Here is a 72,089-nt window from a genome sequence, read left to right as displayed (position 1 = left end):
AAAAACTTAGTAATATTCTATTCTTTACGAAGAAAATATAAACAATAAGGGACGAATTTACCTTGTGTTGTATCCGAGGGAGTTGTGCCCTTATCACTGATCCTCTCCATGGTTAAGGACTGAGAGGGTCACAAACTACCTCCCTCGGCCTAGCCATCGGTGTCACCTCCGGCAACCGCCGTTGGGCTCCGAATGACCCTGCCTTCAGAGCCTCACTGCGGTTAAGGGTCGAGGGGGTCATAAACTGCCTCCTTCGGCCTAGCCATCGGCGTCACCTCCAGTAACCTCTATCGAGCTCTAGATGGCCCTTCCTTGAAGCCTCTCTACGATCAGTGTCACCTCCGGCAACCGCCATCACGCTTAGGATGGCCCTACCTCTGGAGCCTCACCACGATTAAGGATTGAGGGGGTCATGAACTGCATTCCTTGGCCTAGCCATCGGTATCACCGTCGACAACCGTCGTCAGGCTCTGAATGGCCCTGCCTCCGGAGGCTCGCCACGGTTAAGGGTCGAAGGGGTCACGAACTACCTCCCTCAGCCTAGCCATCGGCGTCATCTGCAGCAACAGTCGTCGGGGCTCTGGATGGCCCTACCTCTAGAGCCTCGCCACAGTTAAGGGCCGACGGTGTCGCAAACTACCTCCCTCGGCCTAGCTATCAGCTTCACCTTCACCAACTGCTGCTAGGCTCCGAATGGTCCTGCCCCCGAAGACTCACCACGGTTAAGGGCCAAGGGGGTTGCAAATTGCCTCCCTCGGCCTAGCCAACAGCGCCACCTCTCGCAACCGTCATCGGGCTCTGGATGGCCCTACCTCTGGAGCCTCACCGCGGTTAAGGGCCGAGGGGGTCACAAACTGCCTCCCTCAGCCTAGCCATCTGCGTCACCTCCGACAATTGCCGCCAGGCTCCGGATGGCCTTGCCTCCGAAGCCTCACCGTGGTCGGCATTGACTCCGGCAACTGCCTCCAAAGCCTCACCACGGATAAGGTCCAAGGGAGTCGTGAACTGCCTCCCTCAGTCTAGAAATTAGTGTTACCTCCTGCAACAGTTGTCAAGCTCCGGATGGCCCTGCCTCCAGAGCCTCGCCACGGTTAAGGGCCGAGGGGGTCGTGAACTTCCTCCCTGGGCCACAATTATCGCCTGGCTCCAAATGAATTGCTTTGAGTTGGAAATCCAGAACAAATTTGGAAAGGAGTTTGTACTGGCATCGAATAGAAAAATGTTCATATCATGCTAGAACCTAGCGGCAACCAGGGCTGAGTGGGTCGCAAATTGCCTCCCTCGGCCTTAATAGTTAGCACCGTCTCCATCCACCGCCACTAGGCTTCGAGACTACCTCGCCTCCGTCAAAGAACTCATCTCATGCCCCCACAATTGGCTGCACACTCTACTGCCAGGAACGACAAGGTTCATGTCCTCCGCCAAAGGCGTTAGGATCCAAACCCTCTGCACCTCGATAGCACCTCGTCAGGATCCCCACTCTTTGGGCCTGTTTACACCACTGTATTTGTCATGGTAGATAATATCTTTGGGTTGGAGTAAAAGTATTCTACTTAGACCTATGTTGTGTGATTCAACCGGTTTAGGTCTCTGTGATATAGTGATAACATGTGTCACTATCTCTGTAAGAGACATACTTGTATACTTACACCCGATATGGCACTATAAATACAGACCCGTGGCCGACTAATCTTTTGGTGATGAACACATCGGTATTCCTTCCTCTCCACTTCTTCTCCAATCTTGAGTTTGCTCTCTAGAAGAGGCTCTCGCCGCACTTGTTCATGGAAGATATTTTCTTTCACCAACAATATGGAAAAAGGCGAACATCTCTTTGTGTAATCCTCTCATAACATAAGCCTCCGCCGCAATCCAAGTTTTGGTTTTTATTAGGGGTGGAAAATGGATAGCAGATATCCATATTATCTGGTATTTGTATTCGGCCAAACGTAAATATGGTAAGAAAAATCCATATCCAATATACAGACGGATACAAATATGGATATACCCAAATTCGTTTCTCATAAATGGATATGGATATGGATATGGATAATATGTGTATCTGAATATATAGAAATACTTCTATGGAATATAAATATGAGTAATGTAAAGTTCTATTCTTTTATCTTATTTTCCTGCTTAATTCTTTCAATCCTACCTATTATTTTATTATTTAGTATTGTACCATATATACTATAGCAATAAATCTATCCTTTTCATCTCCGATACAACGGCCCAAAATCAACTAAAGTCATGATAGTGGCTCTATGCATTAAGGTAGATGATCAATCCACTAAAAATGAACTTCTTTATGTTGAATTGCCATCATACTCGTGTTAAATAAATTTATTATTTCATAATTTATCGTTAGAGCTGTATGATATTGATATAGACCTGAATCTAGTACATATTCAGATTCGGATTCAAACAATCTGATTTGTATTCGCATTTGAGGATATTCCGATTCATATTCGTATTTGTATTAAAATATGGATATAATGTGAAAAGTGGACTATTCGATTCGTATCCGATCCGTTTTCACCCATAGTTTTTATTCGTGATTTGAGTTCTCTCGAAAAGTCATGCAATTTTCTTCAGTTCTTTGTATGAATGGATGGCAGCATATGATTAATCATGTCTGTTAAAGAGATAGCTAAGGAACTACAATAAATCTTACAAAAAAAAAAAGAAAGAAGAAACATCTATGGGCATCACGCATTATACGTTCAGATAATCTCATCAACATCATTCAAGCATTCAGAGCATGGGCTGTTGGAAATTCAAGTTCAATTTATCGATTGTATAGAGTAAAATCATGAATTGAAAACAAGAAAAAGAGTTACAAGAATCTAGAAAGTCCAAAAGCAAAATTTAGTACTATTCGTTAAACAAAGTTCGAGGCAAAAAGATGGTGCCAACAATGCCAGATTTACTTTTTCAGACGAATAAAATACAACTTTCAGCCTCTATGTCAACATGGTGTGAAGACATCAAAGATATAAATAGTTATTTTTATAAATATAAACACATATACTGAGTCTAAGATTTGAATCCGGATAGGCAAGTTCTACCACAAAACTTCCAACCAGTTAACCTATGCTCAACCACAAGGATCCATACCGCCAGATTTACTAGCCCAAGAGAATTCATTCCTTACAAAAACATGAATGAAAAGAGAGAGAAAGAGAGAGAGTTAAAATTCACGTACTAAAAGAAAACCTTTTACAAGCTCAGAAGGATAGTTAATATAAGAGATGAGCCTACCATCGTGGATCGGCAGCCCTGCCTGGCAAGCAAGAAGCCATCACCTTGGCCTTACAAAGGCAAGAACTTGACAACAACTAACATAAGGATTTCCCCATTCTCACGTGAGAAGATGAAGAAACCCTCAAAAGTCACATGGCAGGGGAGGAAAAGGCTCAATCAAAGCTCATTCGGGATAGCACCATACGAGGGTTCAGAGATCACAGAGGACCTCCGTGTTCATCTTCATGATCGGTGATCGATTACGGTACCCCGATGGGTATGAGAAAAGGGAAGGGCTCTGAAACTTCATGGGCAGAGAAAATGGAAGGTGAGTGGTCAGTGGTGTGCATCTTCATCTCATTGCCGGTGTCTATTTACATATAGAAGGGGTCAGTAGTACTTAGCTGTAACACTTATTTGTTTGGTTGGAGTAAAACTGGTTTAATTAGCTTCAGACTCAAACCATATATGCCTATCAGCCAATGGCCATAACGTTGCAGTGAATCTTTGTCATCCAAATGAATGGTGACAAAAGGTCACTAGTAGTCTAATACGTCCAAGACCACAGATAGGTGGTATCTCATTGCAGTTGCTGTGGATCATAAGAACCTACCTAGGAAGGAATTTATGCCCAAGCCAAATGCAAATGCTTCACTCAAAACACTGTCACTTAGCTATCTATACAAAGAGACAAGGTAGCTGACTGCAAGTCTGCATTCTGCAACACATGACGGGACCAGACCTGAAAACAGTAGGCTATAAGCTGTGATCGATCTGATTTCGCGGAGTAGATGCACGTCCTCTGCTTTGATCAATTCTGTGCACCATGGACTGCAAGGTTCGTTGCATTAATTTCTCGAGATTTTCAATCTGCTGTCTTAATATGGGAATCAACTCAGCTTTTTAGCTACCTAGAGAGGGGGTAGCGACTGTTGTGGCGGCCAATAGCTTTCAGCTGAATTCGCTCTAAAATTGATGGATTTACAGCAGCACAAGCATCAGAGTCATATAGTGACTAATTTATCAAAGTTATAACTCATTCTGTTTGATGCTGACTGAAATTTCCAGATCTACACCAGCTGATTTTTACAGTTGAGCAAGAGTATCCTATAGCTGAATTTTACTGGATCAGCAATCACACAAAGTTCGCCTTAGACTTATGAAATGGCATATGAGATGCGAACAAAAACTTTTCTCAGCGACACTGAGTTCGAGCCTGGTTTTGCTAAAATTTGTCTGAAGAAAACAACAATATGGCAACGTGGTACCTAGGTAACTTGGTCATCTTTGTCGACGAAGTCAATTTGGTCTATCACCATGCCAACTCATCACACTAACTCATTCTTCTTTCTTACCGGGTGTAAGTTGGTTACTGTAGTCATTGTTAAAGATCTACAAGAGATCACGCGATGAAATCCAACAAGTTAGTGCGACTCAAATCGTGGTTGTAGCCGCAAAATAGTCCAGTGAACTCACACATTTATCAATATTATTGCACCATGCTCTTCAAATAGCCATAGGGTAAAAGGTAAACTTGTATGTTCCAGTGAAATCAACACTTTATTGATTAAGATCTTATTTGGTAGAATTTTAGTTTCAAGATTTATGCAGAATCTCAAATTTATAGGATAAAATAAAATAATTTAAATATCTATTTTGATTTAAAATAAGAATAAGATAGCTAAACTAAAGATTCTCAATTTACTCGTAGCTCCAGCTTTAAAATTTTTTAAAACTCATCATCTCTACTTTCAGAAATTTTTAAAGCTGAAGTTTCTACCGAACAAACTCTAAACAACACGCTGTGTCAAGGTCGCAAAGGCGCTACAGACGTTTCCCGGCGGTGGACACGTAGAGCATGTACTCTTCCACACGAGCAAAACGTAGCTAACGTCTCTTAAGTCTTGCCGAAGCGAACCCTGCAGCCACGCATTCGGCATCGCTGGGCCTCCAAACGCGTGTATCCGGCCCGAATACGAGCTCCAATATAATGACGCGATCCAGGAAGAACTCGTCGGACTAAGCCTAGGGTTTCTCACTTCGCGCGCCGCCGCCTGCTGCCGGAGGGAGATGACAGAGAAGAAGCAGCGCGCCGGCGGGGCGAGGAAAGACGAGGTGGTCAACCGCGAGTACACCATCAACCTCCACAAGCGCCTCCACGGATGGTATGGTACCCAACACCTCACCAGTCTCCCATCTTGCCCCCCCAACACAAATCTTTCTTGCTCCTGCCATGCTCTCGAGAATGGACCTTGCTTGAGCTCTGGTGGTGGTAGGTTCCAGTGTGGGGATGAATCGCTTGGGATTGGGGAACTGTTATTGACCATGATTGACCTACGCATTTCGCCGTCGTTGATCTGTATGTGGATCTTGGGCTAGTACGCTGCAGTTGTCCAGTTATTGTGATAGTTTCTTGTTGGGGTATGTAGAATCCGGGTATAGTCAGGTGCCTGTCTTTTTAATCCTGTGGCTGCGCACAGTTACATGCCCGGTAGAATGGAATCTGCTCATCGTTACACGTGTTGCTTCTTAACATGCTACCATGTGTTCCATTTGGGCAGGACATTTCTGATTTCTCTAATTGGATGCCCTCAGAGGTTCGTCCGTTCAAAGTTTAAGTCACATTGTTTCCGGATGCCTCTAGAATCAGCGTTTCAAGTTGTATTGTGTTGTATAAATATGAGCCGCCATTTGTGCCCCGCGTAGGAAGGTGCGTTGCTAGCGGATATGCTTGTCCTCAGCAATTTTTGCTTATGGTACCATGAGATGTTCGTCCATCGTTTTGTGTTCCGTTTAGGTGCTTGATCCGTATGATTTTTCATGTTCTTGTCCGCTCGGTTTTGTTCCGGAGGCTTCATGCTTGTTAGATGGATTGAGGAAGTTTCATGCTTGCTAGATGGGTTGAGTAAGTTTCATGCTTGTTAGATGGATTGATCTCAACTACAACAACATCCTCAGTATCGTTTCCTATGCATGGTGTGGGAATTAGTATGACAGTGTCCTTGGGTTGCACAGCACCTTGTTACAGATTAGAGCTCAGCTTGAGTTTGGGCTGTAGGGAAATTTAGAGGAAAGCACCTTACATAATGCATTGTTATAACCATAGATTGCTTAAATAATTATACTTGAGGTAAATCATTTCAAGGAATGATTATTTAATGATTGCTATGCTGTAAATGCTATATTGAACTGCATGGAGGAGTAAAACAATGTTGGGCGTCACTGCATTGATAGAGTGGAGATGTTTTAATCTGAAGTTCTCCAGTTCATCCAAAGTTAGATAATATCTTACGTAGACAATAGACACATTTTGTTTTGATCACCATACTAGTACATCTGTTGCGGTCAATAATTTATCTGATTTAACACTGAAATTCAGTATCATGTAGGCATATGGGTACTGTTTATGTCCCATGTTCTGAATTGCAGCTGATTTATCAGGAAACAGACATCCTTAGTAAATAGAATACAGATGGCACTTGTTTATGCAAGCAATGATCAGTAACTGAGCTCATCCTGATTTGCAGCACCTTCAAGAAGAAGGCACCCAATGCCATCAAGGAGATCAGGAAGTTTGCGCAGAAGGCAATGGGCACCACGGATGTCAGGATTGATGTGAAGCTCAACAAGCACATCTGGAGCAGCGGCATCCGGAGTGTGCCTAGGCGCGTCCGTGTTAGGATCGCGCGCAAGAGGAACGATGAGGAAGACGCCAAGGAGGAGCTCTACTCTCTGGTCAGTGTTGCTGAGATCCCCCCTGAAGGCCTGAAGGGTCTGGGTACCAAGCTTGTCGAGGATGACGAATAAATCTGCCTGTGTTTTGATCTTCCTGCATCAACGAAAATTTTGTGTGTTTCTGAGTTTGTTAGCACGGTTGATATCATTGTCAGAAAACTTGGGAAGTCTTTTGAGCATACTTTTTTCTGTCTTGACTGATATTGAACTCTTCATGGTACCTGAATTTGTGATTTATGGATCCAGATCGTTTCTGCAGCATATGCGTATTATGAAACTTGTTTTCCTCTCCTTCTGAATTCGATGAGCACTGCACTTGTTTATCTGTTGGTAAGTGAGCTAGTGGCGACCACCGTATGGCCTCAAGGCCCTCAAAGACATTTGAGCCAAGCTCACAATTTCGATATCTGTACCAGGTTTTATTGGGATGCCTCATTTTTAAGTTGCAGCAATTTTTTCGTATTGCTTGAACAGCCAACACTGATTGTATCTGGTTCATGTGCCGTCTGATTGGTTATTGCCAGTTCTAGCTGTCGAAATAAATGCTAGTGAGTGCATATAATAAGAATGAGTAGCGTTGAATATTCACTGCGAATACACCTCTAGATTCATTAAAAATCATTTAAAATTGTATGCATAACAACATAAACATAGGAAGAGTTGATACAAGAGTTGAAATTATAATTGATTGCTCGTAGGAAGATAATTTTATGATATTAATAAATAGACTTGTCTGTATGAGTGGATGCATGAGCTTGCATCCACCGTGCCAAGTTACAGAGAAAACCTCGAATCAAGCTTCTCTTCTGAGTCAGACTAGTGAGTACATTTACATTCATCAGATCCGGTTAAAACAGTGTATGCGAGCAAAGGTTTAGTAACCAATCAGACCCCTGCTACTCCACTTGGGCCCGTGAGGGAAGAGCGTGGAGTGGTGTCCCCCATACGCCAGAGGGCCTTCGTCTCCCCCGCCGGTCTCCGGTGGCGACCGAAATTTTCTCCGCTGCTGCTGTTGCTTGCACGCGGCTTCCGTGTGGTCTGTTGCTTTCGGGGCACCAGTCGCCTTCTTCTCCTTGCGGGACTTCCGCTGGCGTCGCAGTCATCGTCCGCACCCAGGTATGTGCCGTACGTCCACATGCATTCATGCATGCAAGGTGTTTGTCGAATTGCACCCGATTAGAATTAGCCTGGAATAGTAGTGGCCATATGCGTTCTGTGGCTCAAATACGTGTTCTTCATGAATAAGAATTAGCATTGCATCTGTGGCAAAATACTAAATTCTTTGAAACCAAGGCAAAATCCTAAAAGGTTGTCATTGTAATTCTTCTAATTTGGGTTCTCATTCATATCTTCTGCACCATAGAATGGGAACTGGCACACCCGAACTATCACCTACAAGCGATTCCCACTTCAGAGCACTGCCCGCTACTGCTGACATGTACACCGTTCCACAGGAGATATCCAGGCTTCCGCTTTGAATCTTTTTGGCTGCGCATACCGGGGTTCTTAGGCATAGTGCAACAGACCTGGGCACAATCAGTCAATTCCAACGACAAAATCCGAGTCCTACATGTTAAGCTAGCTCGGCTAGGAAAAGCACTGAAGAAATGGAGCAGGAGGCAAGCGTGCTCCTTGAAACTAAAGTCAGACATTGCAAAAGAAATTGTCCTTCGCTTGGATCAAGCACAAGAGCAGCGATCTTCGAGGCACCCACAGAAATCAAGAGGGAAGCACTCCACATACCATATGATCAAGAACGACCTGCAAGCTCTCCACCAACATATCAACTTAAGAGGGAAGCACTGGAAACTTAGTTCGGCAAATATCACCCCACTGCCGAAAAAGGGGGGGGGGGGGGGGAGCCCGCACAGCATCTGAATATCGCCCAATAAGTCTTATGCACAGTGCTGCAAAAATACTGGGAAAAATGCTTGCCAACAGACTCGCCCCTCATATTAATAAACTAGTATCGCACAGCCAAAGTGCATTTATCAAAGGCCATAGCATACAAGACAACTTCCAATATGTACAAGGGGCAATCAAACACTTCCATAAGAGCAAAACACCGATGCTATTCCTGAAACTTAACATCGCCAAGGCTTTTGATAGCGTCGTATGGGACCATCTACTGGAGGCTATGCAAAAACTCGGCTTTGGTCTGCGATGGCGGGATCTCATGTTGTTGATATGGTCGACAACAACTTCACGCATATTGCTGAATGGAGAACCTGGCCATCCCATTCATCGCCGTCGCGGCCTACGCCAGAGTGATCCCCTATCGCCAATGTTATTCATCCTGGCAATGGACCCAATTCAGCGCATCTTAGACGAGGCAACAGAACAAGGACTCCCGATCCGGTACATGTGCAGCAGATACAGTTTGTTAGACTAGAGTTTATCCAGCTAAACTAAATCTATCTAGTTGTTAGCATGTATAACAATCGGCAACAGACTTGGCCGGATACGCTACAAGAGCGTTGGCTGGTTGCCAGACGCGCGACAGGCACATGCATGTTCTGTACTCCAACATCCCGGAACTGGGCAATTTCAGCCGCCCCCTGTGGTTGCGGTGGCTGTGGTTCAAGTGGAAAGACCGAAACAAACATTGGACAGAGATGCAAATCGCTTGCAATTCTACGGAATAAGAACTGTTTAGACTATGCACTACCATCACAGTCAGAAATGGCGCAAACACCAGCTTCTGGACGGACAGGTGGCTCAATGGAAGAGCACCACAAGAAATCGCACCATCTTGTTTTAAGCTAGCATGGCGGAAGAATCAAATGGTGGCAACCGGGCTAGTAGGAAAAAAGTGGATGTGTGGGGCTTCGACGCATGTCAACTGACACAGAGATACGACAACTCGTCCAACTGTGGACTGAGATTCAGGGGACTCATCTCAGTGACCATGAAGATGAAGATGAAATCGTTTGGAGGTTCTCGCCGGACCGCAACTACACGGCACGCTCAGCATATAATATTCAGTTCCAAGGCTCACACCCAGATTCTAACTGAACTCAAAGTGTGGAAGTCCAAGATTGAAAACAAATGCAAATTCTTTATATGGTCGTTGTTGCAGCGGAAGCTCCTTACGGCAGACCAAATACTCAAGAAAGGCAGACAGGCAAATTCTATCTGTCAGCTCTATTGAACAAGGAATAAGTCGACAATCCATATGATGTCCAGTTGTGCCTACACGACTGAAGTCTAGAACCAAGTGGTGACATGGTCAAATTTTCATGACATCCGACACTCCGGCAATGCAAAAAATGTGAAAACATGGTGGACAAGTATGACGACCAGGGGCGGATCCACCGCTAGGGCGAGCCCGGGCGGCCGCCCGAGCTCCCCGGCGGCGGAGTCGCTCATGGGCTCGCTCACGGCCGACGGCGGGTCTCCGTTCCCCGTGCCGCAGCCACCGCCCAACGCCAACCCGCAGGCCATGGCGTCGTTCAAGCAGGCCCAGGTTGTTAACCAATCTTCGTTTTAGGCTGCGTTTTTGCTGCTGCACTTGGCGAATTGTTCGTATTGATGTGATTTGTATGCAAAATTGGACCATTTGATCCCGAAACTGCAATCTCAGGTGTATTAATCTGATCTATGTGGGCGTTTCGTCTACAGAAGGAAGCAATTTGCCATTAGTCTCTTCTATCTGTTCAACAGTTTGACCGTAATAGTAGCATGATTGTGATTATTGATTACAGTTACGCGGGCGGACTCCCCCTCCTCCTCATGGAATTCCAGAGGATTCATCGATTTTCGGCTTTGTGACTGTGTGAGGCTATGTCGCTGTGAGGAACTGAGGAAGAAGAAGACCCATTTGGGGCTTTGAGCAGTTAGGCTATAAGGTCGACACCCGCACCTTTCCATCTGCACAGCTCAGTGACCTAGTTGGATTCCAATCGGCCCAGTTGGATTGCTTCCTCTTCGCCCTTTCCCGTTTCCCCCAAATCAGACTCCTAATCTTCACCACAACTCCAATCAGCCCCTGCCAACTGTAACTCCTGGGCTCCCGGTGGCGGTGGCCTGCGGGCAAGGAGCAAGGAGTCAACTATCAAGGACGCCATCGGCTTCGGCTGGCCCACACAGCCGCACAGCGGCACAGCCTCCGGGGAGCTACAAGGAGTTCGGCGTCGGGATGTCAGGTGGATGACCGGATTCCTCCTCGCCATTAGCTTCATGGGGCTTCTCAACTTGCTCCCTCTCAGAAAGGTGCCTCCTTTGTCTATTTCCACAAATTATCTCGAATTAATATAGCACTAGGATAGCATGCAATATTTTTTCCTCGAAACCAACAACGTGCAATTTTGAAGTAGTATATTGGCAATCTTTTTCTAGCCAGCTCAAGTGCTTAAGCCTTTTGATATCAGTTCTCCAAAACTGCTAAATGGGACACCCTTGCGTGTTTCAGTACCTTTTAAGCTGTTACAGGTTTGAAGATATATGCGTCAACACCTATTTTCTTTCATTTATATGTCGCACCTGATGATTTGCATAACATTTTCAGGCTTTGGTCATAGACTATAAATTGACTTGGATTGTGAAGTGGCACTGCTGCACAGGGCACTCCGCCACTTCGGCACTGGCTGCCGCCACGAGCCACAAATTCATTCGAGGTAAGGTACTAAACTGGTTAGCTATCAAACTGATTTTGCTTGTCCAGTTGAGTTGTCTGTGTTAGAGTGTGTGTGTGTGTGACTGTGTGAGCCAATTATTGATTGATTGATTGATTCAGGACATCAATTATTGATTGATTCCAATTGTGAGTGTGACTGTGTGAGGCATTCAGATTTAGGATTTGAGGTACTGATGATGAGCAATTGAGAACTCTTTGCTTTGTGCAACTCCTGCTCTGCAACTACTCGTATAGAATACAAAGGTATTAAAGATTTTGTTACCTTCGCTTAATTATTGAGGATTTGTTCGCTTCGTTTAATTATTGTCTTAATTAAGATACTTTTCTTTAATCTCATCTTAAAGTTCGCCCTAGCTGCTTTGCCCGGCTGGATCCGCCACTGATGACGACAATGGCAGGAAATGGCGCAGATACGATTCAGCTTCAGATAGTTACCTACACGGCGTGGAACCAATGGAAAGAATGATGCAGGTGCGTTTTTGACAACAAGGCATTGGCACCCCAACAATTATCGACCAACATCAGGCAGGATGTCGACGCGTTTCGCCAGGCGCGGTAAGAATTTGAGTAGGCCCCTCTTTTCTCCATTTATTTTCTCACCCAGCGTCAGTACAGAGCTCTGCTGGCTGACTGACGCATTTTTTTCTCCTTTTCGGTTCCCATAACCTAGAAACTCAGTCCAGTTTTCTCTTGTAAATACTATTGCTTCCGGAGTTCTGGGCGAATTTTGAATCTTGCAGTTTTTCTGGCGGCGATTGTGCAGGCGACCGTCTCCTTGCCAGATCCGCTGGCTCGCCGCCGCGGCTTCTTGCCGGTTCCCGATCGTGCACACTGGCGTACTAGGATGCTGGGTGGATCACGTTCTCGGGCGTGGTTGGAGTGGGTCTGCTACTGATGTCGCCGACCAGACATCGCCATGAAGAATCGCCGTCTCACCTTGGCGGTTGCCTGGGACCCTTGCGTGCATACTCCGTCGCCGCCGCCGGGGCGCCATGGCTCCACTGATGCCATGGGGGTCCTGGGTGTTCCAGGCACCGAATCATCGTCGATGGCTGATCTGGTCCATGATGCAGCGAAGACCGCAGACCGGTTACTTGATGGAGGATTTGATTCAAGCGGAGGAACAACTTCACCTTTTAGCGTCTGAGTCAGAGCCCGGGAGCAAGAGCAGGGCGGCGAGATCCGGTTCACTAGCGTAACAAATTGTTGACGCCATGGTGAAGCAACGGCCAAGGCCATGGCATGGTCCTTTGCCAAAGCCAAGGATAACGCCGTCGACTACACTCGGTGACATCGTCACCAAGGATTTGCGCGTCGAAAAGTCTGGGCCTCAGAGCCGCGGTTGGACCTTGTGGTTTAATCGGCGGTGCCGTTCCAGGAGGTCACCCAAGACGACCAGCCTTGCGACCCTGCTTACGGATGATTGTTCCCAGGACCAACATTCGGGTGCCGCCCTTTTTAATCCATTGCCGGATGCTAAACAGGAAGGGCATCAACCTGCTATGACATTCCATATAGACCTCTCCGATGCCAAATAGGCAAGGGCCCAGGTGATTGAGGAGAGTGAATTGCTATTTCAGAAAGACTTGCCAAGTGGGCCGGAATTGCATTTGGAAACTAGAATCAAGCAAAAGGGGAAGGATTGGATTGACATCTGTCAGCATTTTTGGAATACTTCTCATGCTGGTCGGCTATCCTATCAAGTCATGCAAAAATCCTCTAACAACTCTCGCCTACTAAAAACTTATGCACAAGTTCTCATGGCTGGTCATGTCGGCCCCAATGAAGCTACTGCGGCGTCTGGTTCCAGCGTGGGTCGTGGAGGTTCCACCTTCACTGGGAGCAGTGGCCCTATCCTAGGGACACAGGGCGACATGATCCAGGATAGCAAGAGAGCTTTCGGCAAGCAGGAGACCTACCAGCAAGTTGATGCATCAAGGCCGCTAACGTTTTCTTCATTCAATGATGTCGCCTCCCATGAGGGGCTTGGCGGTCAATCAGGCCCTGGCGGTCTCCGTTGCAGGTCTTTCTCGTTTAGGGTTACAACAACAAGGAGGCCACCAATGGGTGTGAGCAGATCCATCGGACGTTTTGGTGGGCGTGGCTATGGCTCAGTCGTCACCGTCGTCGAACCAGGGGCCCCAACTCTCAAGGGAAGCTACTGACATCAAGACCAAAGGAAACAAGCCTCCATGCTACTTTCGGTGCAAAACAAAGGGACACACCTAAGATGAATGCAAGGAGGAACTTAATTGCGACATTTGAGACAAGAAAGATCATAAGACTTCAAACTGCCCTATACTCAAGATCCCCATACCTAATGCGTCACTTTTTGGTTTTGGGGCAAGTAAACTAGGGTTCTTGCAGCTACCAGCGGTAAGTGGGAAAGGAATTGCAGCTAATCCTACACCGAAGGCGCTGATCAAAATCTCTGTGGGGGGGGGGGGGGTCTCTCAGCTGAGGTTGTACAAAATGAGTTATAACGTCTCACCCGATTAGACTGGATTTGGGAGGCAACTCCACAAGGTGATGATAACTTTCTTGTGGCCTTTCTGTCTCGGGAAGAGCTTCATAAGATGGTGGATATCGAGTTTCGGTTGAAGGCACATGGTGTCACTTTGGCAATCTATGAATGGGTGCCATCGGAGGATCCCAAGCCTTCTTTTCAATGGGACAAGGTATGGGTTCACGTCGTGGGGGTTCCGTCTGTCCTTCGCCATTACCTGGGTATTTGGGCCATTTGCACAATCCTAGGTGCACCACAAGAAGTTGATATGCAATTCTTAAGGAGGCGAGGAATAGTTCATCTCCAAGTAACGATGATGGATGCAAGTCTGCTTCCTCTCAGGTCGGATGCCATTTTTGGGATTGACAGATACAATATATCTTCCACCCGTGAGCCATCCAATTTCTAGGTGGAGGTTGATCCGCCCATCCCGCAGGACGGGGAGACGGATTTCGATGAGGATGACCTCCTGGAGGAAGAAGAAAATGCGGGATGTCTTAGCGACTTGGAGCAGAAAAACTCTACTACTAACACCAGTTCAAAGTAGTTTGATTCTATGCAGGTTGATGCGGAGGTTTTGACTTGGAACCTTGCCGCGATGACATCTGTTGGTGGTGGTGGCCAGGATGGTCCATGTCTCATCGTTGTTACACCACTATTTCAAAGAGGAACTTGGTTGGCGTAGGGCTATCCAACAGCTCGTCTCTCCTCAGGCCTTTGAGTGGCATGGCGCAGCAAGATAAGATCGTCTTCTCTGATTGGCCAATCAAATAGCACGCTATCGTTGATAACCCTGCAGCTGAAAGTGAGCCTACTGGGTCGGTCTACTCGTCTCAACCAGCGCAAAGTAGGCCTCTAAAGGTCTACTCTTAGAAATCTTTGGCTACCGACGGTTCGGCGTCTCCTCTCCCAGGAAGTGCGACACCTCAATTGAATTGGACGGCCAAACCCCTCAATTGTGGCGTGGGAGGCACCTTGGCTGGCACACCAACAACCAAGCACCAACGCCAATTGCCTCAGAGAGTAGGGCGTTGGTGGCCTCGGTTGGGCAGTCCAGTGCCAAGGGGCAGGCCGGAACCGGCTCTCAATGCCAAACATATATTTTTGCAGGGCTATCAAGGGTGGATAGTCCTACTGCGGGCCGAGTGATTGAGTCTAGAGGTGTCGACTTGGTAGGCGTTAGCTCTGGGGTGAATTAGCCACAAGCTGATGTTGCACAAGGTGTTAGAGATGGCGTTGATGATTTGCCCCTAAAGCAACCTATCGGCCGAGCCAACCCAGATGTTGGTCTTGGGGAGGTGCACACATCGTCGACATGCGGTGACTGCAAGCATGGCGGTACTGGCCAAGGCTGGGTGTCCACGCCCACGAACATCGCTGGAGGGCCTACGGTGGGTGGCTCCTTCTCACACGAGCTCTGTCGCAGTGAACGCAACGTTGCTGCACTGGTGCCAATGGTGTGGCACAATTGGATGAGGATTCTCTTATGCGTGCAATGCGACGCACCGCCTCCAAGAACCTGGATGGCCTAGTTCTAGTCCAAGGTAAGGTCGAGAAGGCGATGAGTACATACACCTCAACTGTGCAAAATGACACTCCTGTTTCACCAATAGGTATGTATGCAGACACTTCACTTAGCTTTTGTTCCTCCATCAATCGCATCTTAACAAATTTAACAAATCTTGGAGTAATAATGGGTAGGAAGGATGAGGATATTGAACAATCTCTAAAGGAGATTAAAAATATTGAAAATGTGAATGATAGATTGTCATCCAAAAACTTGATGAAAAATAAGAGTACATTAGAAATTTAAAAAACAGCTGAAAGTAGTGAGGATGAGTTGAACTCAAAATATGATCCAGTCTTATCTCGCTTAATAAAAGATTTAACGAAGGTGGATAGGGATGAAGGTGAGCTTGAAAGCATGTTATGCAACCGTCAAGCTACACTTCATAAACAAAAATCCCACGGCACAAAGTTAAACAAATGTGAAGGTTGAAAAATCAAGTCCGTGAAGATAAATAATAAACCCAATATTGTGAAATGAGAGGAGTTTTCTGGAATAGCAGATATCTTAGCGACTTGGCTAAACTCTGATACATCAATGATTGTGTTCATGACAATAAATTGGATTTCATTGCTCTTCTAGAGACCAGGAAAAAAGAGGTGGATGCGGTGCACAAAGTTAAACAAACGTGAAGGCTAAAAAATCAAGTCTGTGAAGACAAATAATAAACCCAATATTGTCAAATGAGAGGAGTTTTCTGGAATAGCAGACATCTTAGTGACTTGGCTAAACTCTGATACATCAATGATTGTGTTCATGACAATAAATTGAATTTCATTGCTCTCCTAGAGACCAGGAAAAAAGAGGTGGATGCGGGTTTGCTCGATCACCTCTCTAGTCGTCTGGATTTGGATTGGCACTGCCTACCCCCTTGTAATGCCCTACTTCTTTGATTAAACATAAAAAGCCAATTTTGGCAGAGTTTCCTTTATATTCCGAGGTATAACTAGCATTTCATCACAAGAATGATAATATTAAATTTTGAACATGATATAAATAGTAATTGAGACTCTTCATGACACCGTTGTGACATACAAGTCATTACAACATACATGAGATTAATTCTCCTTTGCACAAAAGCTTATCTAAAGTAAGTACGAACGTCACAGTATTAATTGAATTTCATAGCGTGTGCTGGATTATAAACAATGTGGGTCGTGCAAACTTCTAGTCCCATGCCCATTATATATGTCAACAGCCTAAGCATACCTGCAAGAGAGTTAACGGGGTGAGATAAGCTTAGCAAATAACGGCTATGAATATAAACATATCTCACCTAGTTAAAGAGTAATTTAGAAACAACAATTTTCTCACAAAGAAAAGCCAAGACATAGGAATTTAAAAGGAGTATTCTTCTACATGACATAATATCTGTCAACACAACAACAACAATCTCTGACATAATCTCCCATATATCATGACATTAGATTCTCCAATATTTTGTATTCATCAAATATTGTATAAATGTATGAATGCCATGATGCAACTTTATTTGAGAGTTTTGTGCTGGACAATGCCAGCCTCTCATGCAAGTCCATGTACCGGTATGAGTCATGACACATTATGGTGGTGACCGGCCTTTATCGCCATATGAAATGCATAAGTGCATATGAATGCATGTGAATTGACATCAATTCTTAATTCTTCTTTTGATAACTCCTCGTGACGAACAACACCACTACCACTCCATGATGCCAACAACATAATAAAAATCAATAAAATAGCATGGATTTAATTCGTCAAATGCAATATCATCCATGATTTGAATAAATTAGAAAAGGAAAAATACTCCAGTCTATTTGCAAAAGAAGATATGAATATAAACATAGCACTGAATTTCATACTTACGTTACTTGCCTTTTACCGCAGGCGGTGAAGGAACCTTGCTTAGGCACGCCTAGAAGTACGACCACCTACAAAAGTATAATTTTAGCACTAAACACATCAATAACACATATAGCACAGAAGCACGCTTTCTATGCCCGAAAACATCGCATATATGGCACTACTTCAAATGCATGCTAGTTGGCCAGCTCTATCCTAGCCTTTATAACATAGCTCAGAACACACAGAGATTGTAGCCAACGTTCTACAATCCTTTACACCAAATATTACTTTCTGCCGAGAACTGAGTGGACATAAATTGATAGAGTGGAACGAGCTGGTCCCTCGTCTTATCAACGTCACTCTTACACAAGTGCCTGACGAATTCCGGTGGAATTTGAGTAGATCTTGAAAATTCTTTGTTCATACTCTTTACCGAACACTTATTAACGATGAAGAACCAAGAAGGAACAAGAAAATTTGGAAGATTAAAATACAATTAAATATAAAGATCTTTCTTTGGTATATTTGTAGAGGGGTGCTTCTAACAAAGGATAATATTTTCAATAGACAATAGCAACGCAATCAAAACTGTTGCTTTTATCAAAAAATAAGATGATTAAGCATCTCTTTTTATGAGATTTGCTTGGTTTATTATTCAAGTGGCTTTCAATCTTTACTCACTTAGAAGTGTTTCAAATTTATTTGGTAATTGGCTTCGAGGGATTAGTAAGCATTGGAAGGACAAAATAATGGTAGCGGCTATTACGTTTTGCTGGTCGTTGTGACTATGCAGAAATGACATGATTTTTAATAAAAGAAAAATTAACTCTCCATTGCAAGTTATTTTTACATGTATATGATTGCTCCATACTTGGGTTGTGTTGTCGACACGAGCACCAACATATGGTGGTTTTGGGATGTACTCTTTTGGAGCAGGCGATCAAGAAGATCTTTACCTGATTTGGATGACAGTCTAGACTTTGGATTGGAGCTCCTTCATAGTCCGCTAGCTGGATGTCTTTCTGTCTACTTTCTTTTGGTTTTCTCTTTTTGGCCATGTACATTTGCGCTATGCAGAAACCGAGAGTGAACTCTTATGACACTAAGGTCAATAAAGCTCCCTTTATTAAAAATACTATTACTTCCTACTTAATAAAATGGCAGAACACCTGCCCTAGCTTACTAAAAATAATTCTTCTATGACGACAAAATTAGCTTAATTCATAACAAAACATTGGCTTTGTTAGGGAGCTGAAAATTAACAGCAGTAACAACACTAGCGGCAGAAATTAATTATCGTACATAACTAGGCAAAGGAAGCTTATAAGCTTTATTTTTGTTATGGCTGGCACTTTGACTGTTTTTACATGTTTTACACACATGCATAAGGTGCAGTTCAGAAACACAGCTATGAAAGCACAAATTTGCTCACACCGATTTCAACAATCCCGTTTAACAAGTGTCACGATCTTGCTGAATATGAGGCTGCGAGCTTGGATTAGTCTTGGAATTGGGGGCATGTTAAGTTTCAATACACCCTCAAGATTCTGGACCGCTTCGCCCATAGTTGGTCGATCGAACTCATTGTCCTGAATGCACCAACAAGCAAGTTTGCAAACTCTTTCCATTTCCTCCGGATTGACATCACCGCATAAATTTTGATCCACCAAACTCGCAACATCACCCTCAAGGAGCTTATTTGCAGCCTGCATAGGGAAATATGTAGCATGATCACCATTGCTGGTGCAACCTTCTTCTGAGTTTCTCCTTCTTGATACGATTTCCAACAGCATCATCCCGTAGCTGTACACATCCACCTTTGGTGCGATAGCCTCTCCACTAATCCATTCTGGTGCAAGGTAGCCTATGGTACCTCTGACTGCAGTCAAAACACGACTGAAATTCCTTCGGAGAAACTTTGCCATCCCAAAATCTGCAACTTTAGGAACAAATGAAGCATCAAGAAGTATATTATCTGTCTTAATATCGCAGTGTATGATGCACTCCTGACAGCTATGATGCAAGTAAGCCAATCCCTTTGCAACTCCAAGTAAAATCTTATACCTAGTGCTCCACTTCAACACTGTGGCATGGCTCTGGAACAGGTGCGCATTAAGTGAGCCATTTGACATGTGTTCATAGACAAGTAACCTTTTGCTGCCCTCACAACAGAAACCGATTAGTTTCACCAACTTTTTTTTTTTTTTTTTTTTGCGAGGCACCAACTTTATATCTTGGATGATTCTGATTGAACTCACTTCTGCCCTGAATTGCTTCTCTCCTTGATATGCACTATCAAGTCTTTTAACTGCTATGGTAGTACTTGAGTTATGTAAAACCCCCTTGAATATAGAACCGAAACCACCATGTCCTAATTTCTCTGAAAAAAATTTAGTTGCACAACGTAGATCTTTGTATTTAAAAGCAATGATTCCACCATCACCTTGAGGGTTGTCAAATATGCTACCAAATGATTTCCTTTTGTTCTTACATATCAACAGAAGCAATAAGATAGGTGCTGAAGAGATCCCAAAAGCAGCAATACTTACACATATGATGGTTGTTCTCCTTTCATGCCTCCTACTTTGCATCTCTTTGGCATTGAGCCGAAGGTAAATAATTTCTTCACTAATACTGTTAGAATTACCATATTGCTGTTGTTTGACCACATTAAGCAATTCGGTTTGCCAAATGGAGCATATAGTGCCATACGAGTATGCAGTGCAAAAACATTGACTTAGGCAAGCTCGTGCACATTCATCTACGATCGCAGCAGCCTCTATGATGTTTGCATTACTGGGCAACCTAACTAGATATGGGGTAGAACTTATCTGTCGAACTGGTTGTGCTCCTTTGTTTACTTCTACAATCTAATGCAAAATTTCTTATGCATCCACTTGTTTGATCACCAAGTTCCCAATTTTTTTGTGACACTATGGAGAAACCTTTCATGCAGCTGCAGAGAGGACACAGATTGTCACTGCAGATTGTGAAAGGTCCACAGACACCATAGACATCACACTGAGCCTTAGGCTGAGATCGTCGGCTAGCCAATCCTGTGAGCCTTCAAGCCATATCAGTTGTTTGCTCTCCAACAAATTAAATGTGATTAGTGTATCATCTCGTATAGTATACATGAAATACACCTCTTTGTCATTGTCAATGAAGTTGTATTCACAATATCTGTTGCTTTCTATCTCACCAGACATCCCTGGTAGTGAGCTGAAGTATTTCCCATTCCAAACCCCGGTGGACCAATACACAATCGATGAGTTGCATGGTTTTATGATGAATTGAGGTGCGCCGGTCGGGTCCAACTCGGAACAATAAAAGCCCGGAGCTAGATCAAACATGTTCTTCTTGAAGGTAAGACTATAGTGCAAACCATTGACTTTGTTCCGACCAACCTTCGCACCAGGGAGCAAAGCGTCTGCCGGGTAGTCAAAGCTTTGCCACAACACACTAGACGTGTTTGAAGCATCCCTCAGGACCAAGTTTCCATTGTTCAAGAGAACAGCAAAGCTATAGTTGGTGGCTACCTTATTGCCTACTTGACTAGAGATCTTGGACTTTGCGACCTTGTCTAAGATGACAAGGCTGCCATCTAAGTACACCGTGAGCTCACATGTGGTGGGATCTATAATTGGGTTCTGCCTATTGGCAACCCAAACTGGAATTAGTTTGGGAACCTTATTGAACCAGATGCCTAGGTACCAATTCTTTGTTGTGTTGTAGGAAGACTCACTGCCTATGGAAGAAGCCGAGCGCAAACTTGCCATTGCTGGAGATGAGCTTGTTGTTGCCGGCTAGCACTCGATCAGCTGAGATGGTGTCCCTTGCATCACAACTTGAAAGGGTGTGCAGGTGGAATAGAGCAACTAAAAGGACGGACAGAACATGAGGCATGGCAAATGGATGAGTCATTGCAGGTATTGGATATAGGATGCGTGTGCAGGTATCATGCGGTTGGACTAAACTGTCTAAATATGATAAAAAAGTCACACATTATTTGAGGTAAGTGCAAAGACTTGAATTGGAACCACAGAGTAGTAGATTGAGAACAGTACTGACAGTGATACGTTGTGTGTTTTTTCAAACTGCAGTGAACTAAATGGCAGCATGATACTTTGCGGTCTTGCTCCGTTAAGATGTAGGCCATTAATTATTTCAACAGTGATAGGTTGAAATGACAGCACCTGGAGTAGCATTAACAGTAAGAGACTATCAAAATATCAAGGTACGTCTCTACTGTAGCAGGACTGTGGATCCTCAACCAATACTGTGATGGGATCCAAATGGGGGTTGGATGTTTGGTGAACAAATAACTACCACCAAGCTCTTCGCCTGCCCCTCGATGACCTTAAAGAAATTATACCAAATAATCTGGAACTCAGCGGTATTAAGGGCTTGTTTGAATACATGTGGATATACACATTCCTTCAGATTGGTGGGAAAAATGAACTAATTTAGTTTGCTACAAATCGGAAGGTTGGTCTGATCTATACCTATGCAAACAAGTCCTAAGTGGGTGTTTGAATAATTAAGGGGCATTGTTCTATGAACTTTTAGAACTTAATTTAAATTTGTATTATAGAATTTGGATCCATATCTTCTCTATGCAAATATGGCCTTAAAATGGATTTGTCTGTCCTGCCCCTGACAGGTTCTCAAAATGCAGTGCAATATAGCATAGATTCTTCCGTTTTTATTTATTCTGTCGTACTTAGTGATTGAAGCTTGCAATTATCAGTTTTGTGGTTGTAGTTGTAGGATCGAGAGTGGCATTAGAGGAAGGTGAATATACAATCAATAAATTTTTTGTAAAATTGATGGTATTCTCCTATTAAATCACCCAACGCAGCTTTACAAGAGAATCATAATAAGAAGCAAAACAAACAAGCAGCGAAAACTCTAAATCAACCCAGAAAATCCGGAGAGTCTGGAGAATGAGCGGAGAGTCCGAAGTTTCTAGAGTTTTCGAAGAAATAAGAAGAGAGTCAGGAGTTTCAGCAGACCAACAATCGAAAAGTGAGTCTTATGGTTGGAATTGAATACTTGGTTCCACAGTGATCCAATCCATGACTCATCACCCTATAAAGGCTAAAACTTGCAAAGGAAATTCAAAGAACCAGCAAGATGGACACCGGGTAACAAAACTCTCCAAGTTAATTATACAGAGGCAAGAGAACTCAAAACCTACTCATGTACATGAGTATATAAGTGTTTATACCTCTAGCAACTAGAAGAGTAACTTTTCAAAAGGGGTAAAAACGCAGCTCCAAAGGGAAAATGAAAATCAACAGAAAACTAGAAAAACTTGCACGAAGACAAGGGAACTAAACGCAGGAGACTAGAAGGAGATGAATAAAATCACTTGTGAGAAAATAAACTTCATTTCAAATAGAGGATAACTCTCTTTTCGGCAGATTACATAAGTTTTTCTATCACAAAAGCTCTAGCCTATTACACAGACTAAGTCTTCCCTCTCCTCTTCTCCAAAACCTAACTCTAGGCTCTTAAATGGCTGGCTCAACCTCTTCTATAGCCTTACTCCTCTATTTATAGGCTTAGAAAACTTGACCTCCAAGTTTTCTAGCTTTTCCCCAAAATAACACTCTCTTGCAGTACACTCATACCTACCACCGAAGGTATTTTGGTCTGTTTTTTTCTCCATTCATCGGACAGCCTCGACGCCTTCATCACTTGGCTTTGCCTCGACGTAAGATTTATGATGGTACTATGTACTCCTCTAGTCCTCCCACGGTTTTGATGCCAAACCGTGAAACTCTAGCTTGCTTCTCAAAGCGTGACTAGCTGCCACTTGATTCCACCTGAAGCAAGTGCTCTGATGGTGATACGTGTCCTCTGTCTTCTGATATTGATCACTGGTAAGTCTCTCCCATTCTCAATTCCTCGAGCCATTTTGTCACTTGCACCAGTATTCCCTTCGCTTGACTTTGTCAACACGCCGTCTTCATCCTCTTTTTCATGCTTTGCTTGACCTTCATGTGTACAACTAGGATCACCCTTGACTCCGCCCAACCCTCCTTGATTGTCCGGCACTAAGCCCCCGCTTAGCACCAATCACCCACCGTTGACCGCCAACTTGCATCCATCACTTGCACACCATGAAACAAGCAAACACATTTCTCCATACTCCAAAATATCTCCAGATTAGCAAAAAAAAAAATCAAAAACTTTAACTCAGAGTACATTTTGTAGAAAACATGTACACCGGATGTTTCAATGTGTTCTGCTCCTGAACACCAAACCATCCGGTGAGTGTAGCACTATCTGTTCTAGGAAAATTTTGCTCTCTGCAAGAAAAAGTCCGATGAAAGATTCCAGTGATCTCATATCCATCACCGGATAATTCGACGTATGCCAATCCATTGAAACACCCTTCTGTAACATCTCTGGAACAAAAGGTCCAGCGCATTCTCCGGTGTTCACAAACTCGGCACCGAACCATCCGACGTGCATATTCAAACTTGGCACCAAAAATCTCCTCTCTACAGAAAATACTCTTGCGCTCTCTAAGTCCATCGTCGGACCATCCGGTGTTTGCTTCCATTTCTTCTTCAACACTAAAAATGCTCTGGTGCTCACTTCATCATAACACCGGACTATCTGGTATGGTCAAAAACCCACACACTAGATGTTTTAGTGAGGTATAATTTTCTAGACTCTGAAAAAGTCTGCTCTAATTTAAACTTTGGTTAGCCATAAACAAGATCACACACAAACAAACTCATGTCAACCAAAATCATTTCAAATCAAATGTTGTCAATGACTCATCACATGCAAACCAAGGTATATTTCAACTTGATTTCTCAATCTCCCCCTTGATGAGTGCACTGACAACCCTCAAAACACAGAGATTTGGGTTTGAAGAATTGAAGCACGTCCAAGTGACCAAAACTCGAGAAAGAGTAAGAACTATGTCACTTATAATAAGAAAGATTGCAAAAGGTAGAAGAGAGGCAAATACAAGACACAAACCTAAAAAAAGTAAGAAAAACTCAAGTACTCAAAAACAAATTCTCCCCCTTGATGAATGCACATTTTTTATTTTTCTTTGAGGTTTATTGCAAATATTCTCATTTCTCTTCCTTTGAAGCATATTTATGCACATTCTCATCTTTGTGCATATGTTCTCCCCGTTTGGCAATGCAAACATCAAGGATAAAACATTATGAACATGCAAACCTAAATGAGCTTTTACAAGTATACTACAAAGCATTTGCGAGAGCTAGAAATGTCAAAGGGCTCTGGAAGGTAAAATGTAGAGAGCACAATCGTATAAAGGCTAAAAAAGAGACAGTGACATAAGATCATGAAGCTTGACAAGCTAAATCCAAAGAATTAATTGGCGCATTTAATTTCACATAGCCGAATCATGTTCAAAGTGACAACCACATCAGCATCCACTCGTACCGAGGCAATACAAGCATTAAGAGCTAGCCAATTTCAACCTCAAACTAGGCAAACAAGTGTTCATGACAGTATGATTTGCAAACGCTCACATATGAAGCTAAGACTTAGATTGATCAAGTGATTAAAAAGATTTAAATAGTTAGGCATATTTCTTTAAATTTCATTTTATTCTCAAGTTGCCTCTTATCCGAACTAAGTGTCACGCGACTGGGTACGACAAACACCTTGATGTTTCAAAATAACCGTATTGGATCACATTTTACCACAAGAGACTTGATTTTTCATGATTATTCAATTTGCATAAGTTATCAAGATGGTCACAAGATCAAGTTAAGTAGCGCCTTTGTGACACAAGAAACACAAGTTCCCCAAACGTTCTATCATAAGCTAAATATTTAACAAAGACAGAAAATATAGTACAATATTATCCAATTCACTGTCTTGAACCAAGAAGACCTAGAGCAAGATATTCATCAAACTAGCCTTAACACAAGCATTGACTAAGCCTAAACAATTACGAACATGGTGATCAAGAATGTAGCATTTCATAGCCTACATGATCCATAAAATTGTCAAATTTCATCTTAAAAAAAATGCTTGCTTAAAATGTATCATGTAAAAATATCAAGAAGAGCCTAAGATTAAAAGATTGCTCCACACAACTATTCAACTTAGTCTAAATTCAAGTCTAGCAATCGAAAGTGCTAAAGACATACAAGTCAAAACTCAACTACTATGATTATCTTATATAACGAAAAGTAATACAAATGCAACAAAAGTAATATAGAGTATGTACAAAGGGCAACTCCTCCTCACACAATGCTATAGGGATGGCACACACCAAGCTCCCCTCTCAAATAGTCAAATCTTGTAGCATCTAGAGACTTGGTGAATATATCGGCTAGCTGGTGTTGGGTATCTATATAGCTCAATTCAATATCTCCCTTCTTATTGTGGTCTTTTAGAAAGTGGTATCTCACATCTATCTGTTTAGTTCTGGAGTGTTAAACTAGGTTGTTGGCTAAGCTTATGGCACTGGTGTTGTCACACAAAAGTGGCACACTTCTGAAATTCAATCCAAAATCTCTCAAAGTAGCAATCATCCACAAAATCTGTGAGCAACAACTAGTAGCAACTACACATTTAGCTTCAACAGTAGACTACACAACGCTAGACTGTTTGCGAGAAGACCAACACATAAGAGAAGTACCCAAAAAGTGATAAGTACCAGAGGTACTTTTTCTATCAATTTTACAACCAACAAAATCGGCATCCGAAAAACCTCAAAGAGAAAGCGAAGAGTAAGTAGAAAACCAAAGCTCATATTCGAGAGTGTGCTCGAGGTATCTCAGAATGCGTTTCACCGCTTGACGGTGAGACATCATCGGTGAATCCTAGAAGCGAGCACACAAGCAAACGGCGAAGTGGATGTCGGATATTGTTGCCGTCAAGTACAGGAAAGAGCCGATCATGCCCGTACTCCCGCTGGTCTACCTTCTTGCCATCTTCATCTGGATCAAGCACGGTCGAGGTAGCCATCGGTGTCGCCAACGGTTTTGCATCACTCATGTTGAACTTTTTCAGTAAATCCTTGGTGTACTTTGTCTGATGGACGAATGTACCTTACTTGCATTGCTTGATTTGTAGCTTAAGGAAAACGTTGAGCTCGCCTATCATCGACATCTCGAACTCCTTACTCATAGTTTTTGCAAACTTGGCCACAAGTGCATGAGAAGAGCCACAAAAAATGATATCATCTACATATATCTAAACAAGTAAGAAATCATTGCCATGCCTGAGAGTGAACAAAGTTTTATTAACTGACCTCATCACATACCCATGCTCTAGCAAGAAAGATCTAACCCTATCATACTAAGCTCTAGGTGCCTGCTTAAGCCCATACAAAATCTTTCTAAGCTTGTAAACTCTATGTGGATATTTGAGGTTCTCAAAGCCTGAGGGTTTCCTAACATAGACCTTTTTCTGAATGAAGCCATTTAAGAAAGCACTCTTGGCATCTATTTGATACAACATGAAACCCTTGAATGCCGCGAATGCAAGAAAGATCCTAATAGCTTCTAGCCTAGCTATGGGTGCAAAGGTCTCTCCAATGTTTATCCGCTCAACCTAAGTGAAACCCTAAGCCACTAGTCTAGCCTTGTTTTTCGTTACAGATCCATCCTCCCCCTATTTGTTTTTGAAAACCCATTTAGTTCATATGGTATAAACATTAGAGGGGTGGCTCTACAAGGACCTAAACTTAGTTTCTATCAAAGTTTTCAAACTCTTCATGCATGGTATTGACCCAACTTGAATCAGATAAAGCATGTCCAATATCATGGGGCTCAAAAGAAGTAATGAATGCAGAATCAGTAAAATGAGCATGAGAAGCGGTCTTGGACCTTGTTACCCTCTCATCAAGATCCCCGATCATCATGTGTGGAGGGTGTCGCCGCTGAATGTGTTGAGAGGTCTCACGCCTAGAGGTGAACTCCCCCTCAACCTATGCGGGTGCAGGCTTGAGAGTAGCTAAAGTGGAAGTAATTGTTGCAGGACCCTCTGCTGGAGTAGAAGAAGCAGGTGCCAGTTCTGAAACAAGTCTGGTCGAGGGAAGTAGTGGATCATCCTCGTCCTCACCGAGTGCTGGAAGGTTGCCATTTACAAAGATGCTCTCGCTCATCTCCTTATCATCTACACACTCAAAGACAGAACCAGCAGAGGGGTTAATTTATCAAAGGTCACATCACAGGAATCCATGATGGTGTTAGTGTCAAGATTAAAGACCCTATAAGAATAACCATGAAGAGAATACCCTAAGAAAATGTCATTTTGTCCTATTCTTCTTTCCCGGGGGTGACTCAAACTTATCAAGATTGACATGCTTTAGGATGAAGCAACGACAACCGAAAACTCTCAAATGTGAAACCTTAGGCTTTCTCCTATAGCGCAACTCATAATAAGTCAACTTCAAGATCGAGCGCAAGAAAATCCGATTGAGATGTAGCATGTTGTGCTAATGGTCTCAGTACAAAACCTCATAGGAATCCTATGCTCATCGAGCATCATCCTAGCCATTTCCACCAAAGTGCGATTCTTCCTCTGAACCACACCATTCTGCTGAGGATCACGTGGGGGCAGAAAACTGATGCTCAATGCCATGCTCGAGACAAAAGGCATCATATAGATAGTTCTTGAACTCGGTGCTATTATCACTTTGAATTACTTTCAATGCACCAGGGAGTTCCTTGAACAATCTCAAAGTTAAGCTCTGAAAGTGTGAGAACACTTCATCCTTACTCACAAAAAAGAAGACCCAAGAGTAACGAGAGAAATCATCAACAATGACAAGAACATACCACTTTCCACCTACCGAACGAACCCGAGAAAGACCAACAATGTTCATATGGAGAAGTTCTTCCAGTCATTCAGTCATCACCAGATTGACTGGTGGGTGGCAGTCAACAACCATCTTGCCATGCCGATAAGGAGCACAAATAAGATTTTTCTTAAACTTGAGCTTGAGCAATCCTCGGATCAAGCCTAGGGCATTCAAATGAGTAAGCAAATCAAAGCTCATGTGTCATAGTCTCCTATGCCACATCCAAAGCTCAGAAGAAGGTTGAGTAATCAAACAACGAGAAGAATCAAGAGACTTAGAAAAATCAGCTCCAAAAACTCTCGCAACAAAAGTAAGTAAGCCCTAAGCTCGCGAACAACGACCGCACCGTCGCTTGACTTTTACCGAGAACCTAAGCATTGCTAAGCATTTTGATTAACTGTTGTAGTTAGACATCGACACAATATTCCTAGGTTACAAGAAATAAGGATCATCAACAGATCAAGATAGAGGTAATGCAACAATATAGGTTCTACCCACATAGCCCACATCGACTTGCTAAACATGCAAACATATATAAAGCATAATTTATCAATTGAGACTCCATTCTATTTGAACAAATGATGCAATATGCTTAGTTGTTTACCTTGTTGCTTTTCTTTAAATCAAGATCAACCACCAAAACCTCCTCGCGATAACCCGTTACTCTCCGGTTCGACGATCACTGAAGAAAAGAATGCATCGCAATAAGATTATGACGAAATACCAAAAAATATGCTTTATAATGCACTAAATATTTTTCCTAGTTAGAACAAGTTATAAGAAGACTAGTACAATTGGTTTCGCTAATTTTGGGCTTGCAAAGAATTAACGGTGAATTAATGAAGCTTGAACCTAATTAATTTATCTCAAAATGTTAATTAATTATTTAATGGTTGAGGATATTTTTAATTGGTAGAGTATGCTATTATAAAACCAAAAAAATTGGTTTTATAATTTTTGGAGATATAGAGAATTCATTATGAATTTTACAAGCTTCAATAAAGAAAACAAAAATAGAAAAAGTTTGATGAACAGTGCAATCCGGATACTCCGGGTTGAACTCGGACACTTTGGGTTCTAGAGTCTCTGGGTGAACCTCCGGGTGGGGTTCCTCAAATATTTTTTGCTAGGGTCACCCGGAACCTCCGGGTCAAGCCGGATCCTTCGAGTTAGGCCTGATTGTCTGGATTTTACTCCAGGGAGGTGCTCGGTTAATTTTAAACCGAATTACCTGGAACCTCCGGGTGGTACCTGGATACTACGGGTTCTGGCAGAGTTGAACCTCATGGCAATCTTTCTCGGTCGATTCAATGTGCATGTAACTACGTATCCCACCTAAACATGTATAAGCACACTAATTTAAGGATTCTATACATAAAATGCTCGCTAACAAACACTATTTTTTTGGTAAACTCAATTGGGCTCACCCGAACTATCTGAGTTCTTCTTGAACACTTCGGGTTGTTCCATAGAGACTTCCCGAAGCAAAGTTTTGGGTTGATTTGATTTGCATGTTAAAATCTAAACCGCATAAACATGCAATGGTACTAATACAATGGTTCTAAACCTAATTTACTTGCTTTACACACTCGATTTGCTTGCTATGTCATCCATTCTCCTCCTATCATATTCATTTCAACAAGAACACAAGGTGTTTCACACTACTCGATTTGCAGCTCTAAAACTCAAAATCTAAGCAAGCAAAAACATGCATTCACAACAATAAAATCTAGGGGACTCACCCAAAGACTCATGGAGGTTGGTGGCCGTCGGTTTGAGGAAGAATCAGAAGGAACAAGGCTTGGAGAAAAGATGAACAACTGCTGAAATTTCAGAAAAACAAGTGTGACGAAATTGCTTTGCAAATCCTTCAAATCTTCGTGCATGTGACTGATTCTTGAATGGATGGGAAGCTAGAGAGATGGTGAACACCATGACAACACATGCATACCTTGCTTCAAGTGATTGAGGGAAATTTTGGGTGAGAGAGAGAGAGAGAGAGAGAGAGAGAGAGAGAGAGAGAGAGAGAGAGAGTGTGTGTTTAGGGGAGAGGGGGAAGAAGGAGCCGCTGCCTTGCTTTTCTTGGACAGCTGCAGTGGGAGGGGAGAGAGTGAGAAAGTTGCTGCAGCTGAGAGAGGGGAGTGTGCTGAGGGAGAGAGAGAGAGGATGGGGCTGCTGCCTTGTGCAGCCAAGGGAGAGAGGGTGAGGTTTGGGGCCAGCCAGGTGGGCCCACGTGGAAGAGAAGCAAGAAAAGTTCAGCTGCATTCTAATGTCTATCCCTCCCCTCTTCAAATTAACCAAAAGGTGATCTAGAGCTCTAAATATTCTATGGATTTTTGTGTCGCAAAATACAAAATGAGATGAACCAAATTTTAAATTGGGTTCACCCAAAAACTTAGGCAAGACCTAAATTAACGAAAATTCTAACGTCAGTTAATTTCATAACACATAGCACTGGCTAAACCACTAAATGAATTTAACAAGCAAATCCAAAATACTTAACAATTAAACATGATTATTATGATGCTAAATTATGCTTAATGACATAATTATGAATTGGGATGTGACATGGTTCCCCAGGCCGAATGGGCCACTTAAGCCCTGATGAGCCTTAGCCCAGGTTGCCTTGGCCCATTCGGCCTAAGGCCAATGGTATTTTACAGAAAACACCCCACATTTCTGTTTAGTTGCATTACAAAAATACAACGAATTGTCATTTTAAATTTAAACCCTCTGATTTTAAATGTATTGCACTATAAAATATTTACATAATGTAAATATGCATGCCAGACCCTATATTATCTGGAATCATGCAATGTTCAATGTGTTTGCTATTAGGCATTCTCTATAACATGCAGTTGAATTTCGCAATTGAGCATTTTCTTGTAGAATTACATATTAATTCACCTTAATTAAGCCCAAGGATCTCCTACACCCAAATGTGCTTAATTCAAGCAGAGTTAAATTGTAAAAGTAAATTAAGTGATTACCTCAATTTAATATTTGTGAAACACAAGGTAATAGAATCAAGCATCTATTTCACCTTTGCAGATTATGCTCCATCACTATGAGGTCTACATAATGTCATTTTGACATTATGACTACCTTCAAAGTGTCCTCTAAATATTCAATTCTACATAACACAGGGTAGTGGAACTATGACACCTACTGCATTTTGGCATATTATCCACCACTACTATGCAGTCTACATCACTTTTTATGACTACCATCAACATGTTAAATCACTACATTAGAGGTCTACATCATTTTGATGATTATCTTCTATTTGATTACCTGATATTCTAAATGCAGATTATACCTCCTACTACTACGAGATCTATACTACATTTGGTGATTATCTTCAAAGTGTTAGTTACATAATTTGAGATCGACACTATGTAATTCAAGTCTTAACTTGACTTTACAAATTTTGCATCATTATTACAATATTACCATGATAATTTTTTAATCAAGTATATGGTCAAATCTATATAGGATACAATGACCAGCAAAGAGTTCGACGAAATCGCATTTGATGGTCACAATTATCCAACATGGACAATGGACGTCAAGATCAGTCTTGTGTCCCGTGGAATAGTAGCGGCTCTACCAACCTCCCCAAGAGAGAGATCCACCACTACCTAGTCTGAGTATCGGATGGAAGAAAATTCGAGCACTTTATGGCTAGCTCTCAAAAGCAAATATAAATAGCAGAAGACAGTCATTCTGCCCGATGCATGTCATGAATGGAGACATCTCTGACTCCATGACTTTAAGTCCGTTGGAGATTACAATCATATTGTTCATAAAATCTTCTCAGAATTATGCTTTTGAGAAAAAGAACCTACATATGCAGAAAGATAGAGAAATTCTTCTATGCATCCCGCAGAAAGGATCTTATAGCAATAATACCATGCAAGAGAATACAAAGTTTATTTTGACTTAATACATGTATTACATCAGGCTGAAAAGCATGATGAACTCCTCCTACGAAATAATCATTAGCGCCTAATAGACTATGCTCCTTTACCCGAAACACATCATAATGTTCAAAATAACAATAAGTTCGATGACTCTTGTAGACACCATCCAAAGAACTTTAATGGTAAATGCAAATGCAACAAAAAGCAAAAGCCCTATGCACTGGATAAAAAAAGGCATTTCTAGACCTAAACTTCACAAATCTATTGTTTATCGCAAGTGTGGATGGTACAAGCACTCCACTAAGAAATGCCGCAACTTGAGACATTTAGTTGATCTGTATTTACAATCCGTGGGACGTAACCGACCTGCTCAAGGGTAAAGATTTGAAGTACATTTCAATCTTCAAACTGACTCCATCAAGGAGGCTAGTTGTTCACAATAAGTTCTACAAGAACCAAATAACAACCAAATTCTTCTGCAACTAAAAGATCTCATGAGCACAGAAAACATGTTTATCAAATTTGATTTGCACGACATGTTTGGAGATCTTAACTAGTCTCCTAATTCTTTAGATACCATGTTATCTATGTCCCATTAAATATTTCGATACAAAATTGTATGAGCACTATGATACTACAATAAAGTATGTATGTATTCTATATATTGCGGGAGTCAATCTGATAGCGGAAATATGCCTTGTGGCTAGCTATACCACAAATTCTATATTTAGGGAAACAAAATATTTTTTAACTCTTATTAAGAGATAAGGAAATATTTTGATAATCGCTGTATGCCATGTAGCGATTGTTAGCTCTGGTCGTGTCATTTATTCTCCCTATAGGTACACAAGTCATAATCGTTGATGCTCTATTGTATCCCAATTCAACATGTACCTTACTAAGTTATAGAGATATCCGTCAGAATGGTTTCCATATCAAAACTCATGATGACAACAAAGAGAAATTTCTCCTCTTAATCAAAATAATGGATATGGAAATCTTCCCAAAATACCATATGGATTGTACTATACATACATCAAATCTCGTACCACATATTGTGTAAAAAATAATTTTTCTATCTAGATCAAATCAAGACTTGGAATGATCGTCACTCTACCTTAGAGATGATGAGAAAACTTATTAACAATTCAATTGGTCACAGTATTCCCAAAATCTTCATATTTATGTGCACCACATATGTCACAGAGAATTTAATTTTAAAGCCCTCTTACCTTAAAATTCAAAATGCACCACTCAATTTCTTGAACACTTTCAAGAACATATATGTGGCTCTATTCAATGATATATGGGCCATCTAGGTACTCTACAATTTTGATTGATGCATCTACAAAATAGTCTCACACGTGTCCTTATACATAACGCATCACAATTATGCCAAACTCATTGCTCACATAATTAAAATTAGAGTAAATTATCCTAGATGCAGGATCAAATTCATTCACATGAATAATGCCTTTCCTTAACGTACATTCAATTATTGTTTAGTTTTGGGCATTATTGCAATAAGTACCATATGTGCACATTCATAATATTCTAGTTGAATATCTCATTAAGAAAATCAATTCATTTGCATGACCAACCATAGAATTGCAATTTGCCAACATTTTATTGGTGACACGTGGCTTTACACACTGCATCATTAAACCAAATTCATTCAACTGCAATCATACAGCTCCCTCTGTTGCAGTTAATACGGGGAAATTTGGCCTCAGCCAAGTATTTTCCATCTGCGAATCGGTTACGTTCTGCACGTACTGATATCACCACCGTACAACATACATCAAAGGGCATTGGAGACCCATATGAGGTATAATTATCCATCAATTATATAATACCTCAAGTTCCTCCTCACATGGGATATATTCATTGCTCGTATGCATATAACATTTTGAGGATAATTCCTGGCATTATAGGGAGATTAATACCACAAAGAATACCAGAAATCATAAGAGAACATCATACACGTTCACATTTAGTCCTCATATCCACGTACCTAATATCAAAATCCTTATTCAGAACATCTTGTATTTGTAACATATTGCAAATAACCTACCAAGATGTATTTACTAACAACAAAAGTGTCACAAAATCCTATATTTCTACTAGAAATGTGTCAGAAAGAGTAGAGGTACCAAACAAAACCACTCAACTCCTAAATCAAAATAAGAGGGGGAGAAGTACGGTGACAAAGGATAAGGCTTCTTGCAAGCTACCACGAAAACAGAGGAATCCCTCCTCCAAGACAGTAAATGCAAATCAACATTAAGTTGATAGACACATTATGAATATTCACTGTCCAAACGCCTATGGATGTTTAGCATCCAAATGTGCAGTATAGATGTGTACACAAATTCAGGCACTGCGTCATGGGAACACCCTAACTCTATTGTTTTGGGAAATACATAGAGTTAAATGGGATAATATTTCCACAAACTATATTGATTCCATAGAATCAATCAATACCAAAGACTACAATTTGTCAACAAATATTTCTCATCGAAAATTACAGAAGATCTTCAATTGGATCCAAGCCAAAGTCCATGGCCATGACAGGGTGCCTTAAGCACATGGACAGGACCAAATAGAAGGAAAAAATTGAGGTAGAATTGCACTCGCTTACAAAAAGAGAGGTATTAACAAAAGTAATACCTACACCTCCAATGTCTTCCCTACAGAAACAAAATGGATTTTTATTCTATAAGGTGATGAAATAGCGAGGCTTGTAGCATAAGGGTTCACATAGAGACCTAGCATTAATTACGATGCTACATACCCCATAGTATGTGTGAAAATTATGTTCTCATATTCAATATCATTGACACATCAAATGAATTGAACAGATTTAGACATATAAGTCCCTAATGGACTTCACATTCTGAATCTAAATACAAATCACAATATATATTGTGTACGACTTAAAATCATTTCAGGACTTCAAGCAGTTGTGTTGATTGTGGTACAACTAACTAAATGAGTTCCTTTCACAAAAGGGTTACTCCGACGATTGTATATGTGTGTTCATAATGAAATCCCAATTATATTTTAATCATCTCCAAACTACACACGATAAAATATGTAATCATCTAAAGACAGAATTAGAGATGAATGATTTAGTAAAAACCAGAAAGTATGCAATTTAAGCATATTCCTTCAGGAATATTTATCCATCAATCCACCAATATCCAAATAATACCGGACAATTATATCCATCAAAACACTTATGGTCATTTAATCCCTAATTATGAATCAAGATCCATTCATACTTGGGTTGATGATGAAAAGATATTGAACCTAAAGTTCTATATCTTAGTGCTATCATAGTGCTCATGTATCTTGCAAATCGCAACAGGCCTGGTATTGCATTTGTAGATAACTTGCTAACTTAAATAGCGCAGCTCTAACAATGCCATTAGGTGGGAGTCAAAGAAGATATGCACATATATCTTTATGGCATCAAAAATCTAGGTTTTCTATTAGAAAAATCAAGATATAACCATAGTGGGATATCCAGATTCTGGCTATATAATCCCATAATGCCAACTCACAGACTGATTTCATAGTAATATAGTCATCTCATAGGAGTCATCAAAACAGATTCTAGTGGCTATTTCCATATATCATTTTAAAACATCACATACATGTGTATGGCTTCGTAGAATGTTAAAACACATACATTATGTGTTATTGATTCTATTGAATCACCAACCATTATCTATAAAGATAATTTAGCATGCATTACACAAATGCACATAGGTTACATAAAGAGCAATATAATCAAACATATTGCTCCTAAATTGTTCTATCCTCATAACAGGGAGATAGACATCTTGCAAACTAAATCATGTGATAATCTCGTTGATTAATTCACTAAGTCCTTATCAACTTCCACATTCCAAAATGTATTCATGGAATTGGTATGCGATGACTACGAGATTTGCAAGGTTCAGGGGAGTTGATCCCTAAATAATAACATGTTCATATTATATTGCATTCTTTTCCTTTATGAGTTTTTCCTATACAGTTTCTCATATAAGATTTTTAATGAGACAACTACACAAGATCATATGTTATATCTCTTATTTTTCCTTTCGAGATTTTTAAAGGAGACATCAAAGATATATCTATTGTTCTCTAAACTCGTTTATGGGTTTTCCTTTTAAAAGTTTTCTCATATGTGTTTATAAAGAGAAAATAATCAATATATGTTGTACCCTTTTCTCCTTATTTTTTCATTGGGTTTTAAAGGAGTTTTTAACAGCATATCAATATTATTCCCCTATTTTTCTAAGAGGGTTTTCAGAATTTTTAACATGATCCATAGATCATAATTATTATTCTCTAAGCTCACCAAATGAGTTTTTCCTATCTAGGTTTCTCATATGAACTTACAATGAGACAATAACTAATATATGCCATATCATTTTCTCCTGATATTTTTCTATTGGATTTTAAAGAAGTTTTAATGGCATATCAACATACTATTTTCTCCTCATATTTTCCCACGGGATTTAGATGAGTATTTCAACAAGAAGTTTACATTATGGATAGTTGATCAAGGAAGAGTGTTAGAATTTGATTACAGTTAGTGATCAATTAGAAAATAGGTGTCTTTACCAAAGTGACATATCCTTTGGCGAAGAGACTTCATACCCTTTCATTGTGTCCATTGGAGAGAGACATATCTCTCCAATGGCACCCCTTCATCATGTATATATATATGTAAACGGTTCATTGAATCAATACATGAGTTTCATTCTCTACTTTCTGTCTCTACTTTCATTTTCTATTGCAATAACATCTTCGGTATTGTAGAAGAAACCCTAACAACCATGCCATACCGTGTTGAATCGATCTGCCTGCCCCAAATCGTTCACCCCCTATTGCCGTAAGACTTTATTTTTTGATATTTCATTGAGTATTCATACAATTTTCTGTTTCATTTTGATATTACAGTGCCAAATATTGAAATAGTTGCATGGATTAATCCTTCAAACTTTTACATATGTAGGTGGCAAGATGGCATGGCCAGAGTTGTTGGGAAAGAAGGGCAAGGAGGAAAAAGCTGTGATTGAGAAATAGAATCCTTATGTTAATGCTGCGATTTATGCTCTACAAGATGCCATTGTTACCAACGACTACTGCTGCACTCGTGTTAGGATCTATGTGGATTGCAAAACTAGTTGTGACTACGAAAAAGCTGAGGTGATCCAAGTCCCAAAGGTTGGGTGATGAACAAGTTATGTTTTATCTGAGATTACATATGCATAGGCCCACAATGGACACACTTAATAAGCCAGAACAGGAAGATTCAACTGCAAAAAGCTCACAATTTCCCTCGTGCCATGAGACATGGATTTTTGTCAACGTAGATTGGATTGAAAGATCGCACTTCTGCTCTTCTCCTATCAGACTAGTCCTTTCTAGCATTAGATTGGCTTACCAACCTCCCGGCTGAATTCACGCCAATGTTATGGAAGTTCCTTCTAAGAAAATAATTTTTTGTCCATGCACATGCAAAAGAATAACATTAATAAAGTTTTCTCCATTTTCCTTTGTTCGTTCACCACTAGTTGTTTTCCTTCACTTTATTTAATCACAAAATTTAATTATCTTAAAATTTTATCCTTGACAAGTGTGTTGACAACTAAATGTTGTTGTTTAGGATGAGAAACAAGGCCGAACCTAGCCAAAGGCATCATCCATTTTTAGCATCACCCCTATTGTTTACCATATACAAGAAATTTGAGTGACACGGCAAGCAAGAGGGTAGCAAAAGGTTATGAGAATGCCTAGATGATGGTCCTAAAGTGTTGTGGTTTGGGAAGCTAGTTTTTTTTCTTCTGAACCTGGTTAGGTTCAGATGCTCCATCGTTCTAATGAGCTGTAAACTTAGGAGGTCTCTCATGAGCTTAGATGTGTGTGTGTGTGTGTGTTTGGCACGCGCAATACCCTAAGTTTGTTGCTAAAATGTTGTGGCCAGTGATTTGAATCAAAACTATGTTAGTGGAAGGAAATATTTGTGGTTACATTTTCAAATATAAGTCACTTTGGAATGGGTACTTTAACTCGGAGGAAACAAAATCATGAATATTACTACTATTTCAAGATAACCCATAACCACAACATTTAATGCACAAACTAATGAACCACCTGAAAAGGAAAAAAAAATGAAAACATTGATGTAAACAATAATGCACTCGTTCACTTTTATAGATAAATGAGCACAACAATAATGCATAGAAAATATATTTATGTAAACATGATGTTCAAAAATCATGCCTATTTTTAACAATGGCAATATAAATTTTGTAAACATAAAACCACAAGAAATACACTTCGCATTTATATGGAATTGTAATCTTTCTGAAAAGTTACGGCATCATACAAATATTTTAGCCATGATACAAAATCTCTTGATTCGATTCATGGGATTTGGATTCAACAATAATTGTCTAACTAATGCATTTGAACAGTTCACAGACAAATCATTAATAATGTCTCACTATATTATTTCTGACTATAAATATGGCCTCACCCCTCACACACGACACAAGAGAAACTATCAAGTATCAACCATGCCAAACCATGTTGAATGGGTCTGCAGAGTCATTATATTGTTTTTTACTATAAATATGGTTTCATATCTTACTCTCCACACAACACAAGAAAAACAACAAAGCCATGTCATACCATGTTGAGCGGGCCTACCTCTCACTTCCTGTTTACCATAAGATTTTGAAATTCTGTATAATTCTTAACATTATTATTGTACTACTACTAGCAAGAATACATTAAATGCACCTGTTGTTTCATTTGAATTGTTAGCATATTATGTTAGTAATTGCATTTTATTGCCTTAATAATGCTCCAACACTTTATGTTCAATATCTACAATAGGTGGCAAGTTGGCCTAGCCAGAGCTGTTGGTCAAAAGGGGAAAATAAGCAAAGTCTGTGTTGGGGGAACACCTCTAGAGATATTTAAACGGTGCATTGTGATATTAATATAGTTGTCATAGTATCTTAGCCACCACGTGGTATGTGAAGAGGTAAAATGCCAAAAGTACCGCTCTAAGCATGTGATTGTAATATAATATCTTAGGGGTAGATCGGTAATTTCCTCTGTCTCTTCTCTCTATAAATATGCCCTCCAAGGACAGGAGAGAAAGGACCCCAGTGGTTTTTTCCCATTACACAAATGATATTTCTCTCGCTCTCTCCTTTCCACTGACAGTCTCCATCTCCAAGCTTGATCCTCCTCTTATGAGCGATGCTCTCACCGTATCTGTTCGGGGCACGCGCTCGTGCCCTGAAAACATGTCGTTTGTGGGAATGCGAACAAAGAGCCTTGCTGGAAGGAGAAAGTGAGAGAAAGCACCAAGCGTCGCGAGCAAGACGCCAGCGTGGAGGCTACCTCCGGCCCGGTTTAATTCATGTGCAGCGACCACACCCTCTGTGCGAGTGAGCTGTGGCCAAAACTGCGTGCATACACGCACACTAGCCCGTACTTGGCTACACCTGCAACTGCGAGCCGAAGTATGCCCTCGTCCACCCTTCGAAGAGAACGCGAAGGCCTCTCGGGCCCCTCCAAACATGTCTAGGATAAAGGGGATATAGTTGCGAGCACCACTACATGAGCATGGCCCCACTGGCGTCTTGCGAGTGAAGAGCTTGCGCTTGCATCGGCCCAGGCGAGCGTGAACGACAACTGTGGCATGCTACGAGCCGCTCCCAAGACCGTCCGGAGGCAAAGCATGTATGAGTGTGGTTCCCCATGCCCCTCCAGCCTCGAGCGAAGGCTAACCCATGTGAGAGCAAAAGCAAAGGTAAAACCGATGCAAACCTCCACGCAAAAGGTAAGTGCATGCACCCATTTATTGTGCAGCAGTTAGATATACCCTATTCATCACTAGCGTCAGTTGGTGGTCATTTGGACCTGTAAGTGGACTAGCTAGTACACCTGCTAGTATTTTCATCGTTACATGCTATTCTCTGGGCAAACATCCACTGCACCTAGTCGTTGTCAGCTTTGGGGCGTTGGAAACCTTCGTTTGTTAACATCAAAGATCTACAACAAAGCTAGAAAGATAATGGTAAAAAATAGAGTAGACATGTTTAAATACCATGAGATAAGGTTATAAATGCTCCATCATGCATGTAGTTGCAGAGATAGAGCAGGTAGCTAATAAAAAATAGACTATCCCACCTGACACACACACTATCCATAGCAGAGCTTGGCACCGCAACACTTGACAAAAGCTTTTGCGTTCACACCATGACTCATAGATATTTACTCTTGTGGTGTAAGAAATAATAGTATATTTTATTTACCATACGCAGAAGAGATAGTAGCATGCATGTGGATGGTACAGGAGGATAGCTATTAACTTTTGTGGTACCCATGTTTTCTTGTCGCTAGCAAGCTTATCTTGTGTCAGCATGTCAGAACATTTAATGCACCTTTATTGTGGCCACTAGCTCCTATGAGTTGTCATACTATCGTACGCACATTCTAACACACTAAGTAAGAAACCATCAAAGGAGACAAGTAACTTGTGATGGCTGCTCAGTATGCGTCACTAATACACTATTAGTGACGGGTTAAATGACGACCCATCACTAATGTGTGGCTCGGGTTGGGACTCGACCAAGACCCATCACTAATGAGGAGTCATTAGTGACGACGAGGGAACAACCCATCACTAGAGATAGTAGTGATGCGTTACCTCAAAACCCATCCCTAATGATGCAGTTATTAGTCGAGTAGAGAGAGCATACTCATTAGTAACGGGTGACCTCAAACCTTATCACTAATGATAGAGTCATTAGTGATGGGTAGAGAGAGCACAATCATTAGTGACGGGTGATCTCAAAGTTTGTCACTAATTATAGAGTTATTAGTGATAGGTAGAGAGAGCACACTCATTAGCGGGGTTACCTAAAGGCCTGTCACTAATGAGTCAGTCATTAGTGACAAGTAGAGATGGCGTGCTCATTAGTGATAGGTGATAAAGATATCTGTCACTAATGACTGGTCGGATTCTGAGTCATAGCTGGTCGGGTAAAAAATTCATAATTTTTTTATACTAACTTAGATGAGGTTAAACTTTATATGAAAATTGTAGCCCTCGATAAGGTCTACAACTTTGTAGTTGATTATTATTTTTATTTGAAGCAATATAGATGCATAAATAAATATATAAAGATAATAGAAGAAACCACACACAGGGCCATAAACTAAAGTGCTGGATCTAGTGTAAAACTAGTATGAATCATTGAGAAAGACACACATAGGGTCATAAAGATGAACATTGCAAATTCAAAGATTTGTATCATGAGTTTGGTAACTCGGATTGATGAAACATCTGCTCATATAAAATTTCCAGGCAAATTGGAGAAGGTCAATTTTCGACGAAAAACTTCAGAGGTTCTGTCGAGGGTCTTCTGAGCCTTTTTTGGGGTCGCGAAAGGTACAAGTCTAAATATGTGTACTTTTTTCGGATGTGTCTCCTCGTTAGCTTTGAAAGTAGAGGTCAAACATCGAATTCGGACTCTGTATGCAATAGTTATGGCTGTTTTACTGAACACTACACGAGCTAGACACAAACTTTTTCATACAGAGTCGGATGGAGACAAACTTTATATGAACATTGTAGAACTCGGCGAGATCTACAACTTTGTAGTTAATAAAATTTTCATTTAAGATCATTTAGATGTTCAAATAGCGATTCAAACATTCAATCAGAAGATGTCAAAAGGATTGATTTTGGTATTATACTCAACAACGAATGAGATGTGAGATTGTTAGAGGGGTCACGCACACGGAGCTCACTTCTAAGGTCGTGAGTTGAAGTCCTGGAATCGCATGACTTGTGCATGGTTGGGTGCAGTCGAGTGAGCAATGACTTGTTGGGTGCTTGGTCGAGTGTCAAAAAATTTTTCAAACCAAATATTATTTTCCTTTTTTGTTTTTTAAAACACATATTAGTGACAGGTCAGGACCAGACTTGTCACTAATGTGGAGTCATATCACTAATATTTGTCATTAGTGATGGGTCGGATCCAAACTTGTCACTTATGTGTATCATTAGTGACGGGTATTTTACCCATCACTCCCGTCACTAATGAGGGTTATCACCCATCACTAATGTGCATTTCTGAGGTAGTGACAAATGAATACAACTGACCGAGGGTGACCTCGAGCGTGTGCTTAGCTTTAACAGGTTCTCGAGTCGCATCAGCATGTTGTCCGTTAGGCCATTCTAAAGGTCGAGCGCTCCGTGCCGTCTCCACAGACCACGCCAGAGGATGGGCGCTCTAAGATACCTCCATGCTCCATGATGCCTCCATGGCCTCTGCTTCTCTGCACCTCCACATGCTAAGCCGCTGAGCGGGAGCCTCCTAGAGCCACCACGCCAGAGCCTAGCCAGACCATAGCCTCTCCCATACTCTGGAGCCTCGCCATACTTTGGCCTCGATGGTCTCCAGCTTTGCCGACCTTTGGTGCCTCCATACCTCGCCACACTTCAAAGCCTCGCCGGAGCCCTTCCGCTTGCTGGACCACCTCTACGCTCACTGTCGGAGCGTCCACGCTCACAATTAGAGCCCTCCTCACTCACTGTTGGGTCAAGAACCAAACAGGAAGCACACAAGCTCTCAGGGAGCACAAGCAAGCACAGAAGAGAAGCTAACACTCAAACTCAAAGCGAACACACATGTGAGCACATGCACACAGAGAAGAAAGCTAACACTGCTCACACCACAGAAGCTCACAAACTGAATAGACACGAGAGGAACACCTCACGACCGAAGCTCCATCCAGCTTCCGGAACCCACTGCGCTCTACGACCGGAGTCCGTTCGCCTCGCTACTGGCGGAGCCCATCTCTGGCCTCCGGAGTCTTCGGCCATGACTACATCAGAGCCTCCAAGCCGTGCCTACTTTGGCCTCCGGAGTTTCTATCCACGACTACACTGGAACCTCCAAGCTGCGCCTACTTTGGCCTCCGGAGTCTCCTGCCACGAATGCACCGGAGCCTCCAAGCCGCACCTACTCTAGCCTCTGGAGTCTCTAGCCATGACTGCACCGAAGCCTCCAGCCGTGCCACTCCAGCGTCGCCTACACTGGCTCTAATGCCTCCGGCCGTGCCACTCCGGTGTTGCCTACACCAGCTTCGAAGCCTTCGGCCACTCCACTCTAGTATCACCTACACCGGCTCTGATGCCTCTCATTGTGCCACTCCGGCATCGCTCGCACTGGCATCCGAAGCTCCCAGCCACTCCACTCCGGCATCATCTACACCGGCTCTGAAGCCTCCAACTATGGCCAGGCCTCATCCGGCTCACTGACACGCTGGAGACCTCCTCCAAGCTCTTGCCGTACCGGAGACCTCCTCTAGCTTTGATCACCTTCGTGCCGGATTTAGAGCTCCAACCCACCTCGCCGGAGGCCGCACGTACTCACCAAAGGCCAGGAAGTGCTCCGGGCATCCGCGTTAGAGGCCGAGCTGCCCTTCGGCTAACTCTACACTGGAGGCTGAGCTTCGCATGGCGGAAACCTCTCCGCGCATCTCACTGAAGGCCTTTCCTGCTCCCGCCGGAGGCCTCACCCAAAGGCCACTCACCTAGAGCTAGGCTGCCTGCCGGAGCTTCACATCCTCGCCCTGGGTGCTCATGCATTAGACAGGCTAATGTCTGTTTCTTGCTAGCTTTCATCATTGTACTTAGCTTCCCTGTGCATGCATGTTCTACAACTCTGAGCTGCTCGCCAGAGGAGGTGCTCCGGCCATATTCCATGCTGGGGGCCGAGCTCTGGCCGCCCGCGTCAACAGAGGCCACGATTTGGCCGCCACCCTCCATACTCGTCGGCCAAGAAAACCTGCCTCCTCAGGCTACACTGACTACTGCAGGAGCTGGAACGAGCTAGCTTGCCCCTACAAACCATGAGAAGCAATGCGAATTAGCATCTTAGGCCGCATGGGGCAAGTTGGCTACATGCATAATCGATATAATAAGGTACGTGCTAGACCACCAGGCATAGTCTTTGCATGCATTACTTTGCAAGGTACGTGTTACCCTGCTAATGCATGTTCTTTGCATGCATATCCTTTACAAGGTAGTACCGGTGCATAGTCATGCTCATCGTAGGCTGAAAAACCCGATGACCTACCAACATGTTCCAGGGGTCTCAGCGCAGCATGTGTATTTAATGCTTAGCAAGCATGCACTCTTTTCCTCAAAAATAAAAGGAGCAGGGCAATAGGCCACGAACACCATGCCCACGTGTAGTTCTTGCTTTTTGTGATATATGCATGCATGCGCGCACAACTTTCTTTGTTTTTCAGGAGCCAGAAGCAGGACCTTGAGTGGGTCTAGGAGCAAGGAGTGGTTGAGACCCAGCTTCGCAAGGACCAAACTGGTGGACCCCCTCCAGGCGTGCGCGTGAGCCCCTCCAGCCTCGCCGCCTCCGCCTCCGACCCAGCAGGACTCTGGGCATGCGCGCTTGAGGTAACACGCCTGAACTTCTATTGATCACCAGGTATGCCCCACTGCTACCGTCTCAAGTTTAGCATTGTTGTTTACTTTTGACCTTTACATGACATTCTACTGCAATTTAGCTATTCACTAGCAACAGTAAAATATCAAAACTTAAAGTTATACCTTAGTCTGGCCTGTGCTAAGAATAGCTATCCGACCTAGTCATGACTTATGCTGCAACTAGCTATTCGCTGACAATAGTAGACTGTTAAGCTTAAGCCATATTTGTTCAATAGTAGATAGTAAAACCTAAGTCATATTCCTATTCACAGTAGATAGCAAAACTTATATCTCTATTCACAGTAGACAACAAAACTTAAGTTATATCTTAGTTTGGCATGTGTTAAAAATAGCCGTCCGACCGAGTCATAACTTATACTATAACTAGCTATTCACCGATAATAGTAAGGTACTAAACTTATCTTAAGCTCTGCCTTTGCTCAAATAGTATATAGACATTAAAACCCTCCTCACCGATAGCATAGCCTTGGTGACAGAGATGCATTAAAAACCTCCGCTATAGGAGATGTCTTTAAAATCTCCTCACCGAATAGCATAGCCTTGGTGGCAGAGTGTAGTGAAAATGGCCCTATTAGGCTATGATTGTGATTTTGGTGATTAATGACAACATAATCAATGTGACTAATATGTTTGTCAAGTATATATTTTAGTATGTCTCATGTATGCAATACATAAAGAAGTCATCGCAGCCGGGATAAAGTTTGGTTGAATTAGAGAAGTCTCAGAAAAAACGTACTAACCAAATGGTCCGGTACTAGAAGAATTGTATGCACGAGAGCTTTATGTCCAGAGGCAGTTATACCTCACCAGATGGTCCGGAGTCAAATGGGCAGAAGTAGCGGAGCATTGTTGACAAATGGGAGAATGCAGATGGCTTCACTAGACGGTCCGGTGATCACCAGAGGATCACACTGGACTAATTCTTGCAGAGAAGAAACTAAGCACAGAAGAACGAAGATCAACTCACTGGAAGGTCCGGTACCTGTGTCGTACACACTGAAGTATTTCCTGCAAAAGCATTTCCAAGTGTTGAAGATTGAAGAATACCTCACCGAATGGTCTGGTGATATGTGTTGTGTACATCAGAGATTTACACTAGAGCAATTTACACAGAGAGACTGCAGGCTCGGATAGCTCAACACCGGATAGTCCGATGATGTAGATGATATATATATTGGAGTGTCCGATGTTCACAGATTCTTTGAGTGGAAGTTCAACAGCTAGTTTCTGAGGTTGTACTCACCGGATGATCCAGTGTTACTACTACTATTGTCACCAGATCATCCGGTGTTAACAGCTTTTCTGAGTCGTGGGAAAAATAGCTAGTTAGTGAGTTTGAGGCTATAAATACCCCTCTGTTCAATCATTTGAATGTGTGGCTATCCAGAGAAACTCATATACACATGAGAGGATATCCAAGCTACCAAAGTGCTTAAAGTGATCATCTAAGGTGATTAAGCACAAGATTAGAGTGTTTAGTGCTTATATGCCTAGAGTGAGTTGTAGCTAGGAGCTGCAACTTGAAGAAGGGATCAATGAGTGACCTTAGCTTGTACCAAGTGGTACGCCGATGCCTTGGAGTCTTGGTGACTCGCCAGCAACTTAAGCTGGAGTTGCTCAAGCTTGTTAATCCCCTGACTTGATATGGAGCGGTTGCAAAAAAATGTGTACAGGGATGCGGAGACCCTTGCCTTGGAGGCTCAAGCTCCGAAGTGATCACAGTGGTAAGCGCCCGAAAGAAAGGCTAGTAACGAGGCCTTGCCTTGGTGGCTTGGCGGCTCAAGAGTCACGACCGGGTGCCGACCGAGAGTATATCCTTGGTGGAGCTCTAACGTGGACTAGGGGTGTCATTCATACTATCGATACCATTGGATAAAAATCCATTGGATAAAAATCCATTGTGCCGAATTTGCTCTCTCTACCTTATTTACTCTTCTGTATTTATATTCTTGCAATTTACCTTCCTAGACAGGTTGCAATTTCTTTTGAATGGAGACACTAGATAAACCTAGATCACTTTTAGATAGAAATTGAGATATGTTTATCTTGTGAAGATTTTTGAGCCAATTTGGTTTAGGTTTCTAAGTGTTCTAATTCACCCTCCTCTTAGGACGTCACCGATCCTCACACGAAGAGGTCTTAAAAACCTATCGTATAAACCCTTTGACATCTTGAAGAAAAATCCTCCATGCCAGAGAGGTGCAAAATCCTCCGACATCTTGAAGGCAAAACCTCTGTGCCGGAGAGGTGCAAAACCCTCTGACATGTTGAAGGCAAAACCTCTATGCCGGAGAGGTGCAAAACCTTCTGACATCTTGAAGGCAAAGCCTCCATACTAGAGAGGTGCAAAATCCTCCAACATCTTGAAGGCAAAACCTCCGTACCGGAGAGGTGCAAAACCCTCTAACATCTTGAAGGCAAAATCTCTGTGCTGGAGAGGTGCAAAACCTTCTAGCATCTTGAAGGCAAAACCTCTATGCTAGATCAGCATTAGACCATCCGTCATCTTGAAGACCTAGCTAGCCTCCGTGATGGATGTGGCATGCACCCTCCGGCATCTTGAAGGCAAAGCCTCCGTGCCGGATTAGCATTGGACCATCGGTCATCTTGAAGGCCTATCTAGCCTCCGTGACGGATACGATATGCACTCTCCGACATCTTGAAGGCAAAGCCTCTGTGCTGGATCAATATTGGATCCTCTGTTATCTTGAAGGTCTAGTTAGCCTCTGTGACGACTGTAGCATGCACCCTCCGGCATCTTGAAGACCTAGCTTCCGTGCTGGACCCGTGAGGACCCTACGGCATCTTGGAGGCTTAGCCTCTGTGCCGGAGAGGTCTAACACTTTACACTCCAAAAAATACATAGGTCATGACAAACCGCTAGCCAACGTAAAATTCAATTTTGCCCCCAACCAACGCAACTAAGCGCCCTTAAAAAATCGCACTGTCCAGTCGCTAGCGGTCACAGAGTGCAAGGGGGCCAGGAAAAGGGAGACAAATGAAACGTTGGTACGAACAAAGTTAAAAGGTGAAAATCAACACAATACAATTTCATTCATACATCATACATACGTACATAGGCATTCGTGTGGTACAACCGCCTTAGAAGGTTCCTTGCCTCAGCTAAAGCCATGCCATTAGCGCTAATAGAGCACACCCTCCGCCCACTCATGGCCAAAAAGCACAAGGGGGCCAGGGAGTCAGGGAGCCAAAAGGCTTGGTCGATCCTGCACAAGTTACAGAATTTTGCTACTCCCTGTCAGAACATATTATGTTCGAAACCCTCCGGCATCTTGAAGGCAAAACCTTCCGTGCCAGAGAGGTAATTATTCTCCAAATAATTACATGAATAATGCAGGAGCTGAGATTCCAACAAACTTGAGTGGGACTCAGAATATGTTGGCTCCGGATGGCCCCATGTCACCTTAGCCTCGCCATCGACTCCACCTCCGGCATCCACCGCTAAGGGGGTAGTGGGCTGCCTCAACCTTGCCATCGACTCCACCTTCGGCTTCCACCGCCGAGAGCTCTGGATAGCTCTGCCCCATCATGCTCCTCAGCCTTGCCATCGACTCCACCTTCGGCATCCACCGCTAAGGGGGTAACGGACCGCCTTTGACTTCCACCGCTAAGTGGGTAACAGGCTGCCTCAGCCTCCGTCCCTAGATTCCACAGCTGAGAGCTTCGGAAGGCTCTACCCCGCCATGCCCCTCAGCCTCGCTGTTGACTCCACCTCCGGCATCCACCACTGAGAGGGTAGCAAGCCACCTCAGCCTTGCCGACAACTTCGCCTCCGGCATCCACCGCTGAGGGGGTAGCGAGCCGCCTCAGCCTCGCCGATACTCCATCTCTGGCTTCCAATGATGAGGGAGTAGTGGGCTACCTCAGCCTCACTGTCTACTTAGCCCCCGACTTTCGCCGTCGAGGGCTCCGAACAGCTTTGCCCCCGTCACGCCCCTCAATATCGACGTCAACTCCACCTCTGACATCCACCGCTGAGGGGGTAGCAGGCTACCTTAGCCTCGCCATCGACTCCGCCTCCGACTTCTGCCATCGAGGGTTCCAGATGACTCTGCCTTCATCCCGCCCCTCGGCTCCACCGACAAATTCACCCCCAGCTTCACCGTGACGCTCCGATCGATCTAACCTCCGTCGAGCATCTTCATGGGCTCTGGACCATGTCACCTCCATCAAACCTCGTCGCCGTCGCTTGAGAGGTTTTACAAAGACGAGAAGCTGTTCGAGGTATCCTAACACCTAGGTGGGGCTGGAGCTAGTTCTTTGATCATCCGCTCGCCCCTCATAACCTTGTTGCCGCAGATGAGGCGGTACTATTGGGGGAACGCTTTAACCTGGAGATATTTAAACGATGTACTATGGTATTACTATAGCTGCCATAGTATCTTAATCACTACGTGGGGGTGAAGGGATGAAATGCTAAACGTACCCATCTAGGTATATGATTGTAACATAATATGTTAAGGGCATACCAGTAATTTCCTTTGCCCATTCTCTATAAATATGCCCTTCAAGGCTAGGAGAGAAATGATCTTAGTGATTTTTTTCCATTACCCAAATGATATTTCTCTCGTTCTTTCCTTTCCACTCACAGGCTCCGTCTCCAAACTTAAGCCTCCTCTTATGAGTGAGACTCTCACCGTATGTTCGGGGCATGCACTCGTGCCCAACAGTCTGTGATTGAGGAGATGCCTGACGTTGAAGCAGTTTATGTTCCCCTTCATGCTGGGGTTACTGGTGATTACTGCTGCAACCATGTTAGGATATGGTTGTACTGCGATATCAATGGCGACTATGAAAATGCCAGGGTCACTGCAGTTCCAAAGATTGGATGATGCACACATGCATGGACCTAATTGCTGGGGAAAATGTTTACCAATTCCTCATGTTACCATAAGAAATAATTAATTATATCAATAAAGCATCCTCCCCTTTTTCCATATTGACAAGTAATTAATTTATGAAATTAGAAACAACTAATAAGGCACCCCAATCCCTCCGTATGCCTCAACCTCCTTCTCACTCCCCTTGCTGCTGCCTGACATGTCGTAGCAAGCTACATCCGAGGAATGGTCCCGTTGCCATCGCTACTCATGCTCTTATCTTCCGAATTCTTTACCTTCTCTTCCCAACCTCAGGCAATCCTCAACTTCAATGCTGCGACTTGAAAGGGAAGCTACACAAGATCTAGACTTCCCTGAGTAATGTGGTCTGTGAATTGCCAGTCTGGTATAGTCAGGACACATCCACACATATAAGTACATCATGATACTGATTTTGTAGTTCATGATTAGGAAAACTATTGCAGACCAGTTGTAGAATAGTTGTTCTGTTCTGTACCACCCGGAATTACTAAACCGCAAACAGAATTTACTAAAACTCGGACAAAAATAGTCTGTACTAAAACACTATTTAGTAAATCTGAACTTACGATTCGGTAATTCAGTACATCCAAACAGCCGCTTGGACAATTTTGGGTGGTGTTTCTACCGGTGAAGGGTCGAAGTCGTATGCTCTACATGAAAATTCTTATGGATAATCTTCAAAATTCGGAGAGCAATCCTGCTAATTAATCACTCATAGAATAGGAGACAAGAACCACCAAATGATTCATCTTTATTTCTTATCCGGTTCGTGATGCATGAACTGAGGAACCCATCCATACTCATGATCATAACCGCGATGTCATCCACAAGCAGATGCTAATTTCTTGCCACTCCGATTCAGCACCCGTAGAGTGATCCTAAAACCAGAGCCCGGAGCTGTCAGTTGCCGGAGTTGAGGACGGCGTCGATCTTGTCCTTGAGGTGCGCCTCGTCGTCCTCGAGCCGTGCGGCGGCGGCGCCCTTCTCCCACCGGATCAGCATCGGGACACCTCCGAGCCTAAACCGGGGATCCACCCTCCACGGGTACGCTGGGTCGCGCCACGTGGGATTGTCCCCGACGTAGGCGCGCAGGAGCACCGCTCCCTCCCAGCAGCGCCTCCAACTTCTCGTAGATCACCGGCTCCGCCACGTTGCAGTCTGGTGCGCACCGCACGACGGTGAGTAAGGACCACTACGTACCGTGGAGAAAAGCCAATCGGTGGACTGGAGCTTACCGGGGCACCAGGTGAGGGAGGAGCCAGGGTCGCGGTCTGCGAGGAAGAGCAGCAGCTTCACACAGCTGCCGTCGTCGGAGGGGGAAGCAAGGAGGCGTTCGAAGTTGGCGTCGAAGTAGGCGAGTGTCGCGTCCACCTCCTCCACCGTCATCTCGCCCTCCCTTCGGCCTCCTGACCTGACCTTGCCTAGCTTCTCTTGGAAGTAGGGGAGACGACGAGACGGCTGCCGGGTTTTATCTCCGTGGTTTACGGGAGCGCGTGACACCTTTTTTCCCTCCTGTTTCCCCGGCGCACTGCCAGGTGGGACCCACGCAGCGTGTCGCTTACGAGAGCCAGAGAGTTTGGGCCTTCATTTAGGACGGGCCGATGAACTGATGTGGGCCGAGGACTCTATTGATCCAGCCCAGCAGCTCCGCGCAACCAAGCGCGCTCCGCATTGCACCCAAGTCCACCCGAGTCCGCCCATCGTCTCTCTCGCCTTCCCCGTGTCCCCAATCCGCTCCGGCCTCCGCCGCTCTTTCCTCGTCCCGTCGCGTGATCCGCGGCCGCCGCGATGCACGACCCGTCGGAGATCCGCAACCTCCCCATCGACATCGCCTTCGGCCGCCTCCTGGAGTGGCTGGTCGACCGCAAGCGGGTGCCGCACGACTGGAGGAAACGCCTCGCCGGTATACGAGCCCGGGTCGCCGCCGCCTTCGCCTCCCTGCCCCGTGACCTCCACCCCTCGCTCCTCGCCCTCGAGCCCGAAGGTAAATCCTCCCTCCTTCTCCGGCTTTGTTCCCAGCCGTGCGGCGTCAGTGCAGTGATCAGATTTCACGGATTCATCACGCTCTTAAACCCTCGCCCAATCCCTTCTTTAGCTTGCTTGCTTGAGGCGCGATTCGGTAGTTCCTCTGTCTGTGGAATGTAATTGTTTGCTTTGGATTAGAAATTGGGTATCTTGAAGCGAAGAAGATATACAGCATCCTGCTGGACTCCAACACCGAGAGTCGCAACATATTTGGGCGCCTGACGGGATCTGCGGTAAGAATTAGTTTTCTTCTATGAGACGATTGCACTGGCGTTTGTATGAATTGACTTACGCTTTGATACAATTGCTATTTCTAGGGTGAATGGGAGTCCATCGTTAAAGCTTACGAGAAGGACCACGTCTTCCTTGGAGAGGCGGCGCAGATCATGGTCCAGAATGTCAACTACGACATGTACAGAGTTTCTTCTTGATTTTGATTTTGACAACTGACTAAATTTGTGCTTGACTGAGCTTGGCCATGACTAATTTTACTTGCTCTTTTGGCTGGCTCAAGTCCGTATCAGAGGAAGCAGATGCAGAAGACACAGCAGCAGCTTGCAGAACTCGACCGAAGGGAGGCTGACATTAAGCGGCTCGCAGCTTTGTCGGCTAGCAGATATGTAGAAGCTTGCCAGGAGCTTGGTCTGCAGGTCAGCTTCTCTATCTGATTGGCACAGATTGGGTTGTATGCCTTTTTACTGCATTGCTCACTACACCATATTCACATGACATGCAACATTTCCACTTGTTTTAAACTCTGTCATCTGCAGGGAATGAATGTGCGGGAAGAACTAATAGAGTCTGCAAAAACACTTCCATCTACATTTAGCAAAATCTTGGAAGTGCTGAACAGTGATGCTGTCTCAAAGTCCATTGAGTACTACACAACTTTTGTTAAGGACTGCCATACCGAGGATAAGGTATAATCAGGACTATGTAGAATGTATCAGTTATTGAATACAGAAATTGTTGCTGCCAGAAACTTCTATGAATGTTAACCGCTTTGTTCTTCTGAACATCAGGGAACCTGTGACTCTGTGCTACACAATTTGAAACAGTTGCAGGCTAATCCACCTTCCCTCCATGTCTCAGTATGTACCGAGGTGGAAGGTTCCCTTGGAGAGGCATTGAAATCTCATGGGTCTACTGTGAGCGGAGGACAAATCGCCTCAAATATCCCCGCAGATGATATTGATTGGGACATTTCTGTGGATGCTAATGGAATTGATTGGGACATTGGTGCTGTGGAACAATCTGTCGAAGAATCTGGTGACGGTTTTGGATCGTATGAAATTATTGACGCTAATATAGAGCTGGCAGGTTCTGAAAATTATAATGTTAGTGTCTCAGATAACCCATCTGTGAACAAAGAGGGTCTTACATCCAATACATCCGAATCTGAGATTTGCTGGGACATCACTGCTGATAATTCTGAAGAAATCGTGCATGATAATGCTAATATGCAGAATGCTCCATCTGAATTTGGGCAATCTAAAATGTTGGCTGAAGACAGAAGTTGGTTGCTGGAGAAGGAATACAGGAATGATATTCTGGATGATTTACTTGAGGCACGTTATGACCATTTTTATGCCCCCTTCTAGCTTTTTGATGTTGCAATTGAAATTTGCTTTAGAATAATGTTGCATAATTTCATCAATATGCATGCCTAAAGTCCTTTATTTTTGTCTATGCTGAATACTAATGTTATCTATTCGTAATTCAGTAGATGACAATTGTTTTTATTGTATGAGGCTGCTTTTGCCACACATCCTCATTTATTTCTGTTATGCTGTTGCTCATTAGTTTATTACAACTGAAACAGGTAAAATCATTTTTGACCCAACGTTTAGGGGAGATGAGGAATGCTGATACATCATCTTTACAGCATCAGGTGCAAGCTGTCTCACCTTTTGTTCTCCAACAGTATGCTCCTGATAGTTTGGAGAATATGCTTGTAGAAGTCTCCTCAGCAATTTCTTTGCTCACTAACCAGAAGACTATTGACCTTATAATGATCCTTAACTCTAAAAGGTAAGACATTACGAAGCTTCATGCTCTCGATTATGTTTTCCATTACTACCAAAGTGGTGCACTAATTATTCATCGGTGTATTTTCAAAGTCTGGCATTGTCAACAGCTTTTCCTCCATGAATGAATGATGTTTCTACTTTCTACATTTTCTTTAACTGAATATTGTTTATTTCCTCTTCCCAAGGTTTCTAGACAGATTAGTGTCAACCCTAGAAGAGAAGAAACACCATGAGGTAAAACTACGTGAAGGTTTAGGTGATTTATCTGTTAAGCGCATGGAACTGCAAAACGCAATGTCATCATCGTGGCCAAAACAAGTAAGTGAAAATTCTTTCTTGCAAAACTTGGCTACTGCAAAATACTTGTTTGGCACTTGCTAAGACACACTCTAAAAACATTATTCATCTGATGGAGGATGCAAAAATCCTGGCCATTTGCTAGTAGACTCTCTCCGCTGCTCAAACACACCACAAGACTGTTTGTTTGCTGGTGGACATAGGAAAATACCATTTCTGAATGTCTAGATTGTTTGCCAGCAAATGACAACAAATTTCTAGTGCCAATTGGCCAAATAGCTTTGTGGTGTGCCCCAGCAAATGCTGGCCAAGTACTGTGCCCAGAAGCCAATTTTGAACCTCCTTTATCTCACCATTCAATTACATGTATACTTCTGTTCTCAATGGACTAAAATAAAACATCGTGAAATAGCATATGATATTTGATCCATGTAAAGCTGTCATCTAAATCAAATAAGAAAAGAAGTGTTGTGAAAATTTGTGTTCTTGTTCTTAGATTTTATATTTGATCGGTGCGCATGGCGGACTTTGCAAAACAGAGTCTTTCGTCCATCGCGTGCTAATCAACTAAAAGACTAGTAGGTCTCCTTGTGCTTTATGTAGCCAATAAGTGTGTGCTAATTTGCTAAAAATAGAGTCTGCTAGTTATTTATTCTTCTATATATTTTACAGGAGGCAGCAATTACGAAAACAAGGGAACTAAAGAAGCTGTGCGAGGTAACACTGTCATCTCTTTTCGATGGCAGGCCAGTGCATGTAATTGGAGAGATCAATACTTTACTGAGCTCGAGTGTTAGTCAATTAGCTGGATGACTGTATCTTTTTCTTGTACCAAATAAGATGGAATATAAATAAGGTTATTATCTTTTGGTATATACTTTTGAAATTTGTGATTTCCTGCTCTTGTGTTACTTTACTGCTTGAAACTTTCTTAAAGTACATATGCAAGAGTATGACTTAAATTAATGTTGAATATCGTAGAATGCAGTTGAGGGGCGAAGAAAGTAATATGTGGTTACAAAAGGTTCATTCATCAATGAACAATGATTCAATCTATGTTCTAAAAAAGTTCACTGGTACTTGATCAGTCTGCTACTTTCGGGTTTTTTCGTCGTAAAGGGTTAGCTATGAAGCGTAATTGTCCAATAATACGGGAACTAGAAGGCATGGGCAACTTGTTCCCTATAAATGGCCAGTTACAAGGCTTAACTAGCTGATTTTTGGAACCTTGATTTTAATTGTTTGAATTTGTTCCTGTTCCTCAGTCATATGTATCAGTTGTGTGTAACATCTAATATATGCTTACGATGCAAAAAGGTCATTTTGTGATTGATATGATTGTGTTCTTAACTTTCGGAGCCAGCATGACGGACTATAATAGATTACCTATCATGCATTTTTTTCAGTGTTACTGTAGAAATACTAGCATGCTCAGGGAAACTACAATCCAATCACTTATCTCAACTTGACTTTATGAGAATCATTTATACCGCTGAAAGCTGGATAGTACAACAAAATGTAGATGCTACACTGATAATGTTGCTCCATAGAAAAAAATTTGCACATTACAAAATTTTATTATTTAAGGAAATTCTGAAACCATTTGCTGAAACGCTTTGGATATCTTTTCATACCGTCCTTGTAGTCGACATAATTAATACCAAATCTCACAGTATAACCATCCATCCACTCAAAGTTGTCAAATAGCGACCATGCAAAGTATCCTCATACATCAACTCCTTCCCTGCCATGTCATAATAGCACTTTGATTTTGGTCCAGATACTTGAAGCATCTTAATATTTTAAGTTACATTTTTATGATAGTAGTAGTCAAAGTATATGCATCTAAAAGCAATCAACCATCAAACTTACTTGAAGGCTCTTTGAACGTAGAATAGGTGTTGCCGGTAGAATTCTATTCTTGTATTGTCAATTAAGGCTTCTTCAAGCTGCAGGTTTCATTGTTAATTTCATCAACACCTGCAGCATAAGTAGTTTTATCAGCTACTGCTCTGGCTTCCTGGGTAATGCAGTTAGGCTGTTGTACCATTTTCTGTGATGTAGATTGTAGGATTGTTGTATGTCTTCTTCGTGTATAGCAGTTCTTCGATCCCTTTTGGATAGATGTAGAACCAAGGAGATCCAGCCTTGATACAACGACATTTCAGTGTTACCATGCCCTTTATGCATCTGCAATCTGTTTCTAATTTTCCATGCTAAATACCTAGATTATCTATAGGATGAGCCTATCATCATCTACTGTGTTACCACTATGGAACATAATCTTAAGTGAGTCCTTTATCATCGACCTAGTTACTATCAAACATGATGCAAGATGATTTTTCTTTTTGATGAAGTCATACCTTTGGACCAATAGCTGCCCCGTTTCTTTCGACTGTTGTTGCATGTAGAGAAAATACTTGTTCACCCAAGTTATTTGAATGTAGAATAGAAATAACATGGCTTTCACAATTACCTGTTTGGTTAGTCAGTGAATCAGTGTTGTAGCTTTTGTTTCCATTGTTATTTTGTTTCGTGTTCTGAGCATATCTTGCAGTATAGTAATTGATGCCGATGAAGTCGAATGATCCATTTATGGCCTTTGACTGCTCTTTTGTGAATCTTGGTAATCCATTACCAACCAGTGTTCTCATGCTGAGTGGATAATCTCCCTTAGTTAAAGGATCCATGAACCTGTTCAAATTATTACTGAATTATGCGAATAAAAATGTTTAAAGATTCTTTCCTGTTTTGATGGCATGAAATTTCAAGGAAGGAGCCTGAAGTCTATCTACTACAGAATTAGATGAAAACTCACCATTAGGGATGCAAGTTCTGTATTTTTTGGGGCATTGGGCCGACTCAAAACTAAAAAATTGAACTAGAGATTTACTCCCACCTAATTAAGTTAAGAAAAAAAAAATGAACTAAGTAGTGACCCAGAACTACCCATTAAGTACCCACTTGCATCCCTACTCACCATCCATACATAAAGTCCCTTGCATCCTTATCTTGCTTGGAATTTGAGTATGGAATCATCCAATTGCTGACTATAGTAATTCCTAGTTTTCCTTTTTGGGCCCCCCTCCATGATTAATGAGTATCATTATTAAGTGTAAACAATCAAGCTGGTTAAATATAGAAAATGATATAATGAGTATCAAAGCCTAGTTTTTTTTTTTTTCCAGTGGCTAAAGCTATCTAAACAAGTTGGCTGGACACCTACATTCTCTTGTTTCTTGTTTGAGACACCTTTTATGTTCTAGTTCTGTTGTCAATCTTTAAGTAGAACTCTAGAAGATATCTGGTGCTGCTATCTCTTGTTTGTAGGAGCAGATTGTGACTTTAGGCTGTTTATATAATATATCTGAATGCCGTGGTTCTACTCTTAGAGACCTAAGTGTATAAAGATCTTCGATCAAAGTAGTTAGAAGATTGTCACAATACAAATAGATACACTTGGCATGCTAGAATGCATTTTGTGATATTGATTGTAGATATTTTGATTCCTTTGTTGCTGAAAATGATCACAATCGAGAAATCTAACCTGTACCTGGTATTTGTCTCTGTACACCTGAACTGCTGCTGCATGAGCGAGAAGTTGGTTATGAGCTACAATATAAGGTTCTGTACCTGAGTCTCCCATGCTACATCCTGAATTTTCCCAAGAGGAGCATCTGCCAGGTGCTAATATACCACTGGCATAGCCACCAATGCTGAAACTCTAACGCTCATTGAATGTTGTCCAGTTCTTGACCCTGTCTCCAAACTCCGTAAAACAGATGTTGGCGTAGTCATGGAAGTCTTCCCTGACAATGATGGCTCAACACATTAAGGCGTGATTCTTAGTTTCGTTTAATTTCAATAGCGTTCTTATTACTGATCAGATCGGATAGTTTGGGCTCCATTAAGGAAGAGTTATATGGCCTGATTGTTCAAATTTTACTTACACAATAAACTTGCTCAAGAAGCCACCATACTGCTGTTCTAGTGCTTGTGGGGAGTCCCAGTGAAAAAGGGTCACAATTGGTTCAACGCCTGCATGTTGTTTAGATATTAAGATGCGAAGAGAAATTAGTCTTCGCTACATATGTTTTAAGTATTTACCTTCTGAAATTAGCTTGTTGATGAGGTCGTTGTAGTATTTGATTCCTTCGATGTCGACCCCTCCACTCAGTTTTCCATCTGCATCCATGCCAATGGTCCATCATTGCATCAGCTAGGGTCTGGGATCAGCCTATGTTTTATTTAATCTAGCTCTATTTTCAGAACTGTCTTAGTGTTTGCCACTGATCAAAGTAAAAGTTTCTTAATTTTTACCGTATTAGATCATCTCCAACAACTGCTTTAAATTTTCATCTTCAAAAATACTATTACATCATCTTTTATCACTGTTACAGTATCTTTTAATTTTTCATCTCCAACAGCTACCCTATTTCCTATCTTCTACTACTCATTTTCTCTTTCTGGTCACGCTGTCATTCTCTGTAAATAGTACTTACAGGTCCATACTCTCTCCGCAACACTGTAGCAGTACTGACTGATTTCCAGTGCTACAGTACTTTACGGGGTACTGTAGCACTGGATAACTCCTCTGCTGGAGTTGGTCTTATCAACTCCAAATGGTTGGCTGGGATATGTTGGAAGGTGATAAAATTAGATGCATGCAGCACATCTGAGGTCTATTTAATCATATGTAGCAAGATTATTTTACCATTTGCTGAGGACATTAACCTTTTGTGCATGAGGATAGGCTAGAAGCACTTACTAGGCAGAATTCTTGTCCAAGAAATAGAAAATCTATAGGCATTAAAGCCTATATCCTTCATGATTTTAACATCCTCCTGCATTCAGTGAATGGTATCTGATAAATGTTGGAAATGTGAAAACCGATGGGTAGTTGTGATGGTCATTATACCACAATACCTGGTACCGATGGTAGGAATCAATTGCTATGTCTCCGTTGCTTCCATTTGCTATCTTTTCTGTTGAGAAATTATTGGGGCTTAGAACAATGCATCATACTCTGGATTCTGGATCTGAACAAATCATCCTGCCGTCTAGGAATTTATTCGATATGGCAGGTTAGATGGAGCATTGTTTTCAGAAACGTGCCTTTCGTGCATAGTTAACTTCCTCGTGTGCTTCATTCAGCTGAATTAGTTGACTTTTTCAACTTCTGAGTAGACGCCTCCATATAGTATGTGCAATTCAAGCTAAGAGCTTAAAATGGAGATGATTTTATCTTTTCTTCCTCTTGTTTCACATAGACCAATTGAAGTATTAGATATAAAGAGAGGTCATTGAACTAGCTAATGTATTGCTTCATTCTTCAGATCCTCGACTTTTTTTTTGCACCTTTTGTTACATGCTGTGGACTGTGGCGGTAGACTGGTAGGTCCCAGTGGAGATTACTCACATGCTCTGATTTATCAGCAAGGGTTGTTTGGTACCCGAGTCCAAATAGGGCCCTTAATGAGTTTAATTTTAGTTCATCACTGATCAACTGACCAAATTGCTTAAGTGACTTTCTAAGTCCAATCATAGGTGCTTTTGATGGTCAAAAGACTAAATATTTCTTAGAGCAGGTGGTCAACAAAAATTAAACAATGCCGATCCGGCAGGCTTGTGTGCCATATGTCAGTGTGCATTGATTAAGCATACTAAGTTACATGCTATACAAGAGGACACTTAAACCTCGGTATTATTTATGGGAACGGACAGATCTTTCTGTCAAGTTGTATCACATTATGCTTGTTCTGTTTTTCTTTGAAGATTCTGTTTTAGGTTTTAGGTGTTTTTTTTTTTATTGGCTCTTGGAACGGACAGATCTTTCTGTCAAGTTGTTGTATCACATTATGCTTGTTCTGTTTTTCTTTGAAGATTCTGTTTTAGGTTTATGTGCTTTTTTATTGGCTCTTGGTTCGGCCCGTTGATAGTTACCTGTCTGAGAAAGCTGGAAAGAAAAGATCAACAGGCAAGCCGTTCTGGATGTAGTTAATCATCAGGCATAACATTTGCATGTCCTTGCTCATGCATTTATGAAGAAAACGTAATTTCTCTTTGAGGATATGATCATATGCAATTACTGACAACGTCTGTCATCAGTATTGTTCGAACTAGCACTTTATTACTCGCCAATTGGACAAACAGGTTAAAATGTAGATGCTGCTTGGTCAATTCAGACCTAACTGGTATGACTATTGGCCCTCTGAATTGATACTATGTTCCACATGTTATGTATCTTGATGAGTAGCACTAGCAGCCACAATGGATGTATGAAAACAGTTGACATTATGGACAGTTTGTAGCAAATGCAGCCAGAATGCATGAGTAGAGCCTGAATGGAGATAGTGTGACCTGGGTGATTGTGAGTGAAGGTGTCCCAGATGCTTGGCCCTCTGCCTCCTTCCTTCACAGCTCCCTCATACTGCACACCAAGCATCCAAAGTCAGCACAAAAACAGAACATCCGCATTTGTTCTACTACCTTAAAGATGCTTCTATAGCTTACCTGGTAGGCAGAGGACGCTGTCCCGAAGAGGAAGCCCTTTGGGAACTGGCTCCTTGAAAGCTTGCTCGGTTTCTCACTCGACACCGCAGCGAAGAATGGCAAGAACAAGAGCAGAAGAAGCGCTAGCCGTGACATGGCTGCGCTTGCAGTTCCTTTCTTGCCTTGTGTAGCTGTGTAGCTTGTGTTGATGCGGTTCACCAGAGTGCTCTATTTGTAGGCCGGTCCTTGGGCGCCGTTTGGTGGTGGAAATGACAGATATTGTTACGACCAGCTCATTCACACACCGTGCCAGTGAATAGTGATGCCACCAACACCAAAGAGACCAGAGAAATCCTTGCCCTGGTGGTACATAATGCATGTGAGACCTCATCTTTTCGACACAAATATACAAAGATGCACAAGTGGGCTACGTTTAGTGGTTCAGTTGTACTTCCAGGTGTTTGTATGATTGTATTTTAAGGCAAAAGTGTGCTTTCCAATTGCTACTCTACCTTGCATTGGATCGCAAGTACACTTGAAGAGGACAACTTATTTGGGTTGTAACTTGAAGTGGCGTTGTTCATAGAATTGCAAAGATGTCCTGTGCTAAAAATGGTGAGTCAAAGGACTATTAGCTATAAGAACCATAGCCTTGGGAGAACATATTGGGAAACGGATATGCTACGCTAGCATAAACTAAAATTTTCTCTATCATGTTCAATCAAGAAACTATACGAGTAGGAGATCATAAATCGTTACCATAAGACGCGTAGCATAATGAAAAAAGAGTAAGAGTAGACCTGTCGGAGGATTAACTCCAGTCGCAGGGATCCCGAGAGACCCCTTTTTAGAGATTCGGCCGGGGGGATGATCCTGAGTATGTTCGTCGGAGAAATAAATAGGAATGAATGCAACTGCCGGTGGTGGTGGAATGACCTAGTGCGAAAAGAAGTAAATGCACCGGAATTTAGACAGGTTCGGACCGCACGGAGGCGTAACACCCTACTCCTGTATGGATACTATAAATGCCCTGAGAAAGTCCCTCAAGGATGTTGCTGGTTACAAGAATGTTGGTCTATCCTAGAGCCTGGGGCTCTCTGTTCTTCGGCCTGTCTCGTGCTGCTCACTTCTCGGCCGTGTTTCTCTTGTGCTGTGTTCTTGTCTATGCTTGTGCGCCCTCTCTTTTTTCCATACTTTTTCAGGATGCATTCAACTGCTTTCTTCTGTGCCGCCGGCTGCTTTAAATACCCGTCGGCAACAACGTGCCCCGAACGGGAGTGAGGGGGCACGGGTTTTGAGACACCATAAATGGAAAGGGCGTCATCATTTCCTCTGGGCGAAGTGACCGGGGGTGGAAAATGCGGCACACGCCCGGTCATCCGTCACCATAAATAGCCTGCAACGAGCGCCGTGGAGAGGGCCCACCGGGCAACCGCAGAGTGGCCTGGTGTGCCCGCCCTGTCTTGTTCCCCTACCACAGCAGCGCGGCAGACGGAACGCCTCGGTCCTCATGACGTTATCCTGAGACGGGCCGGATGGCACGGGACGGGACCCGTGCAATTAATAACCCCACGCCTCTCTGCCAGAACGTGGCAGGAACTGATGCTGAGCGCGGCGGGAGCAGTTGGAGGTGACAGGCCACGCACGCTCTTTAAATGCGGCCTCGGGCCTTTGACTGGCTGACACCTTATCGGTGAGCCCCTCGGGGGCCTCTGCCAGGGGGCTTTCTGGGTCATCGGGGTACCGAGAGCTCGGGGGTACTGTTCATCTCCCCAAGCACCCTCTCCCGAGAATGCCCTTTCTTGTCCTCGGGGAACCGAGTGCTCGGGGGTACTGTTCACCTCCCCGAGCACTCTCTCCCGGGCACACTTGTACGGATCCTCGGGGATCCGAGTGCTCGGGGGCTGCTGCACGCAACCCCGAGCACTCTCTCCCGGAACTTCCTTTGGTGGGTCCTCGGGATACTTGGGTGCCCAGGGGCCACCGCCGGCGGCCCCGGGCACATTTCTCCTGGTACTTAGCTCTCCTGGTCGTCGGGGGACTAGGGTGCTCAGGGGCCACCGTACACCTTCCCGAGCACATTCTTCCCGGTACTTAGATTTCGTGGATCATCGGGGAACTGGGGTACTCGGGGGCCACGAACTGCAGCCCCGGGCGCCTTCTCCCGGGACTTGATCTTTTCTCATCTTGCGGGAGAGACTCCGCGGGATGGTGCCATGTGGCGGATGGCTGGCCTGGCCTCGGGATTCGGGGACCCCCGGTTCCTGATACACCGACAGCAGCCCCCGGGCCCATTGGCAGGCAATGGCCCAGAGACTGCGGATGGGCCCTTCGTCGCCAACGAGGCCGAAGCCGGCACTGACACCACGTGGCGAGCTTTCAGATGGTGGTCCCCCCGGTCCGGGCCTTTGGTACGGCCCAACGGGGAGCCGAACGGACGCACGTCCAAACGACTCCCGAGGAGTGTGACAACGGGACGAGCGACGCGTGATGACGGGGCAGGCGGCACGTGTGGTAGCTGCGTAAATCGAGGAAAATACGTCTGGCAACTGCTGACACCGCACGATCCGTGGGAGATTCGTCTGGTGGTTGCGTTGATCGAGGAAATCGTCCCGCCGAGCGCGCCGTGGCAGGCGACGTTTGAATCCCCTTGGGGTATAAAAGGAGGAGGGGAGCGAACCACCCCCCTCTTTACGCCATCTTGTGATCAAGCTCTTGCCCTCTTTGCGCTCCTGAGCCCTAGACTTTCCTTAGGCGATCAGAGCAACTTCCTTTCCCCACCGTCCAGATCATCCCTCACCCCGACGAGATGTCAAGAGCAGGAGGAAGCCGCCGCGATAGGACTCCCGACGGGGTACTGCCGGAGTCCCGCCTGGTGAACGAGGAGGCGGCGGACAGGGTTCGGAAGCTGATGGTCCCTGAGGGCTAGCGGGGGGCCTCGGTGGTGACGCCGGCGAGCTTCCCGCCGGCGACAAATCGTCCGGGGAGCATCATCCTCTTCACTTCCTTTGTGGCAGCCGGGCTGGTGCCGCCATTTTCAGCGTTCTTTCTTCAGATCCTGGAGACGTTCGAGATCTAGTTGGTGCATCTCAGCCCCAACTCCGTCGTCATCCTGGCGGTCTTCACCCACCTCTGCGAGATGTTCGTGGGGGTGCCACCGTCGGTGACGCTCTTCCGGCACTTCTTCGTGCTGCGTTCGACCGGGAAGAACAGGGGCCTCTCCACCGCGGACGTCGCCGGCTGCTGCAACTTCCGGCTGCGGGACGGCCTGGGGGAGCAATACATTCCCCAGGTGCTACGAAGCAAGTGGGAGGACTGGCGGCATGACTGGTTCTACGTCGATGTCAGCCCCCACGACCGTCTGACTCTGCCAGAGATGGCGGCGGAACCCCAGAAGGCGACCTGGGAGGTGCCGCCGCAGATGGACGCGCGGATGGCGCCGGTCCTGGAGCGCATCGACTTCCTGCGCCAGGCCGGACTTACCTCGATGATGGTGGTGGCGAACTACCTGCACCGCCGCCTGGCGCCCCTGCGGGAGCGGGCCCGGCCCTACTGGTTTTACACCGGCCCCCAGGACATCACCCGGACCCAGATCAGCGAGGAGTGGGACTTGGGCAGGCCAGCGCTGAAGGGCCTGCTCCGGGTGGTGATCAGGGTGGATGACCTGAGCCAGGCAGAGCTCCGTGGAAGGAGATGGCGCTCTGCGCCAATCCGGACCGGGTGGCGCTGCAGGCGAAGCTACCGGAGTTCAACGCCCAGGGGCTGGTCGACAGGCCAGGGCGCCGAAACCCCGGGACCATTCAAATCCTTGGAGCGGACGAGGCGGCCGGCGAGGAGGCCGCAAGCGATCCGGCGCAAACTGGTGGCCCGGGCGCGAGCCGCAGGCCAGCGGTGGGGCTGCTGCGGGCAGCAGCCGCCAAAACGGAGAAGGAGGCGCCGCCGACAGTAGGGCGGCGATAGCGCCGGGGGACAGAGGGAAGCGCTCCCGAACTTTCGTTCCTGCGCTGGCGTCCCCGTCATCGCCGTCGCCTGGCGAGGAGGGAGGCCGGGGCGGTCAGTCATCCAGCGTGGGGCCGTCGGCGGGGGCGGCATCTGTGGTTCTGGAACCAGACCTTGATCTGCTTGGGCCTGGTCTGGAGCCCGGAGACCGCACGGCGGCCCCGCAGAGACCCCGCTGAAGAGGAGGAGGGAGGACTCCGGGCCCACGTCATCGGGCTCGGGGTACAGGATCCCGGCATCGAGATGGCAATACAGAGGACCCAAATCTGCGTAAGTTTTCCCCCTTTCCTTTGTGAGTATACTTCACCCAGAGCGGCTTTGGAGACTAACCTTCGTTTTTCTTCTACAGGCCACTGGTGGAGGCGCCGAGGCCGGTTCCAGCCCCCGAGCCGAGGGCGCCTGAGCCAAGCGCGCCGGCGGAGCCAGAGCCGCCGAGCGCGCCGGCCGAGACGGAAACATAGGCGCCGCCCAACCCCGAGCGGGTGGCAGCTGCCGTGCCCGAGCAGCCAGCGCCGGCGGAGTCCGCCCCGAGCGTGTCGAGCGTGGGGCGGTTAACCTCGTCGTGGGCGGTGCCTGCATGGCAATTTTCAGGGACCCCGAGCCCCTCGGAGGAGGCTCGTAGGGGACCCAGTGCCCAGCCGTCGCCCAGCCAGCCCGCCGACCCCCTCCCAGTCATGCTGGGAAGCGCCTGGGAGGTGATCGGGCGGCTGGAGGCGGCCGTGGCAGGGGAGATGACGCAGCTTGAGGCGGACCGCGCCACCCTTGCTACGGAGAGGGCGCGGCTTGTCGCGGGCTGGCGCCTTTTTGAGGCCCGTGTCACCGTGGCGCGCGCCGCCAACGAGGGTGAGCGGCGTGCCCTGGAGGAGGAGCGGAAGGCCCTAGAGGGCACCCACGCGGAGGCCGCGCGGTAACGGGAAGAAGCCGCCCGCCTGGCCGAGGCGTCGCAGCAGCAGGCTGCTGAGGCGCTCGCCAGGGAGAGGCAGGCGCAGGCGCGGGAGGAGACGGTTCTGGCCCGTGAGAGGGCGGCGGAAGCCTCCCAGGCTGAATTGGCCCGCCTAAAAGGCGAGGTTGACCAGGTCCGCGCCGAACTCCAACACCGGGAGGAGGAGCTCCAGAGCCGGGAGGAGGACGTCGCCATCAAGGAGACCGACGTCGGTATTACGACGGTGGACCTGGAAGCCCGGGAGGAACTGCTGACTCTCTGGGAGACGGAGGCCGCTGAGGCGGTGCTGGCCGCGGCCGCTCGGGAGGAGCGGGCCGCCAAGTGGGAGTCCGAGCTGACCGCCCACGAGCAGGCCCTCTCCACCCTTGCGGAGCGGGTGAAGCGGGCTAAAGCCGAGGCGACCGGCGCGGCCGGGGGACAGGGCTTCGAGGAGCGGCTGCGGCGCGCGACGGAGGAGCTCGAGGCCGCTGAGACCGAACGGTCCAATGTGAAGCGGATGATGGAAGACATCTTCCGACAGATGCAGAGGTCCATGAGGGCAGCTGGGCTCGGGCGAGTCGACGTGGAGGCGAAGGGGACTGGCCTCGGCCAGGTTGCCCTCGGCTTCCAGAGGATCAGCCAGCGCCTCGAGGCGCTGCCCCAGGCCATCCAGGAACTCGCCGCCCGGGAAGGGCGTGGTTTGGCCCAAGCAGTGGCCGAACATGCCCTGGCCTACTACCGAAGCCGGGACCCGAACTTCCCGCTGGAACCAGCTCGGGAAGGGGTGGTTGAAGCCGAGGAGGAGGCCGCCCGGGAGGCAGTTCGGGGCACCGCCGCCGAAGTGGCGGCCTGCTTTACGCGAGAGGCACCGCCGACCTCAGATCCGGGGAGCAGCGGCGAGGGCTCCGACTTAGAGTAGGCTTGTAGTTTTTCTTTTTCTTTGTCTTGATGTAAATATGGGAGTGATCCCTCAGAACAGCTGTCCCTTTTTGTGAATATAACGGAAGCCTTTCTTTGGGGTCGCAACTCCAGTATTCTTCTAAGTGCTTGATGAAGTTTCTGCCGTTTTCACTTGATGCCCCGAGGAGTACTCAGTCGGACCGACCCCGACCTTTCCTTCCCCGAGAACAAAATCGCCCTGACCGTCCTTCTCGGCGCGTTCAGCCCCCGAGCCCTCGCGAGTCCGCAATGGCTAAGTCAAAAGACAAAGGCACGAACTTCCTTGCTCGGGAGATAGATCGATCCAGCACGGAGCACGCCATGACCGGTGAACACTTTTCCACTTTGCGACCACTCAGCCAGTAGACTGGAGACACGCGTGGGGGGGGGGGGGGGGAATGCGATCGAGAGTCCCCACGGTTCGGTGGTGCCCGGGCTTAGGACGGACCGGACCGAGCACTGACAGCCCGTCCCTGGGGCCTAGGCTCTGGACTACTCGAGCGGCTCGAGCGATAGGATTACCCGGGAACCCCAGGGACTCGGTAGTGCTCGGGGCCCTATAAGCGGACCGAACACCACGACCACCATGAAAGACTTTGATCGGATATTACCGCACGTACGGTACACCTTTCTACGGACCGTTCTATCGTTCTAGGAAAAAGTGGACACGCGGCAGGGTTTTGTGCGCGAGGAGACCATCTCACCGAGCAGATTAGAGTACGAGGGCCCCTGAGGATGACTCGGGAACAAAATATTACTGAATGTAAATTCGTCTGAATTTAACCACTCACCGGACAGCTGTCAGCTTTTCGACCAACCGATCCAGGAGGGGCACGCGCTCCGAGCTCGGGGTGCCCAGGAACTTGGTTCCCACGGCCGGGGCACCCGAGCACTAGGGGGCGCATGAGGAGCCCGGGATCAGGCGATCCCGACCACTCACGCCTGAGCAGTAGGACCACCCGAGGGCCGAGCAGCGACCTGGGCACTGGGGCCCTCACGGTCGAGCTGCTTTAGCCTTTGATTGTTGATTTGTGACTTGAGAAAAAATAGAGAAATTCTTTGCTTGGTGCGCTCTATTAGTGCGGTACTCATTATAGACTGCTCTCGTTTTCGACCCGAGACCTCTCGAATGCCCAGACCGGCGGACAAGAGCAGGCAGAGGCATAACCCAGAGGTCCTATAGTTCGGTGGCGCCCGGGTATGACAGACCAGACCGAGCACCGACAGCCCGCCCCTGGGGCCTAGGCTCCAGACTACTCGAGCGGCTCGAGCGATAGGATTACCCGAGAACCCCAGGGACTCGGTAGTGCCCGGGAGACTGTCACGACACCGAACACCACAGCCTACCACAACAGATGTAAGTCAGCGCAACTGCCCGCGTGCATACCGATCGGGATTCTTTTATCAGCGGGGAAAATGAGAGAGCGAATTTTTCTCGCACAACCGAGCATCTCACCAGACAGATTAAACATATAGAATCCAGAAAAATAAAATTGACATATGATTGCACATTGATATACATACTGTATTGAATTTTTTTTTTTACAAGGTTAGGTGACTTACCCAGTTAGTGGTAGCCCCCGGTCAACTTGGGCGGGGGGAAGCCCCCGGCCTGGGTGACCTAAGCCTGCAAACATGGCCATCTACGGGAAGAACTTGCGCAGGTGCTCGATGTTCCATGGGTTGGGGAGCGGCTGCCCATCTTCTGCAGCCAACCGATAAGAGCCTTCTCGCGGGACACCGATCACGGTAAAGAGGTCTTCCCACATAGGGGATAGCTTATTCATTCCTTCGCGTGACTGGACGCGTCGGAGAACTAGATCCCCCACCTCGAGAGACCGGGCCCGGACGTGGCGCTAATGGTAGCGCCGCAGGCTTTGCTGGTAGCGGGCTGCTCGGACGGCGGCACGCCGCCGGCGCTCTTCCAAATAGTCGACGTCGTCACGCCTCTGCTGCTCCTGTTCGCCTTTAGAGTAGGCATGCACCCAAGGGGAGCCTAGAGTGAGCTCAGAGGGGAGGACCGCCTCAGCGCCGTACACGAGGAAGAAAGGAGTCTCCCCGGTAGCGCGACTTGACGTGGTCCGGTTGGCCCATAGCACGGCAGGCAGCTCGTTGATCCACCCTTTCCCGTGCTTTGTGAGCACGTTGTAGGTCCGGGTTTTGAGCCCCTTTAGTATCTCCGCATTGGCGCGCTCGACCTGCCCATTGCTCCGAGGATGAGCGACAGAGGCGAAGTAGAGCTTGATGCCGAGGTCTTCGCAGTAGTCCCCGAACAGGGCACTGGTGAACTGGGTGCCGTTGTCGGTGATGATCTGGTTCGGGACACTGAATCGACTGGTGATGCCGCGGATAAACTGGAGCGTCGTGTTCTTAGTCACCTTGACGACTGGGACCGCCTCCGGCCACTTGGTGAATTTGTCGATGGCGACGTAAAGGTACTCATAGCCCCCGATTGCTCGGGCGAAAGGCCATGACAGGGGGATGGTTTGAAGAGCCTGAGCTGGCTGGTGAATCTGCTTTGCGTGGAACTGGCACGGTCTGCAGCGCTGAACCTGCTCGGAAGCATCCTGGAGGGCTGTAGGCTAGTAGAAACCTTGCCGGAAGGCCTTCCCGACCAGCGTGCGGAACGATGCATGGCCACCGCACTCGCCCTCGTGGACCTCAGCGAGAAGCTCGCCGTCTTCTGCTCGGGAGATGCATTTCAGGAGAATGCCGCCTGCGCTACGCCGGTAGAGATCCCCATCTACTATGGCATAGCGTTTGGACTGCCGAGCAACTCTTTCGGCAGAAGCCTCATCCCCGGGGAGGAACTTTTCCTTCAAGTACCCTCGGATCTTGTCCATCCACGAGGCATCTTGAGAACAACCAGCAAGCGCAGCGCACTCGCCGGACGGCGGCACCCTGTCGGGGCTTCCCACTAAGGGCGCCGCCGAGGTCCCCTGAATTAAGCTCGAGGTTTCCCCTTCGTCCTGTTTGGCAGGCAAGACGGAAGGCCGTGTGAGTCTTTCTTCAAAGACTCCGGTAGGGACGCGCGCACGGGAGGAGGCCAGGCGGGAGAGGTCATCGGCCAGAGCGTTATCGCGGCGAGGGATGTACCGCAGCTCCAGGCCGTCGAAGCGCTTCTCTAGCTTCCTAACTGCCGCCACGTATGCCGCCATTTGAGGATCCGTGCACTGGGACTCTTTAGATACCTGGTTGACCACCAGCTGGGAGTCTCCCTTGACCAGGAGGCGACGAATCCCGAGGCCCACCGCGGCTCGGAGGCTGGCGATGAGGCCCTCGTATTCCGCCATGTTGTTGAATGGGCGAAACTGCAGCTGCATGACGTACCAGAGCTCTTCACCCGTTGGGGAGGTGAGAACCACTCCGGCCCCTGCACCTTTCAGCGTGAGGGAACCGTCGAAATGCATAATCCAGTACCCGGGTGAATTGTGCCCGGGGTATGTGGAGTTCTCTTTTGGGATGACCTCAGGGACGGGCGTCCACTCTGCCACAAAGTCAGAGAGCGCCTGGCTTTTGATCACCTGGCGGCTGACAAAGTGTAGGTCAAACTTTGACAGCTCCACCGCCCACTTGACTACACGCCCGGTGCCTTCTCGGTTCCGGAGGATGGGCCCCAGTGGGTACGTGGTAACCACCGAGACATTATGCGCTTGGAAGTAGTGGCGCAGCTTCCGGAAAGTGATGAGCACGGCGTAGAGCAGCTTCTGAGCCTAGGGGTACCTTGTTTTGGCTTCCAGGAGGACTTCACTGATGAAGTACACCGGTCGCTGTACCCGGCAGGCCCGGATTGCGGCCTCGTCTGAGGGCCTGCTACAGCCCCCAGGCTCGGCGAGGTGGTCGGGGCTGACCGGGTGCTCGGGCTCTACTCCCTGGTCGGGAAGAGCCAAGTGCTCGGACTCGACTCCCCGCTCGGGAGGAGCTAAGTGCTCGGGCTCGACCGCCAGCTGTCGGAGGATTAACTCCAGTCGTAGGGATCCCGAGAGACCCCTTTTTAGAGATTCGGCCGGGGGGATGATCCTGAGTATGTTCGTCGGAGAAATAAATAGGAATGAATGCAACTGCCGGTGGTGGTGGAATGACCTAGTGCGAAAAGAAGTAAATGCACCGGAATTTAGACAGGTTCGGACCGCACGGGGGCGTAACACCCTACTCCTGTATGGATACTATAAATGCCCTAAGGAAGTCCCTCAAGGATGTTGCTGGTTACAAGAATGTTGGTCTATCCTAGAGCCTGGGGCTCTCTGTTCTTCGGCCTGTCTCGTGCTGCTCACTTCTCGGCCGTGTTTCTCTTGTGCTGTGTTCTTTTCTATGCTTGTGCACCCTCTCTTTTTTCCATACTTTTCCAGGATGCATTCAGCTGCTTTCTTCTGTGCCGCCGGCTGCTTTAAATACCCGTCGGCAACAACGTGCCCCGAACGGGAGTGAGGGGGCACGGGTTTTGAGACACCATAAATGGAAAGGGCGTCATCATTTCCTCTGGGCGAAGTGACCGGGGGTGGAAAATGCGGCACACGCCCGGTCATCCGTCACCATAAATAGCCTGCAACGAGCGCCGTGGAGAGGGCCCACCGGGCAACCGCAGAGTGGCCTGGTGTGCCCGCCCTGTCTTGTTCCCCTACCACAGCAGCGCGGCAGACGGAACGCCTCGGTCCTCATGACGTTATCCTGAGACGGGCCGGATGGCACGGGACGGGACCCGTGCAATTAATAACCCCACGCCTCTCTGCCAGAACGTGGCAGGAACTGACGCTGAGCGCGGCGGGAGCAGTTGGAGGTGACAGGCCACACACGCTCTTTAAATGCGGCCTCGGGCCTTTGACTGGCTGACACCTCATTGGTGAGCCCCTCGGGGGCCTCTGCCAGGGGGCTTTCTGGGTCGTCGGGGTACCGAGAGCTCGGGGTACTGTTCATCTCCCCGAGCACCCTCTCCCGAGAATGCCCTTTCTTGTCCTCGGGGAACCGAGTGCTCGGGGGTACTGTTCTCCTCCCCGAGCACTCTCTCCCGGAAATTCCTTCGGTGGGTCCTCGGGATACTTGGGTGCCCAGGGGCCACCGCCGGCGGCCCCGGGCACGTTTCTCCCGGTACTTAGCTCTCCTGGTCGTCGGGGAACTAGGGTGCTCGGGGGCCACCGTACACCTTCCCGAGTACTTTCTTCCCGGTACTTAGATTTCGTGGATCATCGGGGAACTGGGGTACTCGGGGGCCACGGACTGTAGCCCCGAGCGCCTTCTCCCGGGACTTGATCTTTTCTCATCTTGCGGGAGAGACTCTGCGGGATGGCGCCATATGGTGGATGGCTGGCCTGGCCTCGGGATTCGGGGACCCCCGGTTCCTGATACACCGACAAGACCAATTCAACGTTGGGCACGTTAATGCAGAAGAGGTAGCTCTCTGACTAGATCCGAGCAGCTTCACGCCCACGAAGTGGAAATAGTCAATCACGTTGATCACCTTGTCGATCACGAAGAGGAAGTAGTTGATCTTATCATAGTGTCCTTGTTGCCGATCAACACTGCATCAACAGCAGCATCGCCTCCGCGGTATCCACACGTACAAGGATGAAACGCTGTGCGTCGGTGTGCTAGCACCGCGCCCGGCTAGGATTTCGTAGGGAGTTCAGGAAGAGATGGCGGCCAGGGTTTTGATGGTTGAATCACTGCGCCAA

General features: G+C 45.3%; 3 protein-coding genes and 3 pseudogenes across 3 annotated transcripts; 2 read left to right on the top strand and 4 right to left on the bottom strand.

The window, feature by feature from the left end:
- Positions 1-5,198: 5,198 nt before the first annotated feature.
- On the top strand, positions 5,199-7,242 carry LOC133930368 (large ribosomal subunit protein eL31-like). The gene is made up of 2 exons (XM_062377000.1): positions 5,199-5,411; positions 6,774-7,242. The coding sequence occupies exons 1-2, from the start codon at positions 5,317-5,319 to the stop codon at positions 7,051-7,053; spliced, it is 375 nt and encodes a 124-aa protein (XP_062232984.1). The 5' UTR covers positions 5,199-5,316; the 3' UTR covers positions 7,054-7,242.
- An 11,584-nt stretch (positions 7,243-18,826) lies between these two features.
- LOC133883186 (G-type lectin S-receptor-like serine/threonine-protein kinase At2g19130) lies at positions 18,827-21,470 on the bottom strand (annotated as a pseudogene).
- A 29,019-nt stretch (positions 21,471-50,489) lies between these two features.
- On the bottom strand, positions 50,490-51,160 carry LOC133930366 (thioredoxin-like protein Clot; annotated as a pseudogene).
- A 256-nt stretch (positions 51,161-51,416) lies between these two features.
- LOC133930363 (CDK5RAP3-like protein) lies at positions 51,417-54,961 on the top strand. The gene is made up of 9 exons (XM_062376998.1): positions 51,417-51,700; positions 51,880-51,974; positions 52,059-52,153; positions 52,256-52,391; positions 52,512-52,661; positions 52,764-53,309; positions 53,564-53,772; positions 53,957-54,089; positions 54,741-54,961. The coding sequence occupies exons 1-9, from the start codon at positions 51,505-51,507 to the stop codon at positions 54,879-54,881; spliced, it is 1,701 nt and encodes a 566-aa protein (XP_062232982.1). The 5' UTR covers positions 51,417-51,504; the 3' UTR covers positions 54,882-54,961.
- A 685-nt stretch (positions 54,962-55,646) lies between these two features.
- Positions 55,647-58,912, bottom strand: LOC133930364 (beta-glucosidase 24-like; annotated as a pseudogene).
- A 1,343-nt stretch (positions 58,913-60,255) lies between these two features.
- On the bottom strand, positions 60,256-60,891 carry LOC133930163 (beta-glucosidase 24-like). Its single transcript, XM_062376846.1, has 2 exons — positions 60,582-60,891; positions 60,256-60,498 (listed from the first exon to the last, which is right to left on the bottom strand). Exons 1-2 carry the CDS (start codon positions 60,714-60,716, stop codon positions 60,256-60,258), a joined length of 378 nt encoding a protein of 125 aa, XP_062232830.1. The 5' UTR covers positions 60,717-60,891.
- Positions 60,892-72,089: the final 11,198 nt, after the last annotated feature.

Source organism: Phragmites australis, chromosome 10 (assembly GCF_958298935.1).
Source record: "Phragmites australis chromosome 10, lpPhrAust1.1, whole genome shotgun sequence".
NCBI classification, from domain to species: domain Eukaryota; kingdom Viridiplantae; phylum Streptophyta; class Magnoliopsida; order Poales; family Poaceae; genus Phragmites; species Phragmites australis.
The sequence above is the reverse complement of the archived record's forward strand: the minus strand, read 5'-3'. Positions and strand labels throughout refer to the sequence as shown.

What these genes read in the sequence shown, in the direction of transcription:
- LOC133930368 (XM_062377000.1), top strand. Translation starts at nt 5,317, where the DNA reads ATGACAGAGAAGAAGCAGCGCGCCGGCGGGGCGAGGAAAGACGAGGTG. An exon ending in CACAAGCGCCTCCACGGATG is followed by an intron (nt 5,412 to 6,773) that starts GTATGGTACCCA and finishes CCTGATTTGCAG; the next exon opens with CACCTTCAAGAAGAAGGCAC.
- LOC133930363 (XM_062376998.1), top strand. Translation starts at nt 51,505, where the DNA reads ATGCACGACCCGTCGGAGATCCGCAACCTCCCCATCGACATCGCCTTC. An exon ending in ACTGCCATACCGAGGATAAG is followed by an intron (nt 52,662 to 52,763) that starts GTATAATCAGGA and finishes TCTGAACATCAG; the next exon opens with GGAACCTGTGACTCTGTGCT. An exon ending in TTCTGGATGATTTACTTGAG is followed by an intron (nt 53,310 to 53,563) that starts GCACGTTATGAC and finishes CAACTGAAACAG; the next exon opens with GTAAAATCATTTTTGACCCA.
- LOC133930163 (XM_062376846.1), bottom strand. Translation starts at nt 60,716, where the DNA reads ATGTCACGGCTAGCGCTTCTTCTGCTCTTGTTCTTGCCATTCTTCGCT. An exon ending in CAGCGTCCTCTGCCTACCAG is followed by an intron (nt 60,499 to 60,581) that starts GTAAGCTATAGA and finishes CTTGGTGTGCAG; the next exon opens with TATGAGGGAGCTGTGAAGGA.